Source organism: Papaver somniferum, unplaced genomic scaffold (assembly GCF_003573695.1).
Source record: "Papaver somniferum cultivar HN1 unplaced genomic scaffold, ASM357369v1 unplaced-scaffold_135, whole genome shotgun sequence".
NCBI lineage: Eukaryota > Viridiplantae > Streptophyta > Magnoliopsida > Ranunculales > Papaveraceae > Papaver > Papaver somniferum.
Genome location: NW_020622713.1, coordinates 670,491 through 742,579, shown reverse-complemented (window position 1 = coordinate 742,579; position 72,089 = coordinate 670,491). Strand labels below are relative to the sequence as shown.

At 38.4% G+C, this 72,089-nt stretch overlaps 2 protein-coding genes and 2 pseudogenes across 2 annotated transcripts; all 4 read left to right on the top strand.

Moving 5' to 3' along the window:
• The first annotated feature begins 14,593 nt into the window (after nucleotides 1-14,593).
• On the top strand, nucleotides 14,594-15,932 carry LOC113334173 (two-component response regulator ARR5-like). The gene is made up of 3 exons (XM_026580522.1): nucleotides 14,594-15,066; nucleotides 15,169-15,326; nucleotides 15,419-15,932. The coding sequence occupies exons 1-3, from the start codon at nucleotides 14,952-14,954 to the stop codon at nucleotides 15,785-15,787; spliced, it is 642 nt and encodes a 213-aa protein (XP_026436307.1). The 5' UTR covers nucleotides 14,594-14,951; the 3' UTR covers nucleotides 15,788-15,932.
• A 1,617-nt stretch (nucleotides 15,933-17,549) lies between these two features.
• LOC113334260 lies at nucleotides 17,550-44,500 on the top strand (annotated as a pseudogene).
• Nucleotides 44,501-65,596: 21,096 nt separating this feature from the next.
• Nucleotides 65,597-66,651, top strand: LOC113334186 (annotated as a pseudogene).
• A 357-nt stretch (nucleotides 66,652-67,008) lies between these two features.
• LOC113334185 (putative F-box protein At3g21120) lies at nucleotides 67,009-68,813 on the top strand. The gene is made up of 2 exons (XM_026580533.1): nucleotides 67,009-67,105; nucleotides 67,215-68,813. The coding sequence occupies exon 2, from the start codon at nucleotides 67,265-67,267 to the stop codon at nucleotides 67,958-67,960; it is 696 nt and encodes a 231-aa protein (XP_026436318.1). The 5' UTR covers nucleotides 67,009-67,105; nucleotides 67,215-67,264; the 3' UTR covers nucleotides 67,961-68,813.
• Nucleotides 68,814-72,089: the final 3,276 nt, after the last annotated feature.

Genomic DNA, 72,089 nt, shown 5'->3' with positions numbered 1-72,089 from the left:
AATAAGAAATCCAAATTGATCCATTTGGATATTTACAGGTAGAGGAGGAAGATTACCGCGCTATCAAATGTAAGCAGCAGGTGACCGATGACCGCACTCTAGCTTTCATTTTTTTTTTCTTTAATGTACCCTCACTTTGGTCACTGTTCCGGGAAATCCAAAGTCCGCCGCGTGGAAAAAAATGAACGCATTTTTAATAAAGATTTAGTCAATAGAATGGACGATTTCATTGAGTTTGACTTTGTTAGTGATCTATCGTATGTGTCTCTGTCCAAAAATCTTACTTGATCTTGTTAGAATCAACATGGATATTCTGGATCATGCATGCACGGAAAGAAGAGAAAGGGCAAATAACGGGTTGATATGATTCGGAATCATACTATGATCCCATAATCGAATCCATTATATTATATATCCTAGATTTTAGGCCTGTCAATGGAAGAATATCCGTCGGATATTTAGAAATCCGATATCCGACATGTTAAGCACTATCGGATATTCGATATCCGATAATATCCTATAGGATATCAAAATCAGATATCGATTCCGAAAGGCTAAGTTGTCGGATATCCGATAAATATCCGATAGTATCCGGTTATAACAAAAAAGCTTAAAAATCTTTGTAAAACATTTTCATAATTGACACTTATGAGATATTTATCCGATACTAGACTCGAAATTAGGATAAATTACAAATAAGTTCTTATGCTATCGGATATCGGATATTAACATTTCGGATGGGGTCTAATCCGTTTCCGATATGTTAAGGAAGAAATATCCGATAAAATATCTGATCCGATATCTGATATCCGTTAAAACGGATAAAATCCTATAGGATCTCGAATACTCGGAAACGGATACCGGATATCGGACAAATATTGACAGGCCTACTAGATTTAGTATTATCTAGTTGCAAGTCGCCAACAACTTCGGCCCCTTCTAATGTTGAGGCTCATGAACAGTCTAAGAGAAGGAATTTCAGTAGGCATCATGTTTGCACTGATTTTGAGTACTAGTTACTCCATCTAACTTCTAAGAGTGTACTTTCTAGTGTTGGGGTGACTCCTTCTAAGGCGGGGTCGTATGGCCGGTCTAGTCTTCACTGCCAGGTAAAATCTGATCTAACGGCCATAAATCTTCTCCCTGTAAATACCAAATTCCTCTTCCATTTTAACTCACACCTTCTCTTCTCTATTCTTCACATTTGTTAATCTAAAATAAATTTCATCATCCAACTCTTTCATTCACTCGTATTGTGTAGTTTTTTTAATATGTCTCAATCTAATTCTCAATTAACTAAAAGCAAGGGGATTAGGGTCCAAAATTTACCTTAACCGAAGATGAAAGCTGTTGATGGTGGTTTTTAGCTCAGGGTTAAATATGTAAAACCTTGCATCTGATGTGACGTCACTCTGCGAGGAAACGATGCCATGAGTGTCAATCTCTCCACTGGCACATTTATTGAGCCGTTCAATATATTTACATGAAATTTATCCAGACTGGCGCATGTAGCAACAATCCCACATGCTCTGTAAATTTCGGAGCCTTGCCAACATTCAATTAATATGAGTTTCTTTGAATGTTTTATGTGCTATGTTCCCCGACTGAACCCTTAACGTTGATATGGCATGACGATTTGTGTTCACCCGCAGCAGAGTAGCATGAATTTTCAAGTATCAAGGATAAGGTCTTTGCATAAGGTATTCAATCAGAAAGCATGCTGCTCTCTGGCAATGAACTTAAAAGAACTCTGTGTCAACACATAGAATTCAATCAATTATCCTGACTAATTTGCAAAAGTTAGGGTTTTGCGCCTTGCGCAGTATATCAGGCCTTGCTTGTCGAAATTAATCCTAGGCAAACTAGGTAATTAATCCGCCATGGATTAGTAGGTGCAAAATCTTGCCCAGAATCAGAAAACAAGGAGCCACAGGATAGGAACACCATCAAAGGGAGACGTGGCCATGCCTTAAGCCAGTCGGCGCCATTTTCCATTGGCCACGCCCCATCCTAAACCTACCCTATTTCCCTCGACCAATCAGGTCGCCTTAAACTCGCCACACGCACATAAGTTGTGGCTGGGCCCATACTTGCCGCCCCATTTCCCATCGATCAATCAGGTCGCTCTAAAGCCGCCACACTCACACCAGAAGTGTAGCCACGCCCATGCTTGGCCGACCCTCTTTTCTGACCAATCAGGTCGCCTTAAACTCGCCACACACACATAAGCTGTAGTTGGGCCCATACTTTCCAACCCTATTTCCCATCGACCAATCAGGTCGCTTTAAACTTGCCACACTTACACCAGAAGTGTGGCCACGCCCGTGTTTTGGTCGGCCCACTCTTTCGACCAATCAGGTTGCTCAAAATCTGCCACAGTATTAAAAAAAGAGATGTAAAAATTGGCTTCCCAAAAGTTGCGCCGATGCGCTAACTAACATGCCAAACCTGCATGCCCAACATGCCAGACGTGCCACTTTGCCACAAAAGCATGCCGAACGTGGCAACATACCATAAGTAGTGCGCTTATGTGCCAAACCATCTTTTGTCCGTGGCCAACGCCATAACAGACTTCAATGTGGTTATCCTAACCAGAAACACGACCCCGCATGGTCGAAACCCTAATTTCCAGTCGTGGTGCAAATTATACCACTTCGGGACCACAACATGCCACGAGCCGTGTGAGACCAAGGAAACCCTAAAAAAGACGGCATATCATAGCCGCCTGTGGTAATCCTTACTCCTGTGGCCATTTCCACATGATGGCCTGGCTATGGTTCCTTTGGCGTGGCTATGGCACCATTTGCACAAAATGCCGATACGCCACGACCACATGCCACATGGCGCATGCACTAATTAGGGATTTGGCACGCCAAACCCTAATTTAGGCAAAGTTTCTATGCCAACCAAGCCAAGTAACGTTTCCCAGAGCATTAGGATTGATGTGTCAACAAGGCCAATGTTGCCAGAGCCATATTTGGGTATAACACCAATATGCCAAAACAGTTGCCACGGCTACGCCACTGACATGCCGCCATGCCATGGGTACGCCAGGCGCCACTTTGCTATACAACAAGATGTGGCCATAATCAATGCCCATCCTTCCTGATGAGATGCAATCTCATCCATCCAAGTTCGCCACCGAACTGACAGACTTGTGGCAAGTTTCAGGCGACCAACCGCTTAAATCTCGTGGCCATGGCTACGCCAGGCGCTACTTATACCACAGTGCCACTGGCATGCACGAGCTATACCAGTCATGCCGCAGTGCCACTGACATACACCAAAAACGCTACTGTGCCATTACCAGGCGCCAACAGAAGGTAGCCATGATCAACGGCTACCCTTCCTCACGAGATGAAATCTCAGCTATCCAAGTTCACCACCAAACTGACAGACTTGTGGCAAGTTTCAGGTGACCAGCCAAGACGTGCCTAATAGCATCACATGCTATTTTCCTGTGGCAAGACTCTTGACTTGCCGCACATACACGTTTTCCACGATAACATGTCACAAACTGGGGGATACTCATCAGGGTATTGGTCTGGCGGTTTACAACGTGTGGCGTGCAATACGCCCGTTATAAGAAAGTGTCATGAAGCGAGATAATTAGTGGCGGCAAGAAGTAACATATGTAAACGGATCCACTTCCTTCATCTTGGAAGCATGGGTTTCTGACGGTTATGCGTTACTCCACTCTTCCATCACCTAATCGTTCCCACTTCCTACGAGACCAGGGTACGTTTCAATATGACTTGTATAAATAGGCTTCACCTATTTCCACCAAAGAACAAGTTTTGGTCTGCAACAACATAGTATCCAGAAATCACCAAGAACTGATAAGCTTTTCACTCGGCAAGCCAGTTCCACTTTCTGATACAAGTCATAAAACAAGCCACATCTTCAGAATTAACCGTTATGGTATCAACACTCTCTTCGCTTCCCTCCCTAAGACCAACCCTTCTCCTTCACTTTGTGACCGAAGCAAGCCTGGAACGACCATTTCTTGGTTTAGGCCTGGATTGTACAGATTGATCTCTCGAATCAAAAGTACTCCCGTGCAGTGCATTGTTTAGGGTTTAGATTCGTTTCTCATACACACACCCAAAATTACCAAAATCAGCAGAAACAGTTTTCACCCACAAACAAAAGCATTTGCAGAAACTATGTGTTTTTTACACAAGATAGTGTTGATGGTTTCCTATAACAATCTACCAAGTTGTGGGATAACATATTTTCTAAATTTTGGTGATGAAACTATGAACATCAATGATCGCGATGCAAATGGATTGTCCGGTCGCTTCATTGTAATCAACGCCCAAGTTGTCTTGTATGTTGATGTTATAATGCAAGCTTCTCGTGCTCGAGCGAGCGGTCTTGTCGATGTTGATGTCGAACGAAAGTGTCGAAATGATTGGCGCCACAAACATGGAAAATTTTTTGGTTATGAAAGTTGTTATCATATTTTGAAAGTGTTGCCTAAATATAATTCAGAAGTGTTAGCAAACATGCAGAATGTATCTGCAAGTTCACCATACACTTCTTCTCCTTCAACGCTAGTTTCACAACCATATCAAATATCTCATCCCCCTTTGGAGAATCCATTTTCTTCACCAGAAACCACAACAAACAACAATTCCAACTTGAATTCAATGCTATGCTTAAGAGAACATTATTAGGAAGAAACACTGCAAGAGCAGCGAGAAAAGCTGCCCAAGAAGGAGAAGCAAGTGAAGGTTTTTTGGATACTTTAATAAATCATTAGAAGATCGTCGAAAAACAAAGAGTTATAGACCGGCAGTTCTTGACTAGGGAGATGAAAAACATCGACAAACTCAAGAGAAATTTGTTTCAGACTTTGACAAGAATAAGATTCTAAATGCAAACACCTCAACAATGACCCCCAGACAATTGATGGTATGAAGATGGAGATAGCAGAGGAGTTGGAAGAAAAACGAAACAAGAGAAATTTGGAAAAACAATCTGGAGGTCAAGCTGAAGATGAGGATGATGAAGACCACGATGAAGTAGTGACACTTAATTAATTAATGTATTAGCTTTAATTTTAATGAAGATGTAGTAGTTCGGTTATGGTGAATGAAATTATTCTAGTTCTTCATTACATTAAAACTTTGTAGTAGTTTTTTCATTACATTAAAACTTAAACTTGACAACATCCATTAAAACTAAACTTAAGCCTAACATCTCATACGAGTTATAAGAAACTCCTTAAGAATTTGGTAATACGCTTCGTATTCAAAAAAAATTCCTTTCCATCTTCGCCACTTTTCTCGAGTTCGTATTCCCAATTCAGCATTAGTGTCACCTCTAAGACGATATCGATTGACAATCCTTCTCATAGCTATAAAATCCACAAGATCTTTTTTGATAGTCGTGAATCGGCAAAACAAAGCAGCTCGATCCCGGTTATGAGGATTACCTGTCTCTATGAAGAAGGCATCATGAATATTACCCAAATAACTCATACTGGGTAAACCATTCATCCGTCGTTCTTCACCTCTCTTCGGGTAGTATATTACATAGTTTCTACAAAGAGATAAATCTTCATCTTTAGTAAATTTAGGATCATCCATAAATTACCCAGAAAGTAGAGAAGTTTTTAAGTGACGGTGTGATTTTGAAATGGATGAATTGGTATGTATTTATATGTTTATCGGGATTGAGTCTAGACCTCTAGCGATTGAGTCTAGATCGCTACTTCTAATGAAAACCGTAAAAAAAATTAAACTTAGACAACTTCAAAAAAAAAAACTATGAAACAAACAATTAAACTTAAACAACATCAAAACAAAACTATGAAATAAACAATTAAACTTAAAAAACTACAAAACAAAACTATGAAACAAAACAACTAAACTTGACAACACTACTCAATTCGTCCTCCATCTCTTCCAAACTCAACCCACATATTCGCTCTGAGATCTTCCTTTAATCTGTTATACAAAGTTCTGTTCTCAATATGACTAGTCATTTATGCATAGTTCCTTGCAGATAATCCTCTTGCTGGTTGAATCTCAGGCCTTAAGTCTTTTTCTTCATGGTTAGTCCAATTCTTATTATGACGGGTTTCCTAAATTACCATGTTATGCATAATGATGCAAGTCAGCATAGTCTTATGCATTTCACGAGCACTTAGACCACGATAAGGCCCACAAATGATAGCGAACTTCCGCTTCAAAATTCCAAAAGCCTGTTCCACATCCTTTCTCAATTCCATTTGTCTATTATTGAAAAATTACTATGAACGACCCATTTCACCGGCAGGTGGCTGACGGTAACATTGAACTAAAGTTGACCATTTTAGATAAATTTTATCTACAAGATAATAACCATGAGTGTAGCGATTCCCGTTGATAGTGAAATTTACCTGAGGACTAATTCCATACTTTAAATCTTCAAACAAAGGCGAATTTTGTAAAACATTTATATCGCTATGAGATCCCGGGAGACCAAAAAAAGCGTGCCATATCCAACAATCATAAGAAGCAGCAGTCTCAAGGATAACCGTTGGTTTTGCGTAGTGACCCTCATACTGACCGGCCCAATAGGCAGGGCATCCGGTCCATACCCAATGCATGCAGTCAACACTACCCAGCATTCCTGGAAATCCCCTTTCCTGATTTTTCTTTAATATTTCTCTAACATCTGCGTCAGTTGATTTTCGTAAATAGGTTGGACCAAAATGATTAGACATTGCTTCCCAAAACAACAAAAGATACTTGTATGCGGTTGTTTTTCCTATACGAAGGTACTCATCATTAGAATATGGAGGTCTGCCATATCCTTGAATCCTTAAGGCCGAAGTAACCTTTTGTTCAGGGATATGACCTCTAATATTCAGTGCATCATACTTATAATTAAATTGAGGTTCTACCTGACAAAGCTCATCTTTAGCACCAAATGTCGGGGCATACGAAACCAACCTTGGAAATTTTCATCAGAGAACACACAGTCAGGAAGAAAATAATCGTGCATCAGCTTCCCGTTCCATTCATCCCGACTCTGGTGCGTATATCTTTTTGTCAATACTTCTCTTGGCTCTGGATCTCTAGGTATAAGCCCCGATAAATATAGCTGCAGCAAATTGTTGGTTAGTTCTCTATCTTCATATGACTGATCATCAATTTGTTGCAACGCCTGAACGAATATTCGTTATTGTTCTTCAAATCGATCCATATGAATACGCACCTCTTCGTCAGAAGAATCTATTGATTTGAAACTAAAAATTAAACAGAGTATTAAAGGTGCAAAAGAGTAGGATGATAGAGTTAATGAAACAATGAGGTGTGGTTAAATTGAATTGAATGGAGTGATTTTATAGGGAAACGTGGGGGGAAATAGCCGTTACTTCATTTTCTAATAAGCGATAAATTCAACACCGACCGGTTTTACAAAGACCGCTAGCGATGGAGTCTCTACCGTTCGGTTGAGACTCGGCCGTTTGCCAGGCCATCTGGCATGTCAAATGGATGGGTTAGCCACATCCCATAGGAACCGACCTAAAAGTGTACCGAAGATGATTGACCGTTTGCGAGAAGAATTTGAGTTTATATAAAGGTTGTTAAAACAGTTCCAAAAATAGTGCAATTATTACGTTTTTTTTTAACATAGAAATATTTTTTTTTTCACTAGAATAAAGTTATCTTTTAAAATCTTAATTTCGATATTATTCATTTTTATTTTTTTTATTTATTATTTTTTTTGCTTAATCACAATAATTTTACTGCCAAATATTCACGAAACTCAATTTACCACTAGAAAATCTGGTTGTTCACCAGAAATGCTGGCCTTACCAACCCAAAATCATCATGGAAATCCCGACTGAAACTGATTGTTGGGACCCACTTTTATCATTAATCCCAATGTTAGGAACGCATTCATGAACCATCTGATCCCCATCCCCTATCGAGATCTTTTGCGAGAGAAAAACTCGGTAAGTGTATAACTTCGGCGTTGTTCACTGTACACAACTTTCTCCATTTATTCATTCCTGCTCCATTCTTAGCAAGTTTGTCGGCACAGGTTTGCTCCATTCTTAGCAAGTTTGTTCGCACAGGAATTTATTTTATTACGACGAAAATCTATATAAATTAGAAAATTTTCTAACTATACACCATATTGCTTGGGAAAACCAATTGGCCAAACTGAAACAAAAAAAAGTGAAATACATACTATGAGCATTTTCAATAGAATTTGGGTCTCTAAGAATATTGGTGCCACATAGGATTTTAGATACTCTAACATAAAAAACTCTCTCCAATAATAGTTGGATAGTCAAATACTAGCATGAATTGGCAGTTTGAGTTTGGATGAGAATATCTAAATTTAGATACTCCAATCCATACCCACGTCATACATTTTTCTGTTTAAAATTATTTTGCCCCACACTTTAGATTAAGTAATCTATAACTAAATGACACTTGTATTAAAATAGATATACATACATCTACCACTGGAAATGCTTATCAAAATGGGATTGTATTCATACATAATGTTTATTAAATGCCTAATTTTTAGGTTTCTCATAGGATATATAACGAGACACCATTAGAGATGCTCTTATTAACAACCATTTGAGAAAACGCAGAGAAAAACCTTTTTTTTAGGTGGCAAAAATTCAAAATTTATATTCGGAAAGAAACAAAAATACAACAGGACTCAGTTGTAAAGTAAAACCACACTATAAAATGGCCGATATTCGCTCAAGGTCAGTCTACGCAGCCTTGACCGCTTTAAGTGGCGTTTTTCAAAACCTTGTGGCATATACTACCGTGGTAAGTCCACAGTGCTTGCTCTCCAAACACAAAGCCCCGGCCAAACACCCTGGCAACCCATCACGTCCCAATATTAAAAGATCTTAGCTTAATTGGGGGGCCATAACTTCCAATTGGGGGCCATGCATTATGGGGTAAAAAAGGTCACCCAATCCTAATTTGGGTCACCCCTTAAAAAATATTTTCTAAATGGCAAAACTGTCCTTATATGATTGGTATTAGGAATTAATTAGTTTGATTAATGTGGTAATTGTATTTAGATTAAAATCTGATTTTAGGAAAAAAATTATGGAAAATGCGTTTTATGTGTTTTATGTGTTGAGAAGAAGAGGAGGAGTTTTGAGAGGAAAACCTAGGGTTTTTACAAATGGGTGATTCAAGTGGAGGGAATGAGATTGGTGAAGCTTCAAATAACAACAATGATTGTGTTGATGGTAAGATTGTCTCAACTAATGATATGTGTTGGATGTTTGACGAGGAGATGTTGATAGAGGAAGGCATGAACAATGGTTGGAATGAAGATCCCATTGCTCAAGATGAAGGAACCAACACTCAAAATGAGGAACCAACACTCAAAATGAGGAACCCCAAGGCCAAAAAAATCAGGTAAACTTCTTATACTCTTCAAATTGTCGGAATGGTGCTCCAAGTGGTCGAATCATCCACACTATGAAACAACTCAGAGAAAGGGTCGTCATAGTCGGGGGGTGTATACCCAAACGACTCTCTAAGGTTGTCAGTATATTGACACTACCAATAACGACTCAAACCTGCAACTTTTTCAGGTTATGAAAAATCGTTAGGATAGTGTGCTAAACATTGACGACCCTTTTTAACTAGGTCACTTAGAGTCGTTTTGTTGTTTTGTTTACACATTGACGACTCTAAAACGAAAACTCTCTGTAAAAAGTAACACTTAGGGTCGTCATACATGTAGTCATATGAAATGACGATCCTAGCTATCAATTACTAATTTCTTTTAGAGTCGTTAGTTTGATTAGTTATATAAAATAACGACCCTTGCACTAGATTCTCATAAATTTTGATTTCATAGAATCGTAAAAGGCATACATCTCGCATAGCGTTGCATTGAAGGAAATGAAATACAATAAATAATAAAGGTGCACTTATACACTTAATCATATATGGCGTAGTTATATCTAGTGCCTTCCAAGATAAAGTAGCAATCGTGGAGCTCAAACTTTTTCCCACGAAGCTCCTCATAATAGCGATACGCCTTCCCCAACTGAAAATGCAAATATACTTAGTTAGTATCGATCAAATATTTTTATAAGTTTTACCTCTTGTTCAAATACTTACTCTTACAACACTCAACATATCCGGAAAGGCTTCCCTAACAGCCTTAAGTTCTCTTTTCAAAACATCACACTCGAATTGTATCTCCTGGAAGCGTTCCTTGACTTGTTTCAAAGACCTTGAGTTGCAATTTCCGTCCAACGCCACAAAAACGATGAATACGCGGTTCCACCAAGCATCCGATGTTTCATCAATGTCTTTGTCTAGACTTTCAAAGTGGTTAGTGACTGTTTTCCAAGCTCTTATAATGGCACAATTCTCTTCATTAGTGAATGGAGTCATGATGTTTCTCTTTTTTTTTCTGTTAAATGGTAATTAAATGAGAAGGATAAGAGGAGGTTGATAATTAGGGTTTTGATATGGAATAGGTGAGATATGGGCCTTTATATATAGAAGGGAGCGACCAAACTGCCTCAACCACATTTGGTTGAGTTAAATTCAAAAATAAATGCAACCACTAACATGAATCGTTAATCCGTAAAGATTAAAACCAAACGACTCTTCATATGTACCAGAGAACGACTCGTAGAGTCGTTATTTTATATGTATACAAGGTGACGATTCAAGGTGAAAACTGGGCTGAGTTGGTTATATCTATCAATGTAGAGTCGTCACTTTATAAAAAAGAGTCATCATACATCGAGAAAAGGGTCGTTAGTCTACAGAAAATCTGGGTGACGACTTAAAGAGTCGTTCACCTGTAAATTATGCTGACGATTGTCTGGGTCGTCATATTAACATCTTACAGAGTGACGACCCTATACTGATTTTGTTGTTCTTTTTTGTAGTTGGTTGTACGGGTGAGCTCTCAACCTGAACCCTTCGACACTGTCGGCCCCGAATACCTCCCAAGCATATATGACCGATTTGGTACGTTTTTATTGTTTGAGTCAATGTATATCCATACGAAAATTTTTTAATTAGTGTTTTATAATGAACATGTTATTTGTTTAATGTAGACGTGGAAAACAAAGGCTGAGGTCAAGGAATGGATTATTTCCAAGGCAAAAGAGAATATGTGCGTAATTGTTCAAAGCAAACACGTTTATTGTAAGCAAATGGAGATGGTATGCGAGAGAGCGGGGGATAAGGAAGAAAGTCACAAAGGGAAGAACTACAAGTATGTGAAGAAGACGACGAGGGTCTACAAAACTTCGTCGAAGAAGATAAAATGCCCCTTCAGGATTGTTTTCAAAAGGCATCCCGAAACTCTACTATGGTGGATGTATAGTATTCCGGATGGTCGTCACAACCATCCTCCACCTAGTACCCTTTTAGGGCACCCAACATATGCCCGATTGAAACCACATCAAATGGAAAAGGTTCGGCAGATGAAGCGATGTAGGCCCCTTAAGATTCTAAATGCAATAAAGGCGGAAGATAAGTCAAACTTGTCTATTCTTTCCACAATCTACGCTGCCAAAGCAACGATCAAGAGAACTGAATGGGATGGTAGATTAATTATGCAACAATCATAGTGGTTGGCAGAAAAACATAACTATGCCATGCAAACAAGGGTCGGTCCGGGCGGCAAAGTGACTCATATTTTTCTTGCCCATCCTAGGATGAGAACCAGTGAACCAGTATTTGGTTCCCGTTGGACAACCTTTGCTCCATTGTGGGTTGAGTTCCACATCTTCATTATCTTTGATCAGTGATGGGAAATGATCATAAATCCACACCTATAGCAACCAATGAAATAAACATAAATAATTCAATTTTTAAAATGTACAAAAATAAGAAAACTTTCATCAATCCAAATACCTGGATTAGAGCCAAATTCCCATTAATTTGAGAAGTTAGTTTGCGAGATCCCTGAGAAAGCTGACCATTCAGGTGTGCAATTATGGCAGTCCCCCAAGAGTACTTGCTCACATCTTCCAAGGGATCCAAAAGCTGAAGAAGGTTGGCGCTCACCCGGTTACCTTTGCTGTCAGGAAATATAACCGACGCAAGGACATACAACAAATACCCAGCCGCCGCATAGCGACATTCCATATCAGAGAGACCTCCTTCTTTTTACTTCTTTTCTGTCCCAGAAAACATGTTCCTAATATCTACAAGTTTGAACTCTTTCTTCGGGTACTTAGGTCCCTTCTCGAAAAGCCCATTAGTCTTCTCGGAATCCCAGCCAAACAAGTTCTTGGTCCATGTATAGATGTCTTCCCAACTAGGCCTTCTCTTGAACTTCTCACTGGTTGATTTGCCTTAGACCTGCAACCCTAATATCTGTTCTGCGTCATCAGGAGTTATCGCCATCTCACCAAAAGGAAGTTGGAATGTGTCGACTTCAGCGTGATACCTTTCACAGAAACTAGATACTGCGACCTTGTCATACGCAATCACAGAGTTCAGAACGGCATCGTACAAACCTGAGTTTTCAACCAAATCTCTAACTCTTGCACATTCACCTTATAGCGACCACAACTCCATTTTCTTGAAAGAAGATTGGTGCCGGAAAAGACGTGCGGCATCCTTATGATCCTACAAAAAAAAACAAAACATAAACAAGTTAACACCAACTAATCAAATAACAAGCAAATTTGGGATTCTTACGATTATGTCACTAATGCAATGAGCCCACGATCCAGGATATCCAAATAGAACTTTGCCCCCATCTCTAGGTTCTCCTCTAAGTTTACCACCTCGAAGAGGAGGCAACATCAAATGAGTAGCGGGAATGTGTCTCGCACTGGGTGCAATATCTGTTCCATCCTTCTTAACCCTCTTTACCGGCTTTTTCGCCTTTGCATTCTCTTCCTCATCCTCAACAGTGGTTTTACCATCATCACCACCTTCATCCTTTTCATCATCATTACCTTCATTCTCTTCCTCCTCATCATCATTATCATCACCGCATTATTACCTTTATGTTGTTCCTCCTCATTACCATCATCCTCATCATCACCACTACCATTACCTTCAGCCTCTTCCTCCTCTTCTTGCTCTTCTTCTTGTTACTCTTCTTCTTCTTGAATCTCTTCTTCTTGTATCTCATGTTCTACACCCTGTTCCTCCTCTACTTTCTCTTCTTCTTGTTCATCTTCTTCTTCAGCACTAGTGTTAGCTGAAAAAACAGGAGTGTATGATTCTGACGAATCGGACAACTCATTACCTTTGTCTCTTTGTTCGGTGATAGAAAATGATACCTCACTCGGCCTTCTTCCGCGTAATGGACCGGCAAGTAAGTATTTATCGTTGCGGGGAGTTTTTGAAGGAGGAGTTATCGTGATTTCAACCTTGTCTTTCGTTTTCTTGTCACTACATTCCAAACACGATTTTTTTTTATAAGACATCAACTTTATCTCTATCAGTTAAAGAGTCGTCAATGATATGCTCTAACAAAATAACGACTCTTCATTACAAAGTAACGACTGTAATTTATAAGGTAACGATTCTTTGCAAAAATTGGACAGTGAGGATGATTTTGGTCCTTAAAGGGTCGTTAAAGATTAAACTTGGGTCGTCAAACAAGTAACTGCCGACCCTTTAAAAGAGATGACGACTCTAGGGATTATAGATTACTAACGAATCTAGTCTAGGGATTATATACTACTGACGAATCTATCGTTTTCTCCAACAGAAGGCAGTTCAAGTTCAACCCAGAGTCGTTACGCATTAATTTAGGGTCGTCAAACTACAGTCGTCATCTTCAACCTAATATGGCGACGACTCTATTCTAGGGCACAAAAGGTCGAAGTAGCAGAACAAGGATCGTCATATTTACACTAACAGGTTAACGATTTTTCATAGAAAAAGCATGCAATGTAAGAGTCGTTAGGGTATTATTTCTTCGATGCTAACGACTCTCACTCTGTAACTTCTATTTTTCAGTTACCAATCTCGATTACACAATCAAAAAACAACCAAAACATCGAATAGGAGGTGGGTTTAAGTTCACGTACCCTCTAATTGGAGCCATTCCCTTTTTGGGTTTCGATTTGCTTGCTTCAGGAGCTCTTCGCACGTACACCTTTGCATTCACCGTATCTACAAGGTTAGGAATTTGAAGTGCTTTGCGAGCGATTTGCTTTAGCCATATTTGTAGAAGAAGTTAATCGTCGATTAAAGTTTTATCATCGACGATTACGCGATGAATCGGTTCGAAGAATTTTCCTCGGTGGAGGTGGAGTCGTTAATGGTGGAGGTGGAGAAGAGAAAGGGAGGAGAGGAAGATGAAGATAAAAAAAAAACTGATTTTCTCTTTGATTTAATTAGGATATATAGATTAGGGGTCTTAATTAGAATAGTTAATTAGTAAAATTGATTTTCAATTAATGAAAGGTAAAATAGTATATTCATATTACGATATTTATACCCCTGAAAATTTTGGGTACAAACAAAATTCCATCGCCCCGAATTGGAAGTTAGGCCCCCAGTTAAACTAGGAAAAAGATCTGTAAACAGAATACGCAGACGAATCCCGGAAATAAATAAAATAACATTTTAAACTTTTCCCATATATTTGCTATGATACGGACGAGACATCAAGAGAGAGAAACAATATGAAAACAGCGGATTTGCGAATCAGAAGAAAGTGGATTTCAGAATCTCGAGTTAACCAAAAAGAAAAGGTAAGTAGAAGAAGATATCAGATTTTATTTTCAGACAGAAAAAAAGATTTGAGATATCAACGAGAGATATCAATCAGACCCTTCAGAGTCAGACAGACAGATATCATCATATCAAGAAGACCGGACTTGATAAATAGTCCTAACCAGATCACTTCTTATTCCCAAGTTCCAACAACAACATTATTTTCTCTCAATCTTCAATCACTGTTTCCTGAGCATTTATATTTTCATTTCATCAAGACTGTTTAGTAAATCCCATCATCAAATGGCTGGTTTTGCTGATGTTTCTGTTCATGAAGAACTTCATGTTCTTGCTGTTGATGATAGTCTTATTGATCGTAAAGTCATTGAAAGATTGCTCAAAATCTCTTCTTGTAAAGGTAATTATTTCATTGATTGATTGATTTTTTTCCTTTCTTCTTGATATCTTTTCATTCTTCTTCTAAACTGATATTGATGGGAATTTTTTTCTTTTTTTACAGTAACAACTGTGGATAGTGGAAGAGGAGCTTTACAATACCTTGGGCTTGATGGAGATGATCAAAACTCAGTTGGATTTGTTGGTTTGAAAGTGAATTTGATTATAACTGATTACTGGATGCCTGGAATGACTGGATATGAACTCATGAAAAAAATCAAGGTAATATCCTATCCATCCTTTTCTTCCTTTCCTCTGTTTTTTTTTTACATTCAAAAACAAGAATCTGATTGATTTTTTTTTTGTATGAACAGGGATCGAAAACATTCAAGGAAATTCCAGTTGTGATCATGTCATCAGAAAATGTATTGCCTCGGATCACCAGGTGTTTGGAAGAAGGAGCAGAGGAATTCATAGTAAAACCAGTTAAATTATCCGATGTGAAAAGATTGAAAAACAACTTGACAACAAGAGATTCTGATCAAGAAATAGTGCTAGATAATCAGGATAATCAAGTCAAAGGGACTACTACGCTTAAAAGGCAATTCCATGAGACTGATCAAGATATTGCTGTTCTTCAAAATGATGATGATGATCTTCAATCATCACCATCGTCCTGTTTAACTTCATCAGATTCTCCATCGAAAAGACGGAGGAAGACGATGATGAATGACAGTGATTGATCCAAAGTTCTCCACTACGAATTTTTTTGTTTTTTTGATTGGGCATTTTGTGCTTATTTCACATGTCCGTTGACTTAATTTGCCTGACCTTTTGACTATACCTTTTTAATGTTGAATTTAGTACAGTCTTGTTCTTTGTCTTACATTTAGCAGTGTTTCTTCTAAATTTCGCACATTTTCCATATTTTTCAAGTAATCGAACCCAAAGCGAAATGAACACGAGAACGAAATCGACAACGGATGGTTCCTTCAAGAAAAATAGATCATTTGCACGGCATAAGTCCCTATATCTATTGAGGTATCTGAAGTTAGGATTAGCTTGTGAAAAGGGAAGAAACTTATAAACTTAAAATTGTGAACTTCAAAAATTGATAAAGTTTATGGTGCCCGGCTGCCTGCCGCGTGCCGTCTCGATAACCTTTTCTATTTAAACTTCTTTACTCTAAATGGGTATCCAAACATACTCTTAAATCATCTTATAATCCTTGAAGTATATTTGGATATCAGAGATATAAGTGCTTCCGGATTTCGAGAAGCAACTAAAATTTGATTCATAAAAAATTAATTTTTTCACGTCAAGAAATTAATCTCGAATTGCCAGCTTATTTCTAAATTTCTTTTGGCTTCTAGAACTTGAAAAGTTACTTTTGAGAGCGTATCTAAACGCCCTCTAATATCAGAACAAGTTTTTGACAATGGTGAGAAGTTTACTGATATTAAAACACTAAAAATAAAATTGATTGTAATTTTCATCAGAACCCATTTCCCGAACTCTATAATAGTAATCTTCACCATTTTTTTTTTTGCAGTTTTAGGTGCAAACACAGGAAGATAAAGTTGTGAGGCCTAATTAATTTATAACCTAAACATGAAATCAACTTTCATACAGAAAAAATTGAGAGAGGGTTTATCATGAATGTCACATCAGTGTGGCAATCTTTTCATGGTTGAAAATGCTTACAATTTAGGGTTTTGAGCTTATTTCCGGATTTTTTCTTTTTTGGGTTGAAAAGGAGAATTCATTAAATGAAAGAATTTACAATGCAAGCTACCAGAGATAGCTGGAGAAAGAAAAAAGGAAAGATTACATAAACATATTGTCCCAATTTTGGACAGAACATGAAAAGTTCAGGTGAGCTTTGAAGCCAAAAACAGAAGCTCATTTCAGGATCGTTAAGCGATTAGGAATCAAAGGTCCACTCTAAGACCATTGAGTTATTTCCTAGCAGGATTCACCACTCAAGTTAAGGGTATACCGTATACGGGCCTTGGAATGTCCTTATAACTAAAAGTGATAGTTGTGCATGCATTTGAATACAAATATATGGTAACTTGTAACCAATACAAATAAAACTCTAATCCATTTACAAATTTGTGAATGTGCATGCATTTAAATTTATTAACGCGCTCAAATGCATACAATACAAACCTGTATGCTTGTTTTCCCCCTCATAAATAAAACCAACATGTAAATACAATAAATGAGCAGAGAAAATTTAACAACAGGATCTTGCAAGATAGGAATATTAATTACAACCTGCCTAATAAGCATTATTTGTTTTAATTAAATGTTCTTAATGGATTTTAATCCTTTGTTGCGTTATCAAATCTTATATAAACCCTTTTCTCATATGCTATATACACATTACTTGACAGAAACAAAATTAAGGAACGAACAAAAACAAAATTTGAACAAGAATGGTTTCCTTCGATGGTTTTTTCTACATAATAGTGATTGCGTCTTTTCTTTTCTCATTTGGGAATGGTGATGGTGAATGGGAGGCAGCACATGCTACATTTTACGGTGATGCGCAGGGTGGTGGAACTACGGGTGAGCTTGTTTTCATATATTTTTGTTTTGTTGATTTCATTATCAAAAGAATCATCTCTCTCGTTGCAGATTTCGCATTGCGAAAATAAATTTAAGATGGATGCATGTTTCCTGAACTAACAATTATTTTATTTTATTTTTATTTTCTGCCACTTCAGGGGAGCTTATGGCTATGGTGACCTAACGCAACAAGGTTATGGCGTAGAAACGACAACCCTCAGTACCGTTTTATTCAACGACGGCTTAACTTGCGGTGCATGTTATGAAGTCAGGTGTGCCGATTCCAAATGGTGCCATCCTGATGTTTCAGTTCAAGTCACTGCCACAAATATTTTCCCTCCTGGTGGTGAAGGATGGTGCATCCCTCCTAATAAACATTTTGATTTAAGCCAACCCATGTTCTTAAAAATTGTTGAATACCAATCTGGAATTGTTCTAGTTCAGTTTTGTTAGAGCATAGCTCGGCCGACCTCGCATGCGTTGCTATCTCAAGCATGTTTGTCAATGTTAGTGATCAAAACTATGAGTCTTGATTTCTAGCCTAATAGCTAAGTCTCAGACTAGGATAGGAAAAGTGTAGTAAAGCTCAAGGAATTCATGGCGATTCAACGACAACGACGAAGATATACTCAAAGAACCGTGGAACTTCATCAACAAAAAGGTATGTGGAGACTTGAACTTATCTATCACTCAAAAGTCTATCTCTTCTATCTCCTACTTCTTATGAGACAAAAGTCGTATGCTATATAGATTGGATCATACACATTTGATATTTCGAGCCGAGTATATCTCGCCTATCTATATCTCGAAATCGTGTGTTGGTAAAGCATTTCGCTTTGATCAAGTTTATCTTCACCTAATGACGAAAGTCATGAAAAGTTTCAATTACTTTGAGAATTGCTCTGACGTGAAACGGTATGTGAATAACGGCTATATAACGTCCTCTGAGAATGTCTCAATGATTGGAATGAGAGTTTAGATTACTATTTATGGGTGAAAATCGTTTCTGCCGATTTTGGTAATTTCGGTAGGTGAGTGAAAACAAATCTAAACCCTAAACAAATGTACTGCACGGGAGTACTTTAGATTCGAGAGATCAATCTGTACAACTCCGGCCTAAACCAAGAAATGGTCGTTCCGGATTTGCTTCGGTCACAAAGAGGAGGAGAAGGGCTGGTTTAGGGAGGGAAGCGAAGAGAGTGTTGAGACCAGAACAGTTCTGGAAGAGCAGTACTTGACTTGTATCAGAAGGTGAAAGCTTTTGGGAAAGCTAGCAAAGTTGCCTTTCTGAGTATTGTTTTTCTCCTCACCAAAAACTTGTTGTCTTGGTGGAAATAGGTAAGACCTATTTATACAAGTCTAAGTGAAACGTACTCTGGACTCGTAAGAAAAAGAAACGGATGAGTTAAATGGGAAGAGGTGGTAACGCCTGGTATTGATGGAATTTGATGGAATTGATGTTCCATAATGAAAGAGCGTTTCACCATTATTTCGTGCATTTACTAATCGTTTTATTCTTAATACACTGTCTTGAAACGGGCATTTTTGTATGCCGCACGCTGTAAACTGCCAAACCAAAACCCTAAAGAGCATCCCCCAGTTGGTGACATGTATTCATGTCTCGAGTGTTTTCGTGGAAAGCGTGTAGCATGTCGCTGGTTTTTGATAAGTTGAGCTTGAGAGATGTGCCGAATCAGTGGCGAACTTCGACGGTCGAGATTTTGCATCTTAAGAGAAATCGTGGCCTTTAATGTAGGCGCGGCGTGCCAAAGTGCAAGGGTTTCACGACATGTGTCAATGGCTTGTGCGGAATTCCTTGGATGTAGGTTGCACATCGGGTGCAAGTGGTAATGCCAAAATGCAAGTGTTGCATGGCATGTGCCAATGGCGCGCATAGCGGCTTTAGCCCTAGGTTTGCACGGCTTGGCATGCTAGGTTGCAAGGGTCACTTGGCATGTGCCAATGGCGCATGTGGCGGATTGGCCCTAGGTTTGCACGACTTGGCATGCTAGGTCGCAAGCGTCGCTTGGCATGTGCCAATGGCGCGTGTGGTGGCTTGGCCCTAGGTTTGCACGGCTTGGCATGCTAGGTCGCAAGCGTCGCTTGGCATGTGCCAATAGTGCGTGTGACGGCTTGGCCCTAGGTTTGCACGGCTTTGGCATGCTAGGTCGCAAGCGTCGCTTGGCATGTGCCAATGGCGCGTGTGGCGGCTTGGCCCTAGGTTTGCACGGCTTGGCATGCTAGGTCGCAAGCGTCGCTTGGCATGTGCTAATGGCACGTGTGGTGGCTTGGCCCTAGGTTTGCACGGCTTGGCATGTGCCAATGGCGCGTGTGGCGGCTTGGCCCTAGGTTTGCACGACTTGGCATGCTAGGTCGCAAGCGTCGCTTGGCATGTGCCAATGGCGCGTGTGGAGGCTTGGCCCTAGGTTTGCATGGCTTGGCATGCTAGGTTATGGTGACCTAACGCAACAAGGTTATGGCGTAGAAACGACAGCCCTCAGTACCGCTTTATTCAACGACGGCTTAACTTGCGTTGCATGTTATGAAGTCAGGTGTGTCGATTCCAAATGGTGCCATCCTGATGTTTCAGTTCAAGTCACTGCCACAATTTTTTTCCCTCCTGGTGGTGAAGGATGGTGCATCCCTCCTAATAAACATTTTGATTTAAGCCAACCCATGTTCTTGAAAATTGTTTAATACCAAACTGGAATTGTTCTAGTTCAGTTTTGTTAGAGCATAGCTCGGCCGACCTCGCATTAGTGATCAAAACTATGAGTCTTGATTTCTAGCACACATAGCTAAGTCTCGGACCAGGATAGAAAAGTGTAGTTGAGCTCAAGGACTTCATGGCGATTCATTATACAACGACGAAGATCTACTCAAGGAACCTTGGAACTTCATCAACAAAAAGGTATGTGGAGACTTGAACTTATCTATCACTCAAAAGTCTATCTCTTCTATCTCCATCTTCTTATGAGACAAAAGTCGTTGCTGTATAGACTATATTATACACATTTGATATTTTGAGCCGAGTATATCTCTCCTATCTATATCTCGAAATCGTGTGTTGGTAAATCGTTTCGCTTTGATCAATTTTATCTTCACCTAGTGACGAAAGTCATGAAAAGTTTCAATTACTTTGAGAATTGCTCTGACGTGAAACGGTCTGTGAATAACGGCTATATAACGTCCTCTGAGAATGTCTCAATGATTGGAATGAGAGTTTAGATTACTGTTTATGGGTGAAAATCGTTTCTACCGATTTTTGTAATTTCGGTAGGTCAGTGAGAAACAAATCTAAACCCTAAACAAATGTACTGCACGGGAGTACTTTAGATTCGAGAGATCAATCTGTACAACTCCGGCCTAAACCAAGAAATGGCGTTCCGGATTTGCTTCGGTCACAAAGAGGAGGAGAAGGGCTGGTTTAGGGAGGGAAGCGAAGAGATTGTTGAGACTAGAACAGTTCTGGAAGAGTAGTACTTGACTTGTATCAGAAGGTGAAATCTTTTGGGAAAGCTAGCAAAGTTTCCTTTCTGTGTATTGTATTTATCATCACCAAAAACTTGTAGTCTTGGTGGAAATAGGTAAGACCTATTTATACAAGTCTAAGTGATACGTACTCTGGCCTCGTAAGAAAAAGAAATGGATGAGTTAAATGGGAAGAGGTGGAAACGCATGGTATTAGTGGAATTTGATGGAATTGATGTTCCATAATGAAAGAGCATTTCACCATTACTTCCTGCATTTACTAATCGTTTTATTCTTAATACACTATCCTGAAACGGGCATTTGTGTATGCCGCACGCTGTAAACTGCCAAACCAAAACCCTAAAGAGCATCCCCCAGTTTGTGACATGTATTGATGTCTCGAGTGTTTTCGTGTCGGCTCAGTGGCGACCTTCGACGGTCGATATTTTGCATCTTAAGAAAAATCGCGGCCTTTGATGTAGGCGCGGCATGCCAAAGTGAAAGGGTTGCACGACATGTGCCAATGGCTTATGCCGAATGCCTTGGTTGTATGTTGCACATCGGGTACAAGTGGTAATGCCAAACCGCAAGTGTTGCATGACATGTGCCAATGGCGCGCGTAGCAGCTTTGGCCCTAGGTTTGCACGGCTTGGCATGCTAGGTTGCAAGGGTCGCTTGTCATGTGCCAATGGAGCGTGTGGCGGCTTGGTCCTAGGTTTTCACGACTTGGTATGCTAGGTCGCAAGCGTCGCTTGGCATGTGCCAATGGCGCGTGTTGTGGCTTGGCCTTAGGTTTGCACGGCTTTACATGCTAGGTCGCAAGCGTCGCTTTACATGTGCCAATGGCGCGTGTGGCGGCTTGGCCCTAGGTTTGCACGGCTTGGCATGCTAGGTCGCAAGCGTCTCTTGGCATGTGCCAATGGCGAGTGTGGAGGCTTGGCCTTAGGTTTGCACGGCTTGGCATGCTAGGTCGCAATCGTCGCTTGGCATGTGCCAATGGCGCGTGTGGCGGCTTGGCCCTAGGTTTGCAGGACTTGTCATGCTAGGTCGCAAGCGTCGCTTGGCATGCGCCAATGGCACGTGTGGCGGCTTGGCCCTAGGTTTGCACGACTTGGCATGATAGGTCGCAAGCGTCGCTTGGCATGTGCAAATGGCGCGTGTGGAGCAATTATTGTGCAACTCGAATTTGGCACGGTTGCCGTGAAGCACAATGATTGTGCAGCTCGAATTTGGCACGGTTGCAGTGAAGCGCAATGATTGTGCGGCTTGGTTTTGGCATGGTTTCCATGATGCACAACAATTTTGCGTCTTTGGTTTTGGCATAGTTGCCATGATGCACAGCGATTGTGCGGCTTTGGTTTTGGCATAGTTGTCGTGATGCGCATCGATTGTGCGGCTTTAGTTTTGGCATAGTTGCCATGATGCGCAGCCATTGTGCGGCTTTGGTTTTCGCATAGTTTCCAGGATGCACATCGATTGTGCGGCTTTGATTTTGACATAGTTGCCATGATGCGCATCGATTGTGCGGCTTAGGGTTTGGTGTGTCGAAACCCTAGTTTAGCATTTGAAAAAAGATACCCTGGTAATTTTTTACATAAGTGCATCAAATGTTCTAATAAATGTGTTTAGCGTCATCGGTGATGTCATGCTATGCGTAAGGTTTTACGATTTTACCCCTTGTCTAAAAACCACCATCAACATTAAGTCCCCTGCTTAGCTTGGAACAGGGGCTTTGTTGCGAGGTAAGCATAAGATGGTGACAGACGAGGATATAACTGAGGCAGTAAGTCGTGAAAGAGGGCTAAGGAAACGTGCCTGACCTTTTTCGAGACGTAATTAGAATTCGCAATCCTTGCATCTGGTAGCTTTGCACAAATCCCAGTACGACTAGGTGTCTTCGGGGCCAGGCTTTGGAACGCGAGGCGGAGCTGCTAGCATAGACTTGGTGTGAGAGGGACTTGTCAGCATCAAGGAGCTTGGAGTGGGTGTGGGCCGTCTGTAAAGCGCTTGGAAAGGCATGGCGCTGGTAAGGGAAGCGCTTTGGAAGGAAAGCGCTTGCGGTTTAGGGTTTGACACGCCAAAACCCTAATTAGCGCCCTTTACTAGAATCGCTGCAGAATCCGCGTACGGACTCGGATTTTGATGGTCCGCCCCTTTATCGGGCACGAAACAGAATTCTCTATCTCCCAACATTGGGATATTTAGGTTTCGAGCTCGCTTGGGAGGTGAAAACGGCCTGACAGTGAAAAATCAAGAAGAAGTTGGGAGGGATGTTGCGGGCCCGGGGTGGCTTAGTCGCGCGCCAGTCACCTATTCCCGTTCATGAAGTAAGAAGGAATCTTCATTCTGTTCAAGCTCTAAAAACATTGTCCGCATGAAAAGAGGTATCGAACCTCTTCTGCTTTTCTGTTGTTCGTTTGGATCCGTGTTTTCGCCTGCAGTGTCTCTCCAGTGGATTCCAAAATTTACCAAAACTCCGCTGTATTCTTGGGACGGATGGATGAAATATATGCTCGAAAATGATCACGTCAGGGATAATCTTGGAGATTGTGGTTGCATCGTCGGTCCATCCTCGACCTTAGGTTGTTCAGTGGACCCTCTGATCGTGATGATGATATGTTGTGAATGCTTGCATGGTCGAAAACTTCTGGCGCCCCTGGATGAAATAGGGAGACGTTCCATTGCCGATGCGCTGCTGTTAAGTCTCCTGGGACTTTGTTCCAATTTATATCCTTCTAACGATCTTCTGAATCTTGGACTATCGTACGGAATGGGACGCGGCGAGAAGTCCCCAGTTATACTTCGGTTTGATATGATGGCATAGATGGGATATGTGAATGTAACCTTCTGACGTGCTTTTTGGAGTCTTCGGTGCCCATGTACGACTTCATGTTGAGAAATTCCTGCGGCTCGTAAAACCTCGACAGTGATGATGTTGAAATCAGTAATAACCTGGTTGAGGGGAGTGAAAGCATATCATGCTGGTAGTCCCCATGCGTAACCTACTTTCATTACATCGCCTTGAATCCCTATCCACGGGATTTGATATAAGCCTATCGTACTCTTCTGGATGTGACACTGGGATGCTCAGAAATTACATGATGAAATATTCTGGATACTGCAGGCTTGGGATCCTCCGCGGCCTCGTAAAGTGTCGAAGGCATCTTTTAGACAGAGAGGTGATGATATTCTTGCGCTGCACCCTTGAAGAGTAGATGACCTTGTTGTGGGTACGACTTTTTGGTTGACCGTGTATTCTGAGATTTGACAGTGAAGGGATTCCGTGTATATCCTCAGTCCCAAGTATGGTTTACGTGTTTCCATCTTTGTAGTAATTGCTGTTGTGGTGAAGCTCTGGCTGGTATCAACGAATGAGCGACAACAGTTCTTAGTAGGAGATGTAATCAGAAGAGACTACATTTTCGTGGTAACAAAGTAGGTTGGCTGGGATTGTATGGGCTTCCGTGGAAGTAAAAGGATTGAATGGATGCGTAAGTGAGCAAACTGTGAAGATTGGCTAGCCGTGACCATGTTCCTTGACATGGGGAGCGTGGTGGTACGACCCTTTGCAGGAAGAAGCGGCGTTGAATCATCCTCGGCTCTTGGAGAGGATGTTGAAACTTATGGAGTAAAAACACTGGAGTTTCGTCTTCGGATCCTAGAGCAGCTTATAGAGAGAACGCCGAAGCGGAGCGGCTGTTGGAGCGAATGTTAAAGCGGAGCGGCTGCTGAAGTGAACATTGAAGCGGAGCCGCTGGAGAGGCTACATCAACCAGTGTATTGTAAGGCTGGACGCCCTTCAAGCGGATAGTGGTTAGGAGTCCTCAGTTCCATCTCTCAATCGTGCTCTCTAGGAGAGGTTGGGATTTGGGAACGATTTCTCTGGTTGGAAAAGGCTGCTTTCCTGATGCGGTGCGGTTGAGGGCTGCAAACATGTCTTGACGTTGTGCCTTGGGGAAACATAGAATTTCCTATAAATGTTTCATCATGGACTGCACAGTTTTGTGGGCGAAGTCCCCAGAAATCATGCGTCTCTTGACAGGAAGAGAGTCTTCGTGAACTCAGGGGGTTTGCTGATTTTTTTTTGCTTCGATTTTGGAGAAGTCGTTCCTGATCTTTACGTGTGATGAAGTCGGATTGCTGATTCCCTATGGGGCGTTCAAGTGTAACGCTTGAAGGATGCAAGCTGCTAGCGCTGGGAAGATGCAAGCTGCTGTAAAGATGCAAGCTGAAAGTGCAAGTGTGACGCTGGAAGGACGCAAGCTGTCAGCGCGCTGGAAAAGATGCAAGCTGCCGGCGCTGGAAAGATGCAAGATGCCGGCGTTGGAAAGATGCAAGTTGTTAGCGCTGGATCTTGCTGTAACGAGCGCTGGCTTGGCATGGACGCTGGCTTGTCAAGGCGCTGGCTTGGAACGACTCTGGATTGGCGTGGGCGCTGGTTCCGGCGTGGGCGCTGTATAAATAAAGTGGGCCAGCTCATTCCAAGTATGTACTCCAGCGTTTCTTGTGTTGGTGCAGACCCTAGCCATAGGTATGCCTCCCTTAAAGAAATATTGTTCTTCTCTTCGAAAATATTACCGTGGTAGCGTCAGGTACCTCATGAATAGTGACTGGTAATCATTATGATGCAAAGTAGGTACACATGGGCATGCAACTGATTCCACGAAGACTGGGTGTTAGGGTTGATCTGATATCCAAGGTTGCAGGCCAAGGTGACCGAAGGTCCTTCTGCGGATGTGGTCTAACAACAAGAGGTGGAGATTGGAATGTTGTCCAAAGAGTTGGATATGAAACAGGCGGTCCTCCAAATGACGAAGGTCGTCTTCTTCGAGAAGAGCAAAACACTGTTGAATGGCTTCCTTTGGATGCACTTCTGTCTTCTAAAATTCTTCTGTGTTTTTTTTTTTGTTTGAAAGGCAAATGAAACACATGGCTTATGGTTTTGATTTTTTGGATTTCTGATTTGGTAGACAAGTGTTGCATATGAGGGTTTTGGGTTGTTATTCAGGATGAACGTTTTAGGATGATGTCATTTTTGGTTATGATTGTAAGCGATACGAACATCCTAGGGAAGATATGGAATCTTGAACGTCGCGTGTTGGTAGATGACATGGGATGAAACATAACATGGCTATTGGTTTTATCATTCCCGTGAAAACTTGAAATTGTAAACCTTATATTCTATCTAGGCAAGACTTACTCGGTTTCCCGGATCTCCTAATGAAAAAGGGATCATCTGTGTGTAAGATCGAGTTTTGTGGGAAGCAATGCCGTGATTGTGGAAAGTCCCAGTCGTTTTGAGTCACTTGATGACTGGATCGTTTGCTTTCGATTTCTGTGAAGTCCCCAGCCGTCTCTTGCGGTTTGCGACTGGTAACCAGGTTGTCTGGTAGTCGAGTTGTGGATCCCTGAATAGATCGCTCGCTTCTGCCATCCTGTTGTCTGAATCGAAGTACGAGATCGAGGATTGAAAACTGACATTGTAACCGAAAGATCTCCCACTGTGGTCCCCAATAGTTTATGGGTGAAAATCGTTTCTGCCGATTTTTGTAATTTCGGTAGGTGAGTGAGAAACAAATCTAAACCCTAAACAAATGTACTGCACGGGAGTACTTTAGATTCGAGAGATCAATCTGTACAACTCCGGCCTAAACCAAGAAATGACCGTTCCGGATTTGCTTCGGTCACAAAGAGGAGGAGAAGGGATGGTTTAGGGAGGGAAGCGAAGAGAGTGTTGAGACCAGAACAGTTCTGGAAGAGTAGTACTTGACTTGTATCAGAAGGTGAAAGCTTTTGGGAAAGCTAGCAAAGTTGCCTTTCTGAGTATTGTATTTCTCCTCACCAAAAACTTGTTGTCTTGGTGGAAATAGGTAAGACCTATTTATACAAGTCTAAGTGATACGTACTCTGGCCTCGTAAGAAAAAGAAACAGATGAGTTAAATGGGTGGTAACGCATGGTATTGATGGAATTAATGTTTCATAAAGAAAGAGCATTTCACCATTACTTCCTGCATTTACTAACCGTTTTATTCTTAATACACTGTCTTGAAACGGGCATTTGTGTATGCCGCACGTTGTAAACCGCCAAACCAAAACCCTAAAGAGCATCCCCCAGTTTGTGACATGTATTGATGTCTCGAGTGTTTTCATGGAAAATGTGTAGCATGTCGCTGGTGTTTGATAAGTTGAGCTTGAGAGATGTGCCGACTTAGTGGCGACCTTCGACGGTCGAGATTTTGCATCTTAAGAGAAATCGTGGAATTTGATGTAGGCGCGACATGCCAAAGTGCAAGGGTTGCACGGCATGTGCCTACGGCTTGTGCGGAATGCCTTGGATATGGGTTGCACATCGGGTGCAAGTGGTAATGCCAAAATGCAAGTGTTGTATGGCATGTTCCAATGGCGCGCGTAGCGGCTTTGGCCCTAGGTATGCACGGCTTGGCATGATAGGTTGCAAGGGTCAGTTGGCATGTGCCAATGGCGCGCGTGGCGGCTTGGCTCTAGGTTTGCACGGCTTGGAATGCTAGGTCACAAGCGTCGCTTGGCATGTGCCAATGGCGCGTGTGGCGGATTGGCCCTAGGTTTGCACGGCTTGGCATGCTAGGTCGCAAGCGTCGCTTGGCATGTGCCAATGGCGCGTGTGGCGGCTTGGCCCTAGGTTTGCACGTGTTGGCATGCTAGGTCTCAAGTGTCGCTTGGCATGTGCCAATGGCGCGTGTGGCGGCTTGGCCCTAGGTTTGCACGGCTTGGCATGCTAGGTCGCAAGCGTCACTTGGCATGTGCCAATGGCACGTGTGGCGGCTTGGCCCTAGGTTTGCACGGCTTGGCATGCTAGGTCGCAAGCGTCGCTTGGCATGTGCCAATGGTGCGTTTGGCGGCTTGGACCTAGGTTTGCACGGCTTGGCATGCTAGGTCGCAAGCGTCGCTTGGCATGTGCCAATGGCGCGTGTGGCGGCTTGGCCCTAGGTTTGCACGGCTTGGCATGCTAGGTCGCAAGTGTCGCTTGGCATGTGCCAATGGCGCGTTGGCGGCTTGGCCCTAGGTTTGCACGTTGGCATGCTAGGTCGCTTGCATGTGCCAATGGCACGTGTGGCGGCTTGGCCTAGGTTTGCACGGCTTGGCATGCTAGGTCGCAAGTGTCGCTTGGCATGTGCCAATGGCGCGTGTGGAGGCTTGGCCCTAGGTTTGCACGGCTTGGCATGCTAGGTCTCAAGTGTCGCTTGGCATGTGCCAATGGCGCGTGGTGCGGCTTGGCCCCAGGTTTGCACGGCTTGGCATGCTAGGTCGCAAGCGTCGCTTGGCATGTGCCAATGACGCGTGTGGCGGATTGGCCCCAGGTTTGCACGGCTTGGCATGCTAGGTCGAAAGCGTCGCTTGGCATGTGCCAATGGCGCGTGTGGCGGCTTGGCCCTAGGTTTGCACGGCTTGGCATGCTATGTCGCAAGCGTCGCTTGGCATGTGCCAATGGAACATGTGGCGGCTTGGCCCTAGGTTTGCACGGCTTGGCATGCTAGGTCGCAAACGTCGCTTGGCATGTACCAATGGCGCGTGTGGCGCAATGATTGTGCAGCTCGAATTTGGCACGGTTGTCGTGAAGCGCAATGATTGTGCAGCTCTAATTTGGCACGGTTGCCCTGAAGCGCAATGATTGTGCGGCTTGGTTTTGGCATGGTTGCCATGATGCGCAACGATTGTGCGGCTTTGGTTTTGGCATAATTTCCATGATGCGCAGCGATTGTGCGGCTTTGGTTTTGGCATAGTTGCCATGATGCGCAGCGATTGTGCGGCTTTGGTTTTGGCATAGTTTCCATGATGTGCAGCGATTGTGCGGCTTTGGTTTTGGCATAGTTGGCATGATGCGCAACGATTGTGCGGCTTTGTTTTTGGCATATTTTCCATGATGCGCAACGATTTTGCGGCTTTGGTTTTGGCATAGTTGCCATGATGCGCAGCGATTGTGCGGCTTTGGTTTTGGCATAGTTGCCATGATGCGCATCGATTGTGCGGCTTAGGGTTTTTTGTGTCAAAACCCTAGTTTAGCATTTGAAAAAGATACCCTGGTAATTTTTTACATAAGTGCATTAAATGTTCTAATAAATGTGTTTAGCGTCACCGGTGACGTCATGCTATGCGTATGGTTTTACGATTTTAACCCCTTGTCTAAAAACCACCATCAACAATTACATTACCATGAATTCCTTAATCCGAAGTTTTGGAACTTTGTTGATTGAGAGAAACTGGAGGAATTGGCTTTGCCAACCCACGAACCCAGTCCGCGAACTCAGTCCGCGAACTGACGGAAGATCTCGTACCGAGAATTTCTGCTGAGATTTTCCAAAAACTCGTTTGCGTGTTGTCCGCAAACTCAGTCCGCGAACCTAGATAGTCCTCGAACTGGCGAAAGTCTCTTTGCCGAGATTTTCTGCTGAGTTTGGAAAACTCTGCCGGTTGTCTTAAGTCCGCGAACTTTTTTGTGACCTTAAGTGCAGTTATGATCTAAAGATGTGCTCTGAACATGAAACTTAAATTACTAAGGAATGCTTTATGCAAACCGTGGCTAAAGTTCATACGATTCAATCGAATCGAATCATCTTTGTTTCAATTGTGTCTTGTGTAGTTACATAAGATCTCATAGCAATTGAACAACTCTTTAACTAGTTCATTTTAGTCAATTGAACTAGTTATGGTGAAAAAGAACAAGGTTAATATGAAATGCTCATATGGTTAACCTTTTGGGTTACTATGTTGAACCAACATACATGTACACGTTTGGGCATGGTTTTCACGAGCTCAGTAAACGTCTACCCAAGTGTGTGTGATAATCTAAGTTTTCGATCTAACGGTTGAGAAATATTAGCTTGAATCTAAATCAGGTTTTTATCTAACGGTGAATATGGATTACTTTGTAACTAAGGCAAAACCCTGATTTGAAGGCTATATAAAGGAGACATCTAGCATTGTGCAAAACTAATCCCCACACGTCTGTGTGTTACTAGTGCGCTCGCTAGAGTCGATTCTCCTTTAACCTTTGGTTTTCTTCTCTAAAACCAGGTTAACGACTTAAAGACTTCATTGGGATTGTGAAGCCAGACCGATACTACTTTTATCGTAGTTGTGTGATCTGATCTTGCATCTTCTATCGTACGAGTACAATCTATTGATTGGCTTGAGATCGTGAGAGTTCTCCGATAGGCAAGATAAAGAAGTCACAAAAATCTTCGTCTCACTGTTTGTGATTCCTCGACAAACCGCCTGTGTAGTCAGGAAGGATTGTAGAGAGGTGATTGATTAATCTAGGTTGTTCTTCAGGAATATAAGACCGGATTATCAATTGGTTCCTGTTAACCTTGATTTTCATATCTTAAGACGGAACACAACCTAGGGTTTATCTGTGGGAGACAGATTTATCCTTTGATATACTTTTCTGTGTGAGACAGATTTGTTTATTATCAAGTCTGCGATTTTGGGTTGCAGCAACTCTTGGTTGTGGGTGAGATCAGCTAAGGGAATCAAGTGCGCAGTATCATGTTGGGATCATAGGCGTAGGAGTACAACTGTACCTTGGATCGGTGGGAGACTGATTTGGGGTTCAACTATAGGCCAGTCCGAAGTTAGCTTAGAGTAGGCTAGTGTCTATAGCGGCTTAATACAGTGTGTATTCAATATAGACTAGGCCCCGAGGTTTTTCTGCATTTGCGGTTTCCCCGTTAACAAAATTTCTGGTGTCTGTGTTATTTATTTTCCGCATTATATTTTATATAATTGAAATAATACAGGTTGTGCGTTCGTGATCATCAATTGGAAATCCAACCTTTGGTTGTTGATTGATATTGATTGATCCTTGGACATTGGTCTTTGGTACCGTCCAAGTTATTCCTTGTATTTGATAATGACTCGTTATTGTTTTTAGCTTGAGTAAAAATCAAATCAAGAGAGAGATATTAACTCCTTGAGATACTTTTATCTAGATTGAGTCTGTCTGTCTAGTTTATTCTCTAGCAAAGTATTTCGGAGTTAGTCCATACAGATTTCTAAGCGAAATATTGGGTGGTGTTGTTAGACCCCCGATTTTTCAATTGGTATCAGAGCAGGCAAGCACATTTAAGACCTAACAAGTCTGTTTTTGTGGCAATCTGAGCCTGTGGACAGAATCTCATACGCATACCAAAATGCCTCATAAAGCTGTCAACTTTGTCAAGTGTCTCGGAAATACCTCAAAGGATCACTCCTTAGTTGATTCTTCCGAATCCCGAGGTAGGAAGACTGTCTCATCTTGTGTAAGGCACTCTTCCTCCAATGAGACATTAGACATAATGGCTAAAGATGAAATGGAGCTCACCAGAATTACAAAAAATTCTACAGAGTTTGTTGATCTCAAGGATCATGTACAGCTCATTGATGAATTTGAGAAGTCTATTGATCGTGAACAAGTACTCTACAACATCCTAGGGTCATTCTATAAGGAAATTGAGAAACTTCTTCAAGAAAACAATATACAGCGTGAAAAGATTTGTGATCATGAAAAGCTGGTTAAAGAAGGCTCAATTAGAGAAAAATGTTTGATCAAGATGCATTCATCCGATCTAGACAGACTTCGTGTTGAGAAAGAGAAACTTGAAACCTCACTTGCTCTAGCCCATAGACAGTGCAAATCCCTGGAAAAGGAAAACTCTGTCTTGATGAAAAGTTCTTCTGCACAAACTAATTCTCATGAGTTACTGTACAGAATGAAATTTTCTCCATATGAAGATTGTGTCAAGAAAAGTTTTTATAACTTACAATCTTCTCCGGTGGCTATGAAATTCAAACAAGTGTCTGTTGTTACTTCTCCTCCACGAACCTGTACCTTCTGTAGAAAAGGAAATCACTATGCCTTCCATTGCTTTGCCAGAAACAAACAAGTTTCTAAACTTCACAAATTGCTTCTTTCTACTGTCAAGGTAGTAAATAGTCGAACGGCTTCTGTTGTAAAACTCCCTTTCACAGGAAACCAAGCATCTTATAAAAGTGATCTCTCTCCTAAAAATCATTACAGGACATTGGTAAACTCTAGTGGTATAAATCGTACTACCTATGAAAGCATGTCCTGTGCTTATAAGAACAACTCTGGTATATCTAAGTCTAGTATACTTAGACCAATTTCGGAAAATCCCCTAGAACCTATTTCTAGAGGTCCTAGACTTTGTTATCAGAAAGATTCCTCACCTGTGTTTCCCAGAAGGACTGTGAGACGTTCACCCGTATCTGGAATCTGCCAAGGAAGGACAACAAATACTAAATTAAGATATCTTGGAGGAAATAACTGTTATTCTCTCAGAACCTATGGTGAGACTATGTCTCCCTCTGCTACCTAATAGCAGAATGTCTATTCTTGTGTCTAACTTAAGAGATACAAGAATGAGGATTTGTGAGATGCTCAAGTATTGTGCTATTTTTCTCTAGTTTGTATATCTTATGTTGTTTTGTTGTTAGTACTTCTTTCTTTTGTCACTATGATCTTTTGGAGATAGAGAATCTTTAAAAGCAACATGGTATGCAGTTTTCCTTTTTGGGGCCATTTGTTCTTTGGCTGGCCCACAAACGTCTGTGTCTCCTCAAGAAACTTTAGGGTTTCCTGCTAGGGTACTCACGAACATATATAAGTCTTATATGTGTTTCTTTATTCTTTAGTAAGGAACTATATGCAATCTGTTCCCAAAGAAGAAGTTAACCCTATGGTTAAGGATGATATCAAAGGATGTGATTTTGGTCAAGAGTTTATACGGAAGAAGATGCTTGAAAGAAAAGAGTATAACACTCGGATTGGTGAATCTGTCAAGGATCTGATTCGTATTCAGAATGAAGTTAAGAACGAACTGGCTAACCTTCAATTGCAGATAAACCAGCTTATTGATGGACAGACGAAAATCCTTGGTACTCAGAATATATTGATCAGAAGAAAGTTATCCTTGACTGTGCAAAGGCTCGTCATTATGCTCGCATTATTGATCGGAAAGTCAACGCTCTAACTTTTGAACATGGTGTCTCTACGGTCAACAGGGTCAAGGATATCAGTGACTCCTACTTTGATGGACCGTTTCAGAGGTATGAAATCATCAAGGAAAACTAAGTCTTATATGCATAGTATGTCTTATTTTTGGATTAGTTGGAAGAATAACTAGTGCTTTCAATAGCGATGATTGTGACTACACATAGCTATTTTTGTTTTCATCTTCTTATGTTTATTTTTTAGGTTTATTGGTTTTAAATTCTAAAAATATTTGGAGGATGATGTTATTGCATTATTGATCTTTATGATTTTGTGATATTGCAATTTGATTATGGGATATGTATTGTTTGCGTCCGTGAACTTGAAGGTCCCATATTCTGTCAAAAGTAAAGTCGTTCATGAATTGGTATTCGTATTGATGAAAGGACGAATGGACTTTTGACATTTACAAAAGTTATGCCTATGCAGTCATGTATTTGATGGAAAATAAGATAAAATCTTTTGTTTGACAAGGATAAAGTCTATTATGTTGTTATGATGGAAAATAGAATAGATCCTTGTATGTTATCCACGGTATTGATCTTCATTGATCCATTTTGTTATGTTTTACCGTGAAGGCTCCATTGTATGTCTTATGTTGAGCACAATACAACTAAGTCGATTATTCTTATTGGCTTTGTTGGTTGTTCCATAAGATGCTATATGTCGAGCATTATGAACTAAATTATTCATCTTGGTTGGTTATTTAGTTATTTGCTCTGAAAGTCTTCTTTTGTCGAGCAAAATCTTTTGACAATTAAATGGATTACTTTTGTGATTAGTTTGGTTGTTTGTATTCCAATTAGATTAATTATGGGTTCTCTTGTAATTAGTCTAGTTGAGTTTTCATATATTCCACAAATTCTTGTGTTGAGTATATGAACGGCTATACAAATCATGTTCTATTGGTTAATGTAGTCGTATATTCCGTAAGGTTTTCCTTATGTTGAGTATGTGAACGTTTAAGTTAGTCATCTCCGTATGATTATCTTAGTCGTAGCTCCGTAAGTTTACTTATGTTGAGCACTTTCAATTAAATTGATAACTTTTGTGGTTTGATTTAGTTGTGTATTCCAATTGAATTAATCATGGGTTTACTTGTAATTAATTTGGTTGAGTTTTGGATATAGAAAATCATTTCTATGGTTTTTGGTGTCCAAATTAAAAAATCCTTCTTTTCTTTCGAAATTAAGGTCGCTCTTGTTGTTCTTTCGGGATTGACATCAAATGGGGGAGAGTTCTTTTGAACTTGTGCTTAATGGTAATATCTTGCGGGGTGTGCGGCTGTGGAATTTATAGGGGTTATCTTGTATCTTAAAACTCCTTGATGAATGCATTTAGCTTCGGCTTTATGATTGCATCTAAATTAAGTTGGTATGTATTTTTCTTTTAGTCTATGAAATGTCTCTTGTGGAAATTTCATTATGATCCCGTTCTTTTACCTTTGCCAATTTTATTGAAAAAAAGGGGGAGAAATAATGTAGTTCACACTACAAATACACCTGGTTTTCGGATCATTGTGTAAGGGGGAGTGGTTTCCATAATCGAGATGGAGTATTGACTAAGGGGGAGTGATACATATCATCGTAGTATTATTGTTAAAGTCGTGATGCAATTGGACTTTGATGTTACATAATAATACTATGTCATTGTATAATGATGATCGAGAATCTCGATTTCTCTCATTGTTATAGCGACGGATCTTCAACAACGGTGATTGTAAACTTACAACCTTTGTGATCATTGGAGTACTTGGAAGGACGAAGATTTCAGGAAACGTTGAATATTAGACTATGGAATAGGAGCCACTAAAGTTTATCTTTTTTGTATTCCAAATGTATTAATAGTTTTGTCACTAAAATTGACAAAGGGGTAGATTGTTAGAGCATAGCTCGGTCGACCTCGCATGCGTTGCTATCTCAAGCATGTTTTTCAATGTTAGTGATCAAAACTATGAGTCTTAATTTCTAGCCTACATAGCTAAGTCTCGGACTAGGATAGAAAAGTGTAGTTGAGCTCAAGGACTTCATGGAGATTCATCATACAACGACGAAGATCTACTCAAGGATCCGTGGAACTGATAGACGCATTTATGTGTCTAATTTGTCCTCAATGTTTCGTGTTGTTGGTACTCGTTTTCGTACTTATTATGGTGTTTTGTGTATTTTTAGGTATTTTTGGAAAATAAATATTGTTGGAAAAATCGTCTCGAAAAATCACTCGGAACACCCCCGGAGGAACTTGCTATACGGAGCCCAGATTTGGTTAAGGGGCACCTAAATTACTAAGGGGCACCCCAAAAGGCAGCTGCTATTCGCACCCTACAGCTGGTTAGGGGGACACCATCTTCTTCGTTTGAAAATTAAATTTGGCGGGAAAAAGAAGCACTGAAACTGGATGAAGTTTCGATCGAAATTTGAAGCAGTTCTGGGTAGACTAAAGGGCTGAAACTTAATGGGTAGTTGTGATATGTCCTAAAAAAGCTGGTATGGGTGTTTGTTTCGACCCAGTTTGGCTGGAATTGTCGTGGTGAAGAAAAAAGGGAGTACGTTGCCGGAAAACTCCATCACAGGATTACAACAAATTGAAACGTGTACTGCTCGTGTTTGGATGGAGTTTGGACACTGCAGAGGCGTGTAGAAGGAAAATAAGGAAGGTTGGACAGCTGCAGATGCTCGGATGAAGAAAAAATATCAGGAGAATATTTTTTATTTACTTCCGAATAATAGAAAATTTGTGGTATTTAACTCGAGATTCGAGGGGGCTGTTGAGTATAAATAGGTTACTGGGATATCATAGAATGGAGACGGAGAGTTTGGGGAGAGTTCTAGAGCACGAAAGAATAAACACCAAAGTTGCAGAGCTGCCATTTTCTGCTACTGCATTTATGAAGAACACGAAGAACGGACTGCCAAAGACAGTCGTTTTCCGACAGTGACAACGACGCTTAACGTGGGTCTTAGAAAAACAGTATCAGTGAGACATACTGTGGGTCGTAGTTCCCTGATTTGTAACACTTATAACTGTTACAAACCCGGTTTTATTGTATTTCTCATATTTTCATCATTTGTAAACCATTTTTGAGCATCAATGAAATTCTTTGAGAGGTTTTCCAACATGATGAGCGGCTAATTCTCCCACAACCAAGGCAATGAGGAAGCTATTTACGCGTGAATAATTGGTAACTATTTTATTTTCTCTAATATTTAATTATAATTCACTCAATCACTGCTTTTGCAGAGTTTTAAATTGTTTGCGTAATTTTCCTAATCAGTTGTGATTCAATTAGATAGGCTATGCTTTGTTTAGATAATCTATGCTTAAGGGATACAATTGATGTTTGAGAATTTGCTTGATTATTAGTGAGCTAAGATATAAAGGACTTAAAAGATAATTAGAGTTTTGGATTATTTACCATCATTAATTCATGTGTAATAGTGGAATCAGTGTCTTGGTTGTTTTCTCATACCTCTCGTCCACTTTGTTAATATTTTTGTATATAATTTTATTAAATATTTAAATTTAATCTTCACAAGTCCTAGAGTTTGAACCTCATTACTACAACATCATTCAAAAATCTTTATCATTTTGGCGCCGCCGAAACGGATTTGTGCTTAGGTAGAATTTTTAGGTTTTTCTTTCCTTTTTTTTTAATTTCATTTGTTCTTTTTACGTTTCTTTGGGTGTGTCTTTGTATTACAGGTTTGAAGTTGGATACTAAAGACTTGGAATCAAAGCTTAAAGCCAAAAGAGAAGGAAAAAAACAAAGAAAAGAAAAAAAAGAAAAGAGCGAAAGAAAAAAAAAAAAGAGAGAATTTTTTTTTATTTTTTTAGAGACCTTCCATTTTTTTTATTTCTTTTCTTTTGCACTTTATTTGGACTTTGGACTTGGACAATTTTTTTTTTTAAACCCTAAGGAAGGGTACATTAAATATAAAACTGTTTGTAGGGAAGGACGACGATTACAATATCGTCTCGGCCCCTCGGGTTCGCACATGACATAGGAGTCGTGGCCCGAGTCGACTTCAGCGGTTCTGCTCCCGTCTGGTACGGGAGGTAAGCTTTCGAAACACCCGCGAATCCCCTGTCAGCGGGTTTATTGTATGCCTTAAGGTGAATATATGATGAGGATTTGAATACGGTTGTTTTAATTTCCTAGTAAAGGGAAAGGCCTGACCAAATTAAGATAAGGACTCAGATTTCATCACCGTTTCCTTCTTGCCCGCTTTAGGAAAACGAAACCAAACGCGAACTTAAGCTTAAAATTTTGACTAGAACGAGACCTATAGGGTAACGAGCTTAGTAGGAAAGTCGTTCGAAAAATATTGGTTACTCTTTTAGCATACTTCGAAGTTCATGATGGTTTTTGTGAGTTGAATGCGTGACTGCGCCACCTTGTGATAGCGGTGAGGCCTTGGGTATCAAAGCTCCACTGAGCTTCCCTCGCCTCAATTAAACTTACTTTGACTTGGATTGATTCCAGAGGGGTTTTCTTAAATTGTAACGAATTCCCTTTCGAAGGATTAGAAGCTAGTCTAGAAACAATCTAAGTGGAGTCATCATGCTTGTTGTTTGCTAGATTTTATAGGTTTGATTTGGTCGAGTCAGCCTTGTTTGTGATTGTGTAGAATTCCCTTGCAATTAAGAATGTCGAACTGGTATGATAGAAGCCAATACAACGATTATCGACCTGAATTTGTATATGGACATCATCCTTTTTATGACCATGTTGGGAATAGTGGTTGGTAACGCCATCCTTTGGAAGGATATGAGTCATACCCTGGTGAGCCCAATTACTATCCACACATGCATCAGTCATTACGAGCAAGAAGATTATAGTACTAGTTCTTCGTCTCTAGAGGATACAATCAAACTATTGAAAAGTAGTCCTTTTTATGATCCATCTGTTCCTATTCCTCCTTTAGAAGAGTCTCTCAGGAAGTTAGCTGAGTCGACGCGTAAGTTAGATGAGATGAATAGTATAATTATAGACGAAAGAACTACAATAATGAGTGAACCTTCTTTAGAAGACAACCTCAAGCGGATAGCTGAGACGAACGAAAGAATTGCTCGAAATTACTTGAATTGCCAATATAGTGTATCCAATAATACCCTTGAGAATGAAGATAGTTATTTACTTAATGAAGATGACAAGGTTAGAATTGGTAGCACTACTTGTTTTGATGAGGTTCTATCTTTTTCATGTTATTATGATGAGGATAGTGTTGATGGAGAATCATACTTATGTAGGAATAGTGATCAGGAAATGGTTACTCCAATTGAGATTTACAATGATAATGTTATTTCTAGTTCAAATCCAAATAATTTTAATAATTATTCACCTATTCAAAAGGACGAGTATTTGACTAGAGATACCCCGTTTTAGATGATGTAGTATTTCCTGTCTACGAAGCCGATGATAGTTTTGAGGAACGAGTTTATTCGGAGAATATTGTTTTAGAGTCTAGAAATTTAGAAACATTAGACTTAGAAAAATAAAATGAACTCGTAAAAGTGAGTGAGCATGAACCCGACTTAGAAGAATCAATTGACCATTTTCAGGAATCCGATGACCTAGAAATTAGGGAAGTTGTGACTAGTCTTTCTAGAGACACAGAAAACTCTAAGTTTGGGGGTGATTATCAGTCTCCGTGTGCTTTAACTCTTAGAAAGTTCCCTCGTGTAGGACTTGACATTTGTGCCTCAACCATCTTACAAGATTATCTTCGTACACTTTTTCCTGAACCTAATGATGTCCAGAGAGAAGCTCAGTTGTTAGAAACCCTACCTCTGGTTGATGTGGTTAACCCAGGATATGATACCAAGATTGACTTTGTTTTCCCACCAAATACTTTTCTTCCAATTGTGGGAACATTTGATTTTAAGATGTGTCGGTTATTAAGTTTTGAGACTAAACCTAATTACTTTAGGAGAATAGGGTCGACACATTTGCTTAAGGAAGACCAACTCTTTCATTGTGGTCAGTTTTGTGAGTCAAGTCTAATTGATTTTAAGGATCCGCAATTGTTCAGGTTATTGTTATGTGCTTCTAAGTTCCTACTTGAGTATTTCCAGACTCTACAACCTGATCTTAAGAATCCTTCTTTTGAGGAAGTCCTTCCTATGAAAACATTTTATTTAGACCCTTTTATAGATACTGAACCTGAGCCACAACTAGAGATAGTTGTCTTAAACAAAAAGTTAAATAAGGGTATGTTCGGTATCTTCTTGGTATGTTGCAGTTTCCTCTTCTAGTGGGTAACACTTTTTGATCTAGATGACCCATAGCTATTCCGACTACTTCTATATGATTCTATGAGGTGACTAATTCCTTCCGATGTCTGGATGAAGACTTTAAACTTAGCACTTCTTGGGAGGTAACCCAATATTCTTGCGACACGGTAATATCTTTCCTTATCTCTTTTGCTTCAAGTGGTAACAGTTTCTCCTTATTCATGCTTTTAATTTTATCTTTAGTACATTGAGGACAATGTTGGATTTAAGTTTGGGGGTACGGGAGAAACTTTTTAGTTGCATTTTTGAAACTTCTAGCGTCACATGGTATCCGGTTAGCTAAGTTTACATATTGTTTCTCACCGAAAAGATAGAAATTGGAATGCTAGGGATAACAACCTTTTGAGACATTAGAGAAAAAGACATTGAGATCCTTGAAATTCAGGAGAGAACTTGTTCCTTTTAGAGGGTAACCGTGATGGACCTAACCATACATGATGGAAAGGCAAGTAGGTCAGGAAATGCCAGAAAGACAAAGCAACCTCACAATGTAGTCTTAGTTACTGGATTGCGACTCTCTCTCAGTAGAAACTTATCATCATCAACAAGTGGAGCGACATCAAAATCTATGAAGAAAGTTGAAGACATTTTAGGTTTAGAAGCAACAATAGAAAAGAATAATTCAAAAATCAAAGTTGAAGTTATAAGAGCAAATGATATAAGTTGTTAGAATCCATGATACCAAGACATCACAAGTTGCGAAGATCCAAGTTTTGAAAGTTCTTCTCTCATGGCCATGTAAATTGTTGTCTTGTAATTTTTGTTTCCAAAAAAAAAAAAAAAAAAAAAAAAAAAAAAAAAAAAACAAAAAAAAAACAAAACAAAAAAAAATGAAAAAAATCATCGTTACGTTTTGTTCAATAAGGCCAAAGGGAAGTAGAAATTTATAACTCAAGCAAGAAATCGAAGAGAAGAGTTAATTTTCAAGGCTCTATGAGGTTCGATAGTTTATCATCAACAGTTGAAGACCGAAGAAGACGTTGTTTCTACTGAGCACTATGAGAGAGTCGAAGAAAGATACATTTGGTTGCTTTGTTAGTCCGCTTTAAATCTGGCACAAGATCTTTCTAGCACTGGTTTAACTCATCACACGTAATTAGTCCAGCTGTGTAGCAGATGTCCCTCTCATCTTTATCTCTCTCCTAATCTTATCCAGCTGTAAAGCAGCGGACGCATCTTACAATGTTTATCTAGCTGTGTAGCGGATATCTCTTTATCTAGCAGTGTTGCGGATGTGTCTCCCCTTTTCTTCAGTCATCTTTAGAGCTGACACCTTTAATTTCTCTGGCATTCTAGTTACTTGGAGATAGGTTGAGAATATGTTTGTCCTCATAGCTCTTTGGATACTTGTGACCAATTAGAAGTAATGGTTTTGTGGGTACACCTCTGGTAAACCCTCCCGAGATTAACTCGGTTTTATTTATTTTTTATTAGTTCTGCTCGAGGACTAGCAAATAATAAGTTTGGGGGTATTTGATAGACGCATTTATGTGTCTAATTTGTCCTTAATGTTTCGTATTGTTGGTACTCATTTTCGTCCTTATTATGGTGTTTTGTGTATTTTTAGGAATTTTTGGAAAATAAATATTGTTGGAAAAATTGGCTCGAAAAATCACTCGGAACACCCCCGGAGGACACTTGCTATATGGAGCCCAGATTTGGTTAAGGGGCACCTCAATTACTAAGGGGCACCCCAAAAGGCAGCTGCTATTCGCACCCTACAGCTAGTTAGGGGGACACCATCTTCTTCGTTTGAAAATTAAATTTCGCGGGAAAAAGAAGCACTGAAATTGGATGAAGTTTCGATCGAAATTTGAAGCAGTTATGGGTAGACTAAAGGGTTGAAACTTAATGGGTAGTTGTGATATGTCCTAACAAAGCTTTTATGGGTGTTTGTTTCGACCCAATTTGGATGGAATTGCCGTGGTGAAGAAAACAGGGAGTACGTGGCCGGAAAAATCCATCACGGGATTACAACAAATTGAAACATGTACTGCTCGTGTTTGGATGGAGTTTGGACTCTGCAGAGGCGTGTAGAAGGAAAATAAGGAAGGTTGGACAGCGACAGATGCTCGGATGAAGAAAAAATATCCAGAGAATATTTTTTATTTACTGCCGAATAATAGAGAATTTGTGGTATTTAAATCGATATTCGAGGGGGCTGTTGAGTATAAATAGGCTGCTGGGATATCATAGAATGAAGACGGAGAGTTTGGGGAGAGTTCTAGAGCACGACAGAGTAAACACCAAAGTTGCAGAGCTGCCATTTTCTGCTACTGCATTTCTGAAGAACACGAAGAACGGACTGCCAAAGACAGTCGTTTTCCAACAGTGACAACGACGCCTAACGTGGGTCTTAGAAAAACAGTATCAGTGACACATACTGTGGGTCGTAGTTCCCTGATTTGTAACACTTATAACTGTTACAAACCCGGTTTTATTGTATTTCTCATATTTTCATCATTTGTAAACCATTTTTGAGCATCAATGAAATTCTTTGAGAGGTTTTCCAACATGATGAGCGGCTAATTCTCCCACAACCAAGGAAATGAGGAAGCTATTTATGCATGAATAATTGGTAACTATTTTATTTTCTCTAACGTTTAATTATAATTCACTCAATCACTGCTTTTGCAGAGTTTTAAATTGTTTGCGTAATTTTCCTAATCAGTTGTGATTCAATTAGATAGGTTTTGCTTTGTTTAGATAATCTATGCTTAAGGGATACAATTGATGTTTGAGAATTTGCTTGATTATTAGTGAGTTAAGATATAAAGGACTTAAAAGATAATTAGAGTTTTGAGATTATTTACCATCATTAATTCATGTGTAATAGTGGAATCAGTGTCTTGGTTGTTTTCTCATACCTCTCGCCCACTTTGTTAATATTTTTGTATATAATTTTATTAAATCTTTAAATTTAATCTTCACAAGTCCGAGAGTTTGAACCTCATTGCTACAACACCATTGAAAATACCATTAATCAGGAACTTCATCAACAAAAAGGTATGTGGAGACTTGAACTTATCTATCACTCAAAGGTCCATCTCTCCTATCTCCTACTTCTTATGAGACAAAAGTCGTATGCTATATAGACTGGATCATACACATTTGATATTTCGAGCCGAGTATATCTCGCCTATCTATATAGACCGGTAGTCTTAAGTTCGCGAACTTGTTTGTGAGCTTAAGTGGTTATGATCTAAATATGTGCTCTAAACATGAAACTTAAATTACTAAGGAATGCTTTATGCAAACCATGGCTATAAAGTTCATGAGCCGATTCATCGAATCGAATCATCTTCGTTTCAATTATGTCTTGTGTAGTTACATAAGATCTCATAGCAATTGAACAACTCTTTAACTAGTTCATTTGAGTCAATTGAACTAGTTATGGTGAAGAATAACAAGGTTAATATGAAATGCTCATATGGTTAACCTTTTGGGTTACTATGTTGAACCAACATACACGTACACGTGTGGGCATGGTTTTCACGAACCCAGTAAACATCTACCCAAGTGTGTGTGACAAGCTAAGTTTTCGATCTAACGGTTGAGAGATATTATCTTGAATCTAAATCAGGTTTTCATCCAACGGTGAATATGGATTGCTTTGTAACTAAGGAAAAACCCTGATTTGAAGGCTATATAAAAAGACCTCTAGCATTGTGCAAAACGAATCCCCACACGTCTGTGTGATACTAGTGCGCTCGGTAGAGTCGATTCTCCTTTAACCTTTGGTTTTCTTCTCTAAAACCAGGTTAACGACTTCATTGGGATTGTGAATCCAGACCGATACTACTTTTATCGTAGTTGTGTAATTTGATCTTGCATCTTCTATCGTACGAGTATAATCTATTGATTGGCTTGAGATCGTGAGAGTTCTCCGATAGGCAAGATAAAGAAGTCACAAACATCTTCGTCTCACTATTTGTGATTCCTCGACAAACTGCCTGTGTAGTCAAGAAGGATTGTAGAGAGGTGATTGATTAATCTAGGATGTTCTTCTGGAATATAAGACCGGATTATCAATTAGTTCATGTTCACCTTGATTTTCATATCTTAAGACGGAACAAAACCTAGGGTTTATCTGTGGGAGACAAATTTATCCTTTGATATACTTTTCTTTGTGAGACAGATTTGTTTATTATCAAGTCTGCGATTTTGGGTTGCAGCAACTCTTGGTTGTAGGTGAGATCAGCTAAGGGAATCAAGTGCGTAGTATCCTGCTGGGATCAGAGGCGTAGGAGTACAACTGTACCTTGGATCGGTGGGAGACTGATTGGGGTTCAACTATAGTCCAGTCTGAAGTTAGATTGGAGTAGGATAGTGTCTGTAGCAGCTTAATACAATGTGTATTCAATCTGGACTAGGTCCTGGGGTTTCTCTGCATTTGCGGTTTCCTCGTTAACAAAATTTCTGGTGTCTGTGTTATTTTTTTTCCGCATTATATTTTATATAATTGAAATAATACAGGTTGTGCGTTCGTGATCATTAATTAGAAATCCGACCTTTGGTTGTTAATTGATATTGATTGATCATTAGAGATTGGTCTTTGGTACCGTCCAAGTTATTCCTTGTATTTGATAAAGACTCTCTATTGTTTTTAGCTTGAGTAAAAATCAAATCAAGAGAGAGATATTAACTCCTTGAGATACTTTTATCTATACTGAGTCTGACTGTCTAGTTGATTCTCTAGCAAAGTATTTCGGAGTTAGACCATACAGATTGCTAAGCGAAATATTGGGTGGTGTTGTTAGACCCCCGCTTTTTCAAGTTTCGTCGTATAAGTTGCATCAAACGAGGCGGTATTAAGTTCGAATTAGCGGGTAATCCATACTTTATTCTTGTGACAATGTTTAATGTAGGTGGTGTGGGTGAGGTTCATGGAATGTCAATGAAAGGGTCGGATGGTAATTGGATAGCAATGAGTAGAAACTCGGGCCAAAAATGGCAAACAGGGGAACAACTTGTAGGAAAAGTTTATCATTCCAAGTTACTACTAGTGATGATAATGTGATCCAGTCTGATGATGTAGCTCCCTCCAATTGGGAATTTGGGAAAACTTACGAGGGTAAACAATTCTAAATCATGTTTGCTACTTGATAATCCATTGTTTATAGTTAAATAAAAGAAAAATGAACTTTTTTTTTTCTTTAATTTTATTTTAGACGACCAAATATTTATTTGAAGAGTATTTTTTTCCTCTAATTGAGTATCTTTTGAGATCATACGGAGAGTATCTTTATGAGATCACAAGGAGAAATTGACCTAAAACTGAAGCATTGAGGTACTAACACAAAGTTGTTTTCTGACTTTAAGGCTCTACAATTTATTAGACTGTAATTTGAACCTCCTGTATGTGATTTGCGAGTATAATCGGTTAACTGAATTATGCCTTCGTGATGCAATTAAGCCCTTTTAATATCATAATTGAATTCAAAGTTTCTAACCTCTAGATTCAACCAAGAACACAAAAAAAAATATAAGAATACTGATGACTACATAAGGATATTTAAGATTTTCTTTTGTCGTGTTTTGATTGTCAATAAACCATCGGGATGTATCAAGGCTTGCACCATTGGATATGCCTATTAATCCCAAACCGGAATTTGTGGTGTTTGATGGGATATTGTTGGTTGAGAAAAAGAACAAAATGCGTAATTTTTTTTTATATTCTAACGATTGAAAATATTTGACTATTAACAAAAAAATAATACTTGCAACGTATTTAAGTCGTGAATTGTGACATGTTTCATTTTGTATTTTTGAGAATCAAATCGTAAGTTGAATCGTGAGTCAGAAAATTATAATTAATTTTACATATACGCTAAGTTTAGTGAAAACTTACTTTATCCCGATAACAATCTATGTAATATTATTTTATCATAATTAAATGATAATTACATGACATATCATCATGCATATAGATGAAATAGTATGTTGTGTAATGGATATGAGCCCAATATAAGGTTGCATGGGTGTTTTAGGTTCGATTCTCACTAGGATAGAAATTTTTTGGGGTTAAACATGGAAATACGAACACAATAATTTACGAGTTAGCTCGGTAAAATCAATATGTGACTCAGTTGATCCGGAATTAATCTTCCGAGCTATGGTAAAAACACAATTCGCAATCCAAAAGATTTTCATATTTAAGTGATCACTTGTACGAGTCTAAAAACAATGACAAAAACTACTAGTTAGGCTAGATACTTTCCCGGAATACACAAAAATGAAAAAAAAAATGATTTACAAGTCATCTTGGTATATTTGTTACGTGACTAAATCAATTCACAATGTATGTTATAAGCTTGGTAAAAATAAATTCATAATCCGAGACGAAACGATTTTTATATTTTAGTGTTGACTCATATGATTCTAGAAACCATGATAAGGATTACATGACCACGTGCATACGTGGCATTGATGTACTTCTTAAAAAATTAACATAAAATCAAAAATTAAATGATTCAACGGTTGTGAAAACATACACTGATCGAGCGATAATGATGAAAAAATGTCACTTAACTCACTTCATTGTTTGGGTTGATGACAAATCTGGAGTTTTCTTTTTTCCGTTAGATCTGCTTATCACAAATCCATTGATGATGTTCATCCATAATATTTTCCTTACAAGAAGATTTGGTCTCGAGATTGGCCCCATAAAATTGGTTTTTTCTTATGGCAATGTACTCTAAATAGGCTCCCTACTTTAGATAATCTACATTCAAGAAGGTCTGCGATGGTCACTTCTAGTGGTAATTCTATATATAATTCTTGTTGCCTCTACAATGTTTCTTATGAAACCAATGCTCATTTATTCTTGGATTGTTGTTTTACTAAACAACTCTGGAGGTATTTCTGTCTGAAAGCTAACAAGACTCCCAACTTATCGCTATCTACTATGGATCTCACCAAGACATGGTCAACTTCTTGTTTTTCTGCTCGTGGTAAGGAAGTATGGAAGCGTCTACCTGCTGCAATTTTTTGGGTCATTTGGAATGAGTGTAATGCTCGCATCTTCGACAACAAAAAAAAGAAAATGGAGGATTTATTTATTGAGGTTAAACTTATAGTCTACAATTGGGCTAAATACTCCACTTGTATGTCTGGTATTATGGATGGTGATGTTATTACCAGATGGAGGGAGCTGTTTTTTGATCCCTGTAATTTGGTTGGGGTTTTTATTATTGGTGTAGTTGTTGGTTTGTTTCCATTTTTCTTGCGGTTGGTATTAGAGCACTGCTTTGTCGAACTCGCAAGCGTTGCTATCTCAAGCTTGTTTGTCAAGTTTAGTTGATTAAAACTGAAAAAGCGGGGGTCTAACAACACCACTCAATATTTCGCTTAGCAATCTGTATGGACTAACTCCGAAACACTTTCTATAGAATCAACTAGACATTCAGACTCAATCTAGATAAAAGTATCTCAAGGAGTTAATATCTCTCTATTTTTTTGATTTACTCAATCTGATAGAAATCAGCGAGTATTAATCAAACACAAGGAATAACTTGGATGGTACCAAAGACCAATGTCCAAGGATCAATCAATGATAATCAACAACCAAAGGTTGGATTAATCCAATTGATGATTTAAACGCACAACATGTATTATTTCAATTATAAAGATAAATAATATAATGCGGAAACTGAAATAACACAGATACCAGAAATTTTGTTAACGAGGAAACCGAAGATGCAGAAAAACCCCGGGACCTAGTCCAGATTAAATACACATTGTATTAAGCCGCTACAGACACTAACCTACTCCAAGCTAACTTCGGACTGGACTATAGTTGAACCCCAATCAGTCTCTCACTGATCCAAGGTACAGTTGTACTCCCTACGCCTATGATCCCAGTAGGATACTGCACACTTGATTCCCTTAGCTGATCACACCCACAACTAAGAGTTGCTACGACTCAAAATCGTAACAATAAACAAATTTTTCTCACACAGACAAGTCTATCAAAGGATCAATCTGTCTCCCACAGAAAAAACCTAAAGTTTTTATTCCGTATTTTGATAATAATCAAGGCGAAGATGAACCAATTGATAATCCGGTCTTATATTCCCGAAGAACAGCCTAGATTAATCAATCACCTCACAACAATCTTAATCGTATGGTAGCGAAACAAGATGTTACGGAATCACAAACAATGAGACGAAGATGTTTGTGATTACTTTTTATATCTTGCCTATCGGAGAAATCAAACAATCTCAAGCCAATCAATATGATTGTACTGTTACGATAGAAGATGCAAGATCAGATCACACAACTACGATAAAAGTAGTATCGACCTGTATTCACAATCCCAATGAAGTCTTTAAGTCTTTAACCTGGTTTTAGAAGAAGAAAACCAAAGGTTAAAGTAGAATCGACTCTAGTATGCAAACTAGTATCACACTTAAGGTGTGGGAATTAGTTTTGCACAATACTAGATGTCTCCTTTATATAGCCTTTCAAATCAGGGTTTTGCCTTAGTTACAAAGCAATCGATATTCACCGTTAGATGAAAACCTGATTTAGATTCAAGCTAATATTTCTCAACCGTTAGATCAAAAATTTAGCTTTTTATACACAAATGACTGTACGTTTCTAGGTTTGTTAACCGCACCCAAACGTGTACATTGTTAGTTCAACAATACCCAAAGAGGTTAACCATATGACCATTTCATACCAACCATGTTCTTCTTTACCATAACTAGTTCAAATGACTCAAATGAACTAGTTAAGAGAGTTGTTCAAATGCAAGGAAATCTTATGTAACTACACAAGAAACAATTGAAGGAAAGATGGTTTGATTCACTCGAATCGGTTCATGAACTTTAATACCACGGTGTGCAAATGCATTCCTTAGTCTTTTAAGATTAAGTTCAGAAATCATCTTTAGATATATAACCTTCTCAAGTTCACAGACTAGGTTCGCGGACTTAAGACACCGGATAGAGTTTACAAACTCCAGCAGAATCTATCGGGTTTGAGAACTTCGCCAGTTCGCGAACTGGGTTCGCGGACTTGGCTCATGCAAGTAGTTTGTCAACTTCAGCAAAAATTCTCGGGTTTGAGAACTTCGGCAGTTTGCGGACTGAGTTCGCAGACTTGGCACTTTCCATACTTCTGGTTCTCTTGATCAACAAAGTTCGAAAACTTCGGTTCAAGGAATCCATTGGTTATGTAATCTAAACTTTCATTCCAATCATTGAAACATTCTTAGAGGATGTTATATAGTTGTTACACTATTCTCGTCAAAGCAATTTTCAAAGTGATTGAAACATTCATGACTTTCGTCACTAGGTAAAGATAAACTTGGTCGAAGCGAAAAGCTTACCAACATATATTTCGAGATATAGATAGGCGAGGTATACTCGGCTTGAAATACCAAATGTGTATAATCTAGTCTATATAGTATACGACTTTTGTCTCAAAGAGTAGGAGATAGAATACATTGACTTTTGAGTGACAGATAAGTTCAAGTCTCCACATACCTTTTTGTCGAGAAGTTCCACCGGTTCCTTGAGTAGATCTTCTACTTGTATGATGAATCGCCATGAAGTCCTTGATCTCAAGTACACTTATTATCCTAGTCCGAGACTTCGCTATAAGAGACTATAAATCAAGACTTATAGTTTTGATGACTAACATTGGCAAACATGCTTGAGATAGCAACGCATGCGAGTTTGACCGAGCAGTGCTCTAACAAAAACTATATACTTGATTTCTAGTATACTTATAGCTATGTCTCGGATTAGGATAAAATGTGTAGTTGAGATTTAGACTTCACAACGTTCATCAATTGGAGAAGAAGATCTACTGAGGAGCTTGGAGAAACTTCATCAACAAAAGGTATGTGAAGACTAATACTTATCTATCACTCATAAGTCTATTCTATTCTATATTCTAATGAGACTAAGTCGTGTAGCTATATAAACTTTTACATTGTACATATTTGATATTTCGAGCCGAGTTTATCTCGCTTATCTATTTCTCAAAATATGTGTTGGAAGCTTTTTGCTTTAGCTATGTTCATTGTATTCTTGACGAGTTTAGTTGGAAACAATCTATTTGTTTGAAACAAAATATTAAGTCAAAAATGATCATGTGAAAATTACCTTGAACATCTTATATTATTTGTGTGAGACAGTCATTTGATGTTAGATCGGGAAGTTTCGTATTGATCATTCGATCACTTGAAAATTACTTGAAGCTAATGGTATTTGTAAGATTACCATTGTCGTCTTCCAAAGATGTTTTAATGATTGAAATGAAAGTTTAGAACAATTACCCATGTCTGGATACAACACGTTATGCATACCTAGTATGTGAACTGTATTGTGATGATTCAGGTCAGGAACTCTTGTTTGCGTACCTAGTGTGCGAACGGGTTTACCTGAGTTGGGTTCGGGACAATTGTTCGCGAATCGGGTTTGCGAACGACTTGACTAGGCCAAGGTCCAGAGCTGCTGTTCACGTACCTAGTTTGCGAACAGAGTGGTAAAGTTCTAAAATCGGTTATGTATGTTTATCATTCTCATGAACTAACATTTATGATTTAAGGAATGCAAAATAACTTTGCAAACTGTGGCTTAATGTTCCTGAACTGAATCTTGTATAAGTACTTTGTACGATTACGAATCAAACCGATTTCGATTCAATTTGTTCATGTATATTTATATGAGATAGTGAACAATTGAACAACTCTAATTGAAACACAATTAGATTCATTTGGTTATCTATCATGATTGATTGATATTCATTTTTGATCTAGAAGTGCTAGATGAATACGTCTAAGATAAAAGTGTTCATCTGGCTAACTTCGGTTAACTGCTATTGAGCCAACTCAATATACATGTTTAGGTACGGTAACCCATATCTAAATACAAGTATATTTCATTTGTGTGTAACAAGATAAGACCTTCTAACGATGGAGATTGATTGCTTAATTTCTAAGAAGACTTAACTTGAATCTTAAATCAGGAGTTCATCTAACGATGTATATTGAATGCTTTGTTACTAAGTTATCTTAGATTTGATTGAAAGCAACCCTGATTTGAAAGACTATATAAGGGAGAACTCTAGCAATTGGAAAACCTAATCCTAACACTTTCCTGTATTTTAGTTGCAAACTAGAGTCGATTCTCCTTTAACCTAGGTTTTCCAAAACCATTATTAGGTTAACGACTTGAAGATTTCATTTGGGATCCGTGAAGCCAGATCCAACTATTTTCTCTGTAGTTGTGTATTATGATCTTACTTGTTATATCGTATTGAAATTTTATCTTCTATAAGATTTACTCGAGATTTATCTCAGATAAGTAAGATATAAAAAGTAATCACAACAGTTCTTCGTCTCAGACTCTTATGATTCCACAATAACTTCTTCTATTAATCAGTTAGGTTATTGTAAGGTGACTAATATTTCTAGGCTTCTTTTCGGGAGTATAAGACCGGATTATTAGTCGATTCTTGTTCACCTTGATGTTTGTATCAAAAGACAAAACAAATAGAATAAAGGATAGAGATATCTATGGGAGACATATTTTTTATAAGTCTTTGACTTTGTTGTGGGTGAGATCAGCTAAGGGAATCAAGTGTGCAGAATCCGGTGTGGTTCTAGAGATGTAAGGAACACGATTGTACCTTAATCAGTGTGAGACTTGGCTAGGGCTCAATTATATTCCAGTCTGAAGTTAACTTGTAGTAGGATAGATTCTGTAGCGGCTTAATACGGTGTGGTGTTCAAAACTATACTAGGTCCCGAGGCTTTTTTGCATTTGCGGTTTCCTCGTTAACAAAATTTTTGGTGCCTGCGTTATTTCTTTTCCGCATTTTATTTGTTTATATAATTGAAATATCACAGGTTGTGCATAGTTCAATCAGTTGATAAATCCGACCTTGCTTGTTTTATAGTACTTGATTGACACTTGGGCATTGGTCTTTGGTACCGTCCAAGTTATTTCTCATATCAATCAGGATCACAGATTTTTATCTGTTTGATTTGCTGATTGTATTGAGAAAGAGATAAAAACTCTTTGATATAATTCTTGATTGAGTCTCAATTTTAAGTTGGTGCTCTCAGAATTACATTGGAGTTTAGTCCATACAGATTGCTGAATGAATTATTGGGTGTGGTTGTTTTACCCCTGCTTTCTCAATTGGTATCAGAGCAGGCAAACACGCTAAGACCTCATAAGTCTGTGTTTGTAGGAATCTGACTCTATGGACAGAAGTGCCATCTCTATAAACGTACCGCCAGTCTTCGATGGCTCGAATTACTTATAATGTAAAATTATTATGCGTGCTTTTCTTCAAGCACGTGATTTTCAATCATGGGTTCATGTTGTAAATGGCTATAATCCTTCATTAGTTACAGTAGACGTTGTAATTGTTGCAAAGGATATTGGTGAGTATGATCCTATTGAGATTCTTGTCGCAAAGAAAAATTCTGACGGATTAAATGCTATCATCCATGCCATCACCCCAGATCTTCAGCACCATGTGACCACGTGCGCTTGGTCTAAAAATGCTTATCTTAAAACTGTATTTGAAGGGAGTACCTCAGATAAAGAAGCTAGGCTTCAAAACCTAAATTCTGATTGTGAAAACCTTCGTATGGTTGATGAAGAGTCATTTGATGAGTATAAACACAAAGTGTCTGAAATTGTTAATGCATCTTTTGCATTGGGTAAGATTATTCCTGGAAAGGACAATGTAATGAAAATTCTCAGATTGCTACCAGTTAGATACGATTCTAAGAAACATGCCATCATTGAGGGAAGTAACCTTGATACACTTTCCAGAAATACACTTGTTGGAAAGTTAAAGAAATTTGATCACGAGCATACATCCAAAGCTGGAAAAGGGAATTGCTATCAAAGCACAAAAGAACACTAAACTACTTGATAAAAGTAAAAGTGTTCGCAACTCTATGGATAATCCTATCGAGACTGAATCATCAGATGAAGATCTTGAAAAAACTCAGTTTCTTTGATCACAAGACAGTTTGGAGATCTTCTTTTGAAGAGAAGTAAATGATTCACCAGAGATAAACCTAGATCATTAGTTAAGCCCCATGATCGTGTTCCTCCTAAAAACAGGGATATTGTCAACACTGATGATGAGGATATGCCACGGTGCTTCAAGTGTAAATGTTTTGGTCATTTTTCAATGAATGCCCAAATCGGAGAAAATACACTAGGAACAAAGGTCTTGCTGCAACTCTTGATGAAACGTCTGATCACTGTGATTCGACTTAAGAAAAATCAAGTGTTGCACTCCTTGGTGAAAATATTAATTTTGATAACTGTAGCAATACTCACATCAACCTTGATATTTTTCCCCGAAGAAATCATATCGACCACATTGGAGGATGAAATGGATTTTTCTATGACTAATGAAAACTCTATCTCACATGTTTCAGGTACTTCACTTTGTCTAGCAGCATATTCGGCTATGGTGCATGAACCATCCTCCACATTGACATGTCCTTATTGTACTATTAAGGGTGATGAACTCTCTAATTGTTTCAAGTAAAAAAAAAACTAAGTAAGATATGTCAAAAATCTGCAACGAAGAGCTCAAACTTGTTTTAAAGTCAAATCCATCAGAGGTATGTTATTTTAAATCATCTCCTAAGAAGTTGATTTCTAAGGAAAAATTTAGATCACTACAGAAAATAACTAGGTCTAAACGACCTATAAATAGGGATGTTGAAATTCTGTGCAGGAACCTTGTGGTGAACAGATTATTGTTCACCCCAATACAGTCTAGTTGTGTTGAAAGTGCATCTTGTCTCATGTTCCCGTACTTCGAAAAGAGACAAGAGCTATGCACAGTCGGGCTATAGGATCAGAAACTATTCTAGTTTGGTTTTTGAATTTTGTTTTCTAAATTTCTTTATTCTTTTCATATCGTCAAATAATGGTATTGAAAAGATTTCTCAGTATTTGAATTAAAAAAGGGGGGTCTAAATCGACATTTCTGCCCTCTTCAGGGCTGTTTGTGTTGATCGTACGTGAACCCTACTTCTTTCTATATAGGTTCTGTAACCCTACATTCTTTTCCTTCTCTGAGAAAACCCTTTTCAGTAAAAGGTTGCTTGTGGAGCTATTGGTTTTTCTTTGTGTGTTCTGTAAGCTTGCTAATGTTACAATTTCCAATTAAATTAATCATGGGTTCACTTGTGGTTAATTTAATTGATTATTTTGGATACAAAATTCATGTTTCATGAGATTTGTTAATGTCCAAAGAAATCTTTCTTTTCTCGTAAATGTGAGGTCGCTCTTGTTGTTCCTTTTGGAATGACATTTTATGGGGGAGATTTCTTAATTGAACTTGTGCTTAATTGCCAAATCTTTGTGGGAAGTGCGGCTGTAGAATATTATAGGGGTTATCTTGTATCTTTATAAACTCCTTGATGAATGCATTTAGTTTCGGTTATATGATTGCATCTAAACAAGTTGATATGTGCTTCTCTTTTGGTCATGAAGTGTCTCTATGGAAATTTCATTAGGATCCCACTAATTTTCGTATCTTTGCCAATTTTGTTGAAAAAAAGGGAGAATTAAGGTATAGTTCACACTACAAATACATATGGTTTACAGATCATTATGTAGGGGGGGTGATTTTCATGTGAGATAAATTATTGACTAAGGGGGAGTGATACATATCACCATAGTATTGTTATCAAAGTTATGATACAATTGAACTTTGATGTTGTGTAATAATACTATGATATTGTATAACAATGATTGAGAGCTACTGTTTTCTCATTGTTATAGCTATGGATCTTCAACAAAAATGATGCAGAGTTGAACACATTTGGAATCATTGGAGTACTTGTAAGTGACGAAGATTTCTAGTATTGTTGAAGAACCTAGGAGATCAAGCATTTGGATGAGAACCTACAAAGTTTATTTACTTTGTATTCCATATGTATTGATAGTTTTGTCACTAAAATCGACAAAGGGGGAGATTGTTAGAGCACTACTCGGTCGAACTCGCAAGTGTTTCTATCTCAAGCTTGTTTGTCAAGTTTAGTTGCCAAAACTATAAGTCTTGATTTCTAGTCTACTTATAGCTAAGTCTCGGTTTAGGATAGTAAGTGTAGTTAAGCTTTAAACTCCACGGCGTTCATCAAATGAAGATGAAGAACTACTCAAGGGAACTTGTAGAACTTCATCAACAAAAGGTATGTGGAGACTTGAACTTATCTATCACTCAAAAGTCTATCTATTTTATCTCCTATTTTGAGACAAAAGTCGTATTGCTATATAGACTTCAATTATACACATTTGTTATTTCTAGATGAGTTTAATTCACTTATATATTTCTCGAAATATGTGTTGGTAAGATTTCGCTTTAACCAAGTTCATCTTTACTCTTGATGAAAGTCATGATTAATTATTTCAATAACTTGAAAATCGCTTTGATGCTAATAGTTCGCTGATAACAACTATTGCATCCTCTAAGAAAGTTTCAATGATTGAAATGAGATTTTAGAACAAGTTAACCATGTTTGGATATAAGCATAGTGTGTATTCACATTTGTGCATAAATCCAAAACCGGAAACCTAAATATGCATACTCGTACCCATACGCGTACTGGTTGGTTGTTGGAAGTCCGGAATCTAAGTAACCGTACCCGTACGCGTACTGGCGGAAGTTTGGGTTTCGTGAATTTTTGCTGGAGTTTGGAATGTGAATTGGTATGCGTACCCGTATGCGTACTAGCGTAACCAAACTCGGTCTGGCTACTTAGGTATGTGTACCCGTTTGCATACTTAAGTAGATTACTTTCCAAAATCGGTTTGTTCATGAACTAAAACATTTACATAATAAGGATTGCAATCTTTTGCAAAACGTGGCTATAATGTTCATGAATTGATTCGAGTGAATCAAAATCTATTTTTCTTCAATTGTGTCTTGTATACTTCTATGAGATCTAAGCAATTGAACAACTCTCTAACTAGTTTCTTTTGAGTCATTTGAACTAGTTATGGTGAAGATGAATAAGGTTGGTATGAATGTTCTCATATGGCTAACCATTGGTTAACTATTGTTGAACCAACTAAGTGTACACGTTTAGGTACGGTTTCCCAAACCTAAATAAAGTTACATTTCATTTGTGTATAACAAGCTAAGTTAGATCTAACGGTTGAAAGATATTAACTTGAATCTAAATATTGAATGCTTTTGCAAACCCTGATTTGAGGACTATACAAAGGAGAACTCTAGCAACTGGGAAACCTAATCCTCACACCTCATGTGTGATATTAGTTGCATAAGATAGAGTGGTTCTCCTTTAACCTTAGGTTTTTCACGAAACCCTGTAGGTTAACGACTTGAAGACTTCATTGGGATTGTGAAGCCAGACGCAACTATTTTCTCTGTAGTTGCGTGATCTGATCTTGATGTTTTCTATCGTGATTGAGTACAATCGTAAGATTGGTTTGAGATTTATATCTCCGATAGGCAAGATTGAAAAGTAGTCGCAAACACCTTCGTCTCATCGTTTGTGATTCCACAATATCTTGTTCCTAATCGATTAAGATTATTGTGAGGTGATTGATATTTCTAGGCTATTCTTTGGGGATATAAGTATGGTATATCAATTGGTTCCTGTTCACCTTGATTTATCAAAAGACGGAACAAAACTCGTAGGTTTATCTGTCGGAGACAGATTTATTTATTCAATAAATTTTATGTATGATACAAAATTGTTTATCAAGTCTTTGACTTTGGGTCGTAGAAACTCTTAGTTGTGGGTGAGATCAGCTAAGGGAATCAAATGCGTAAAATCCTGCTGAGATCAGAGACGTAAGGAGCACGACTGTACCTTGAATCAGTGCGAGATTGATTAGGGTTCAACTACATTCCAGACAGAAGTTAACTTGTAGTAGGCTAGTGTCTGTAGCGGCTTAATACAGTGTGGTGTTCAAATCTGGACTAGGTCTCAGGGTTTTTCTGCATTTGCGGTTTTCCTCGTTAACAAAATTCTGGTGTCTGTGTTATTTCTTTTCCGCATTATTTGTTATATAATTGAAATATCACAGGTTGTGCGTTGGACCGATCAATTTGGAAATCCAACCTTTGGTTGTTGATTGAAATTGATTGATCCTTGAACATTGGTCTTTGGTACCGTTCAAGTTAATTCTCTTATATTCAATCGGGATCGCAAATTCCTATTTTTTGATTGCAGATTGAATTGAGAAACAGAGATACAAAACTTTTTGATATACTTTTCTCTAGATTGAGTCTGACTGTCTAGATGATTCTCTTGAAAGTATATTGAAGCTTGTTTATTCAGATTGCCAAATGAATTGTTGGGTGTGGTTGTTAGACCCCCGTTTTTTCAGATCCAACTATTTTCTCTGTAGTTGCGTATTATGATCTTACTTGTTCTATGTATTGAGTTTTATCTTCTCTAAGATTTACTCGAAATTTATCTCTGATAGGTAAGATATAAAAAGTACTCACAACAGTTCTTCGTCTCAGACTCTTGTGATTCCGCAATGACTTCTTCTGTTAATCAGTTAGGTTATTGTGAGATGACTAATATTTCTAGGCTGCTCTTCGGGAGTATAAGACTGGATTATTATTTGTTCCTGTTCACCTTGATCTTTGTATCAAAAGACAAAATAAACAGAAAAAAGGATAGACATACCTGTGGGAGACAGATTTGTTTATAATTTTTCGACTTTGGGTCATAGAAACTCTTAGTTGTGGGTGAGATCAGCTAACGGAATCAAGTGCATATATTCCGGCGTGGTTCTAGAGGCGTAAGGAATGCGACTGCACCTTAATCGGTGTGAGACTTGGTTAGGGCTCAACTACATTCCAGACCAAAGTTAACTTGTAGTAGGATAAAATCTGTAGCGGCTTAATACAATGTGTTGTTCAAATATGGACTAGGTCTCGGGGTTTTTCTGCATTTGCGGTTTCCTCGTTAACAAAGTTGCTGGTGTTTGTGTTATTTATTTTCCGCATTATATTTGTTTATATAATTGAAATACCACAGGATGTGCGTAGTTCAATCAGTTGATAAATCAGACCTTTTTTGTTGAATAGAACTTGATTGACACTCGGACATTGATCTTTGGTAACGTCCAAGTTATTTCTCATATCAATCAGGCTCATAGAGTTATATTTGTTCGATTTGTTGATTGTATTGAGAAAGAGTTAAAAACTCTTTGATATAATTCTTAATTGAGTCTCCCTTTTAAGTTGGTGCTCTCAAAATCAAATTGGAGCTTAGTCCATACAGATTGCCGAACGAATTATTGGGTGTGGTTGTTGTACCCCCGCTTTTTTCAGTTGGTTTTGTTTCACGCTTGCTTCTGTGTTTAATTGTGGGTTAGGGGTTTTTTCTTGTTTATGTTCCTTGGGGTCTATCTTATAAGTTTCTCGATTTGTAAGCCTATCTATTTCTAATAAATCTTTTCTTTACTGAGCAAAATAAAAAGAAACTCACTTCATTGTTTTGATTTGTTTACTTCATATAATATTCAAACTAACTTTTTATAGATGGTGATTTTCTGAGGTACAAAATCAAGGGAAAAATAGTCTTTTTGGGCATTACTAGCATGATTTATGTCAACAAAGTCTCCCAAGTATGATTTGAAACTCGATGTACATTCTGATCCATAAAGTAAAATTTGGGTTTTTAATCCAACAATGACCTTATGACTGACTCTTAGACGTCCCAGAATAATTTACTGGCAATGTCGGTTCCTAATTTTGATGAGTACGCTCACGATAGATTCCTAGTAAGAGAAAGTCTTATGGTGGAATCCAACCTATTCCAAGTGTGTGAAACTTTTGGAATGTCAAGTCTAGTGGCTTCTAAGTTGGGGTCTTCCACTGTTTTTCCAAGCCATGTTCTATGATTTCGTGGGATGGTCCATGGAATCCATGGAAGCGCTAATCAGATTAGCGTAAAACGTTATTCAAAATAGCGTGTTAGAAGACAGAAAATGCCAATGAAAATAGCGCTCAACGCTAATCTAAATAACGTAAATCGCTGTTCAGAATAACGGTTTTTTTTTATCCGTAAATTTAAAACGAGTCGTTGAAAATCTAATTGCTGAGAAAAACGCTAATCTTAATAGTTCTTTTCTAACGCTATTCTTATTAGCGTAAAACGCTATTTTGATTACCGTTCTTACGGTTCCACCAGTACACTTGACCTTTTATGAACTATTCCAAATGCTGACGTGACCTTTTATGAACTATTCCACTTGACCTCTAACATCCATACGAATCTCATTGTTCAAGTCAACGTGCTTCTTAGTCTCGTACAAACACGATACACTTACCACATACACATATACCATCCTTACTCTCAGTTTCATGGGAATGAACACAGCTAAAACTGTACTCGATGACTGTTCCATTAGGATGATTACACTCATCAGAGCCATGTGACCTCACCTTAATCTCGTACGAATATGAGACACTTATCTTAGACGTGCTATCAAGCCTCATTCCAAGGCACGAGCCTTGTTCTCAGTCTTATGAGCATGTCCAAGGATGATGCCATGAACCTGAGCTATATATACAAGTTCATTCGCGCATGCACACAGAAAAGAAGAAATCTTTTTTTCGTCTATTATCTTTTTTACATTCATAAACAAGAATCTGAATAATTTTTTATTTTATTTTTTTTATGAATAGGGATTAAAAACATAAAAAGAAGTTTCAGTAGTGATTATGTCATCAGAAAATGTGTTTCCTCAGATCTATAGATGTCTTAAAGAAGGAGCAGAGGAATTTATAGTGAAACCTCTTCACAAATATAAGATCAAGAAGAAGATAATTCTTATTATAATAATCTTATCAATTCTGGTTACACAGCTCATGAATATATAGAGCCAAATATTATGATAAAGCAAAGATCCTATATACTAGGAAACAATATATTATCCTTAAATATGGATATATATTAACACTCCCCCTCAAGTTGGTGCATAGATATCACACATGCCCAACTTGTCCAGAAAACTCAAGTATTTTTTGCATGACACTCCATGTGTGAGAATATCTGCAAGTTGTTCTTCAGACCGAACCGGTGGCAGCTCAATAATGTTGTTGTCCATCTTCTCTTTGATGAAGAACCTGTCAACCTCCACATGTTTAGTACGATCATGATGAACAGGATTATGAGCAATATCACGCGCACCTTTGTTATCACAATACAGAGTAATAGGATCCTTGAGAGGAACCCCCAAATCCATAAGGAGAAGCCTCAACCACAAAGTTTCACAAATGCCATCTGCCATACCTCTGAATTCAGCCTCTGCGCTTGATCGTGTAACAATATTTTGTTTCTTACTTCTCCAAGTAACTAAGTTACCTCCCACAAAGGTAAAATAGCCTGCAGTAGAACGTCTGCCATCTATTTCTCCTGCATAGTCAGAATCTGTATATGCCATAACCTTTCTATAATCTTCATTTTTAGGGAATAAAATTCCTTTTCCAGGAGCAGACTTCAAATACCTCAAAATACGTAATATTGCATCCATGTGGTGTTCACATGGATTGTGCATGAATTGACTAACAACACTGAGTGCATAAGCAATATTTGTCCTTGTGTGAGATAGATACATCAATCTCCCCACAAGTATTTGATATCTCCTTTTATCAGCAAGAACTTGATCAGGTTCAATACACAGATTTACCTTTTCTTATAAAGGTGTATGGATTGGCTGACATGCTGACATCCCCACTTCTTTTAGCAGATCAAGAACATATTTCCTTTGTGATAAGAAAATTCCTTCACTGGATCGAGAAACTTCAATCCCAAGAAAGTATTTCAATGAACCAAGATCTTTCATTTGAAATTCCTTTGATAAGTATCTTTGCAAAGATTTCCTCTCCTCTGGATCATTTCCTGTCACCACCATATCATCTACATATATGATAAGAGCAGTAATTTTATCCTTCCTTTTCTTTATGAACAAAGTATGATCAGAATTACTCTGACAATATCCAAAGTTTCTCATAGATTTGGTGAATCTGCCAAACCAGGCCCTTGGAGATTGTTTTAGTCCATACAATGACTTGTTTATCTTACATACCTTCTTACCATGAGATCCTGGAACTGAAATACCAGGTGGGAGCTCCATGTAAACTTCTTCAGTTAATTCACCATGCAAGAAGGCATTCTTTACATCAAACTGTTGCAAAGGCCAATCCAAGTTTGCAGCAAGCGATAACAATACTCGTACTGTGTTGATTTTCGCTACTGGAGCAAAAGTTTCTGTATAGTCAATACCATAAGTTTGGTTGTAACCTTTAGCAACTAATCTTGCTTTATAACGTTCAATCTCACCATTTGCCTTGTATTTAATGGTGAAAATCCAACGATACCCCACAATCTTTCTTCCTTCTGGACAATCAACATAATCCCAAGTATCATTCTGAAAAAGGGACCTCATTTATTCTTCTATAGCTTCTCTCCATTTTGGATCATCTAATGCTTCTTGCACATTGTTAGGAATAAAAACAGTATATAGTTGATTCATGAATGCCTTATTAGCTTTAGACAAACGATGGTGAGAGACATAATAACTCATAGGGTACTTAACCTTACTAGAGATTTCAGGTTCATATCTGGGTTTAGGAATACCTCTGTTTACACATTGTGGAAGTTGTCTCCTAGATTCTTCAAGAACATCCGTAGCAGACGATTGGTTTGGTGTTTCATCTTCTTGAGGTAACGTAGACTCTGGAATCTCTTCTATCATAACCTCATCTTGAATCTCTATATCACGATCTAATACTGTACTTTATGTTTTTTCTCGTGAAGAACTTTCATCAACATATTCTCTTACCATATCATCAGAATTGACAATAATAGATACATCAATTTCCGATATATCTTCATCATAGTTAAGAGTCTGAATTTCCTTATGGTACTCGCCCTGAAGTTCAGACTCACATGAAAAATGCATAGTATCTTCATGAAATACAACATCCAAAGTAACAAACATTCTTTTGGTTGGAGGATGATAGCAACGGTATCCCTTTTTAGTTGTTTCATATCCCACAAATACACACTTCAGAGCTGTAGGAGCCAACTTATCACGTTGGTTCTTGTACAGATGAACATAAGCTACACAACCAAACACATTAGGCGGCAGATTAGGAACAGTTGGAGCCACAAATGCTTCAGCAAGAGCTTGATGGGGTGTTTGAAACACAATGGTACTTGATTGCACTCGATTGATAAGATACTCTGTCGAAGTAAGTGCCTCTCCCCAATACATCAGTGGCATATGTTCTTCTATCAATGAAGCACGGACCACTTCCAGTAAGTGACGATTCTTTCTCTCTGCTACTCCATTCTGCTGAGGCCTACTAGAACAAGTAGTTTGATGAATAATCTCGCGTCCCTCAAAATAATGTTGAAGGTCAGAATCCATATATTCACCACCATTATCACTACGAATTACTTGAATCTGTTTGTTGTATTGAGTGTTAATCATCTTATGGAACTTTTGAAACAAGGCGGTAACTTCACTTTTGTTTTTCATGAGACACACCCACGTCATTCTAGTGCAATCATCAATAAAAGTAACAAACCATCTTGAACCACCCAGGGTAGTAGTTTTAGATGGCCCCAAAACATCAGAGTGTATGATCATAAAAGGAACTGGACTCTTATTGAATGATAATGGAAAATAAGCACAATGGATTTTTGCAAGTTCACATACTTCACAATGAAAACTAGAAATATCAAGTTTTGCAAACAAACTAGGAAATAATTTTTTTAATTAACCAAACGACGCATGTCCCAATCTTCGATGCCATAACAAAATTTGAGATTTTTGTCTCTCCCCCTCAGAACCATCAGCAAGAAGAGTTTGACGCAGCTTATCCGAACTACTTGACACGAAATCCAGGTAATACAACTTCCCACACTTAACACCATAACCAATCGTTTGCTTCGTTGTGATGTCCTTAAAAACACAACAGTCAGGCCAAAATATCACTACACAATGTAAAGTATTAGTTATTTGGGAAACTGATAGGAGATTACAGTCTAATATAGGAACTACTAAGACAGAATCTAAGTTTAAAGTTTCAGTGAGAGATATTGACCCTTCACCAGTAATTGGAGCTTGTGAGCCATTTGCAGTAGAGACTGTTTTTTGTAAGGATGGTTTAAGGGGAGAGATTTGTTTAGAATCACATGTCATATGGTCTGTGGCACCGGAATCAACTATCCATGAATTATTCGAAACAAGTGAAGAAACATTTAAAAACTTACCATCGTTACCTGTCCTTGCTACTGATGCAAATATTACCATGAAATCCTTTCCTTTCTTTGTTGAAGCCATTGGAACACTAGAATTTTTCTTTGTATCCTTCTTCTTCTCCAGATGTTGATCCCACCAATCTGGATATCCAACCAACTCGAAACACATGTCAATTGTATGTCCAGATTGATTACAGTGTGTACACTTAAGTGATGACTTGTCCACCTCAGTCTTTGAGTATCTCTGAAAAGACCATTTTTTATTGTACCGGTTTCGAGTTGCCATAGCAGCAGGTTCAACTTCTTCCGATTCTTTTGCCATCATTGTACGTCGAACAAATTCACGACGAACGAGTGCATAACATGATTCTAATTCAGGAATAGGATCCTTTCTCAAGATTTCACCACGGATCTGTTCAAAACTTTCATCTAATCCAGCAAGGAATATATGCACCCTTAGGCGCTGAATTGATTTTCGATAGGCTTCAATATCATTAGAATTCTCCATAACTACCTTGTCAGGATGATCCAGCTCTCCAAATATTTCAGTTAGTTCTCCATAATAAATTGAGAGTGCTCTGCCATTTTGTTTTGCCGAAAACGCTCGTCGATTTAGAGTAAATACCTGCATCTCATCATCTCCATCATAAAAGGCTTTAGATAATGCATCCCAAATCTCTCTAGCAGTAGGTAACCGAATATATCTCTTCATGATTTCAGGTGACATAGACATCAACAACTATCTCTTGACTTTTTGATTATCTGTGTACCACTTCTCATATCTTGGATCTTCCTCGGTAGGTTTTCTTGTCCTTCCCATAATAAAGGAGGTTTTTTCTTTTTCAGCAATATGTATCTCCATGATTTGTGACCTCAAATCATAGTTTGTTTCATCAAGAACAATCCCAGGCTTGAATACTGCACCTTCAGATTGAACGATAATAGGAGCAAATTTGTTTTCCATCTGCCCTTTTTGTTTTGATTTATTTTGGTATAATTTTGAATCACTACCCATGATTCAAGAACCCTACCTCATAGATACCATCTTCACAAATATAGGATTAAGAAGAAGATAATTCTTATTATAATAATCTTATCAATTCTGGTTACACAGCTCATGAATATATAGGGTCCAATATTATGATAAAGTAAAGATCCTATATACTAGGAAACAATATATTATCCTTAAATAAGGATATATATTAACAAAACCAGTGAAATTATCCGATGTCAAAAGATTGAAAAACAACTTGACAACAAGAGATTCTGATCAAGAAATAGTTAATGATAACCATCAAGTTGAAGAGACTGCGCTTAAAAGAAAATTTCATGAGACTGATCAAGAGATTGTTCATTGTCAAGATGATGACGACCTTCAATCATATGCATCATCCTGTTTAACTTCATCAGATTCTCCGTCTTTTATCAGATTCTCCATCGAAAAGACGGAAGAAGACGATGATGAATGACAGTGATTGATCCAAAGTTCTCCACTACGATTTTTTTTGTTTTTTTGATTGGGCATTTTGTGCTTATTTGACATGTCTGTTGACTTAATTTGCCTGACCTTTTGACTATACCTTTTTAATGTTGAATTTAGTACAGTCCTGTTCTTTGTCTTACATTTAGCAGTGTTTCTTTCGAATTTCACACATTTTCCATATTTTTCAAGTAGTCGAACCAAGGCAAAAATGAGCCACAAACAAATGAAAATAAACACGAGAAGAAGAGATTACAGTGTTCCTAGGCAATGCTTTGCTTAGTTCAGTTGGTTTAGCTGTTGAATCTATCTCAGGTTCGATTTTCACGGCATAAATCCCGAGGTCTATTGGGATATCTGAAGTTAAAATTCGGGGGGCAATGCCAATAAATATTTGGTCTCGCGCAAGAGACAAGTCAATGTCTTCATGTAGCTTGTGCAAATGGAAGAAACTGGGGAACTTCAAAAATTTACAAGTCCATATTGTTTGCCTGTTTGGGTAATTTTTATGGATTTTCATTTTTCTAGAGAATATACACAATGGTCACACGCGACTACATTCCAACAAATGACCCTTGAATCAGACTCACTAGACACTATCCTTCAATGGTATTGAATCTATTGATAGATGAGATGAGACAAGTGTTAAAAATTCGATCTCATCGGCCTAAAATGGCGTCTAGATCCGAAGTTCTTTCGTTTTCCAAAAAATAAAAGTCAGTCTCAGAAATCAGATGCTGTATAATCTTTGTCATTAAATTTTATAGTTTTAGATCCAAGCGGATGAAGCTAAGGTTTTAAGGCCTAACTAGTTTCTAGCTTCAACATGAAATCAACTTTCATGTAGAAAAAATAAGAGAAGGTTTATAATGAATATTGGCGTTGTAGTCTCTTGACGATCCAAAATGTCTATAGTTTAGGGTTCTGAGCTGATTTCAGGATCGTTAAGCGATAAGGGGTCGAAGGTCCGTTTCAAGATCCCGGCACTAGCAGGATTCACCACTCGAGTTAAGGGTATACATTTTAGTTCCTAAAACTAAAAGTGATAGTTGCGCTTTGTGCATGCATTTTAGTACACATATATGGTAACTTGTAACGAATAAAAATAAAATCAACTCCAATTTACGGATTTGCAAATGTGCATGCATTTGAATTTATTAACGCGCCAAAATATATACCATCCAAATCTGTATGCTTGTTCTTACCCCTCATAAATAAAACCAACATGTAAATACAATGAGTGAGTGGAGAAAATTTAACAAGAAGACCTTGCAAGATAGGAATATTAATTGCGATCCTGCCTAATAAGCATTATTCGTTTTAATTAAATGTTCTTAATGGATTTTAATCCATTTCCATGTTCTCTAATCTTATATAAACCCTTCTTCTACTATATACATATACATCGCTTAATCGAAAAACATTAAGGAAAGAACGAAAACCAAATTTGAACAAAAATGGTTTCCTTCCATGGTCTTTGCTACACGATGGTAATTGCATCTTTGTTTTTCGCAGTTGGGAATGGTGATGGTGAATGGCAGGCAGCACATGCTACATTTTATGGTGATGCGCAGGGTGGTGGAACTATGGGTGAGTTTATTCCCATATATTTTTGTTTTGTTGATTTCATTACGTAGTCGATTTCAAGGAGACCATCGCTCGTTGCAGATTTAACATGGCGGAAATGATTGTAAGGCGGATACATGTTTCCTAAACTAACAATTTTTTCTCTTCATTTTCTGTCATTTCAGAGGGAGCTTGTGGTTATGGTGACCTAATGCTACAAGGTTATGGCTTAGAAACGACAGCCCTCAGTACCGCTTTATTCAACGATGGCTTAACTTGCGGTGCATGTTACGAAATCAAGTGCGTAGATTCCAAGTGGTGCCATCCTGATGTTTCAGTTCAAGTCACCGCAACAAACTTTTGCCCGCCTGGTGGTGAAGGATGGTGCAGCCCTCCTAATCAACATTTTGATTTAAGCCAACCCATGTTCTTAAAAATTGCGGAATACCAATCTGGAATCGTTTCGGTTCAATATCGTCGTATAAGTTGCATCAAACAAGGCGGTATTAAGTTTGGATTAGAGGGTAATCCTTACTTTATTCTTGTCACGGTGTTTAATGTAGGTGGTGTTGGTGATGTTCATGGAATGTCAATTAAGGGGTCGGGTGGTGATTGGGTAGCAATGAGTAGAAACTGGGGCCAAAAATGGCAAACAGGGCAACAATTGGTAGGGAAAGTCTGTCATTCCAAGTTACTACCAGTGATGGCAATATGGTCCAGTCAGATGATGTAGCTCCCTCAAATTGGGAATTTGGGCAGACTTATGAGGGTAAACAATTTTAAGTCTTGTTTGACATTGTATTATATGTTTGGCTCTAAAAAAATAAAAAATGATTCATCCATCGGATGGACTGCTCAACCTGAGCTCGTACCATATGAGATTGAGTCTGTAGATTAGCTGTCTCTGCTGTAATCTATCCTTTATTTACAAAAAAAAAAAAAGTTAAAAAAAAAATGAACGTTTTTATTTAGAAAATGCTTTGTTTGAAATGAATCATGCTTATACGGTCAATTATTTCGTGATTGCTACGGTATCCAAAATTAGCAGGATAATACCCTTTTATATGAGATGAAAAAAATGTTAAAACCAGATCCTGACCGTTGAGTCATTCCCTGGTACCGCTTTTAGCAATCATGAATTATCTGGACGGGGATTCTAGCACTCCGACGGGCTAATTCTGTTCACGGGGAGTTGATCCAAATAAAAAAAATAGATCAGGGCGGAAATAAAGCTGGGCTGGAATAGTAAAACCTTGGGCTGAAACACTCGGGAACTTCACTAGAAAAGTTCCCTCTTCTTCTTTTCCTCTCTCACCTGTAACCAAAAACCCTCAGAAACACACAATTGATGGCTACAGAATCACCAAAATTTCATCACTGAAAGGTAAAACTTCTCCACAAAATTGCTTCAATTCAAGTGAAAATATTTCGTGGGGCTCTTTCTTTTTCGTATTTTGTTTAATTTTTGAATGCCATTTTTCTGTGTTTTTCAGTTGTAGTTTCATCCTGCAATAGCTACAAATAAAAAAAATTAAAGCTAACAATGGCGAGCCTTCCTGAAGATATGATCATCGTTATAGTATCGAAGTTTCCAGTCAAATCGATCTCTCGCTTCAGGTGTGTGTGCAAACGTTGGTGTGAATTGTTCAAAAACCCTAAGTTTATTAAGACACACCTTCACCATGCTATTGAAAACAACAAGTTTAGTGTCCTGCTTGATACAAATTTCGCGGTTTATGTGATAGGTTCTGATGACGAGAATAGGGGTGTTTATAAAACCATAGATTTTGATGTAACATCCTCCTTACCTTACCCTATGGCTGTTCGAACTGATCTCCCACAAGATACGTTTCTACCTGGTTATCCACGTAATTATCCATGTGATGGCTTAATCAGCTTATCCACCGGTAGTCCTTATGGGGGTAGACGGAAAATGATATGCTTGTGGAATCCATCAACAAGAGAATACAAAGATATACCCACACCAACGTCAAATCTAGAAGGCTTCTCCAGATATGGTGTTTGTTATGATTGGAAAGTTGATGATTACAAGTTGTTCAAGTTAGTGGCCAATTCAGAATTTAGTATTACCTCTGAAGTTTGGGTTAGTAGATTAGGTTCAAATTCATGGAATAACATTGGAGACATAAGTTATAATGTGAATCGTAGTAACAATATGTGTGTGAAGCCTTTAAATGGAATTCTACATTGGATAGGAAACACTGAAGTTATAGTCTAGTTCGATATAGTTGAAGAGCGAACCAAAGAAATCTAAGTACCCAGTTGCTATCTACACGACTGCAGGTATTCATATGAAGATATGGAAGTGGTTGTCTTGGGAGAGGAACTTTGCCAATCAGTTCATCCAAGCACTAAGAGCAACATCGAGCTTTGGGTAATGAAAGATTATGGAGTTACAGATTCTTGGACCAAAATTTTCAGCCTTTCAAGAGATACAATAAATTTTCACAGGTTATTGCCCCTGCATTATCTCAATAAGAATCGCGAGATTCTATTACAGGGTTTACATTTTGAAGTCAATGATGCTTTAGTCTCATATAATCCCAAGAGCGGAAGACTTGTGGCTCTTGATATCCCGGCATGCCAAAACATTTTAATGCGACTACGTTTGTTGGAAGTCTAGTTTCACTCAATTCAGGTGAATTCGTTAAGGCTTCAAAAATATCTAAGGTGAATACCAGTGCTGGCGCTTATAAGTTCTTTTCGCTGACAGTTGAGCGAGCGAAATCCGAATATTGGGAGTTACGAAGTAGGTATGGCCTGGGCCCATTTCTTGTTTTCTCGGCTGTGCTTGGCTCGTTCTCTGCAATTATCTTGCATTTGGTATTTTGGTATTTAGATCCTTCTGCTTGAAATGGTTGAACAAGAGTCCCTGCTATGAAACTGGAAATGGTGGTAGCAGCACATGTTGTCATCATCCACGAAAGAAACAACAAAGGTATTGGTGGTTTATCCTTAGCAGCCACTGAAATAAAAATTACTCCACTACTTATTTTCTTCTCGTCTTTCCACTGTATGATTGAAAACTTTCTTTTCTTACTTTACTTCTTAATTACCCACTTCCGATGAAATATTATTCCCAGCAAGAAAAGTGTGTGGAAATGATCATACTTTGGGGTTTCCACTGTTACGTGTCGCGATGACATACTGAATCTTATTGCATCCCTATAGTGGAAGTATTTTGTGCATACAAATTGGCAAGTTGCAACTATAATGTGTTAGTAAGGCTTTGAGTCTTTGAGTTGACACTGCTTTGCATCACACATTGGGTAACTTAATTCCCAGCCATTTGTCATAAGCAATTTCTAGTGTAGTTAGTTTTAGTTTACAAACCATCTTCAGTTTTAGTTTCTTGTTATCCTCAGATGATGTCCAGGAGGAGAAAGATTGATCACTACTATCTTTTACTGTATAAAATTTTCATTTGAACATTTAGATTTCAAATGGTTGTGTTGATTGCTCTGTATGATATATGTTTGTTGAATTGCAGTTTTGCAAGCACTCAAAAAATTGTCGAGGTTTCTCAAGTATCTTTGTGCCATTTTGACTTTTGAGTTAACAGCTTGCAAATAATATTGGAATTACATAGTAGGGCACTAAAAAAAACAAGTTCTGGGCAGAAACAGAATTCCGACAAGAAGCCTACAGCCTGATCATATATAGTTGTCACTCCTTTGTTTTAGCAATAGCTATTTTGCCTCTTCTCTCTAACAGAAGATTTTTTTTTCCTACAGTCCTACGGATTTGAACTTCCTTGTTGGTCCAAAATTGTATGAAGCTAACTGGCTAGACTTGGTAAAATTATTGGTTCAATGTGCTGAAGTATGGTGTCCGTCCCATGACAAAGGAGTTCTATGCTGAATATTTGAAAGAAGCGAACTCGAAAAAAAGACAGGTCCTCTTCATATTCTCCAACTAGATCTATCTTTACTGTGGTTCTGAAAATCAGAAAGAGGTTATAAGATGTATTCTACTACCATGATTTGTTTTGGTTCTACTACTTAGTTTTGCCGAAACTGTCAGTGCCAATTGGTGATCTTAGATTCAATTTTTCCAGTGCAAATAGTTTCTGCATTTGCCATTATACCTCTTTAAGGATGATGCGTCATCTCCTTTCATGAGTCGGTTAAATATTTGAAATTCAATTACTTCTGAGGGGGTAATGTGATATCTCCTTTCATGAGTGGGTCAGATATTTGAAGTTCAGTTAGCTGTTTTCTCTGATTGATTTTGCACGCCGTATTTCTCATGGAAGTTTATTTGTAGTGATGAATCGAAATAAGTTCGAGCATGCGAGTTTCTGATATGATTCATGAACAACAACGAGGTGATAAGATAATTGTTTTGCTGACAACCTTTTCGCTTATGGAGTATGCCCGGAAAAGCTTCGGAACCTATGATTGATGGTGCTACCAGGTTGTCAGTCAATTTATGTCAAATTGTTAGGTTTGATGGTGCTACCAGGTTGTCAGTCAATTTATGTCAAATTGTTAGGTTTGGTTTTCTTGTTAAGCTTACATTCTTAGTGTGGAGTTCGCTTCATCTCCAATCGGTATCATATTGGTCTAGGGTGTACTACTCCCAGTCTCAGGAAAAGTAATTTCCCTTTTTTAGTTTAGTTTAACTTATTTTCAGGTAAAGTCGAAAAATAAAAATATCATTTTTCCCGAGTCGAATATAGTACTTAGTACTAAAGCTCCACCGCATCCTAATCGGTGAACCATGGACTCAAACCCAAATGATTCAACCAGTTGACTCCTTCACTTTCCTTCACTTAAAAGTGCGGGTCCGAAGATGGGACTTTTTTTCTCCATTTTTTTAACGTTCACATAGCTATCTTGATGTCGGGTAAAGTCAAAGTACTCTAGAAGAAGACTACTAAACCATATGAGAAAACTTGGTCAACAAAGTTGTTGAAGTGAACGGGTAACCATAGAGAAGACTGACCTAAATCATCAAGACAACGGGGAAATTTCCTACTTTCCTTTACCGGTAATAGAGTTGTTGGGATGTGAAGTGCTCACCAAAATGAGGTTTAGGATTTTTTGATCTGTGTAGAAAAAACAAATGAAATATAAAGGCTTTTTTTTGTTTGTTTTTTGTTTTTTTTTGATGGATAAAGGGTTTGTTTGAATTCTTCAATAAACAAGTATATTTTTTTATGCTTCAGATTTCTTATTTTTTAATGGAAGTGTTGTGTATTTGAAGGAGTAGTTCTCCACAGAATTCTACAAATGGATCATGTTTTTTATATTTTAAAATTAGAATCTTGTCAATGGCGTTTATTTTTTTTCTTCTTTTGATGCTTACAAGCCAAATAGCGTTTAGGATTTTTTAATGTTTAGAAAAAAAACAAAATGAAAAAAATAAAGAGTTTAGTTTTTTTCAAACATATTGTTGATGTTTTTTCAAAAAAAATAAATTCGATGGAGCTAGTTGCATATTTGAAGCAGTAATTCTATAAAAATATTTCACATGTTTATCAAATAGCATGATCAAATTGGGGTATATCCAAATTAATTGGGGAATATCTAATGTGACAAAAATGAGGCCATTTTAAAGTAACACAGAACCTCTTAACACTAAAAAATCTGATGAGGTTAATTATTTAGTTAGTTTTTTTTTCTTTGAAGGAAGAAGGATATATATTAAGAAAAAAAGTATTTGCAGGCTATGTACAAAATCAGAGCAGCCATAGACTAGAAAACCAATAAAAATCTAACAAGAAATCCTATCTCATGTCATAATTTCTTCCCTCTGAAAAAGAATCTGATTCATTGAATACCCTCTAAAGATATCTGCACTTGTGCCTTCCCCCATGCACCCTTCGATTCATTTCTAGCCACAATTCCCAACAAATAGCTATAGGAATTAGATGCCATATCGTCTTAATTTTCTTTGACAAACCGTGAATATTCCATCTCTGTAAAGATTTTTTTAAAGTATCCTGCAATACTCATTTCATTTGTAGAGAGTTAATGAATAAGTACCAGCAGTATTTTGCCCAATCGCATTGTAAAAAAAGATGATCCTGCGATTCAACCTGGTTGTTACACAACAAACAACGATTTGAAGCAACCTCCACTCTTATGTTTTGTAACATAACTCTTGTTGGAACTGATTCATGCATTGCAGCCCACAAAATAAATAGTCTTTTTGGCGGCGCTAATTTACTTGTCACTACATTCTTATAATCCCATTCTTCTTCAGTGTCTGCAATCTTTGCATATAAAGCTTTAGAAGTGCATAAACCTTCAAGTGTATCTTCTTCTCCAGGTGACGGCCTAACATCTCTTAGCTCAAACTTTATTTCCAGCAAATCAATACGTTCCACTGGATCCAATTCT

Excerpts from the sequence above, each read along its gene's own strand:
- LOC113334173 (XM_026580522.1), top strand. The coding sequence starts at position 14,952 with ATGGCTGGTTTTGCTGATGTTTCTGTTCATGAAGAACTTCATGTTCTT. Across the intron at positions 15,067-15,168 it reads CAAAATCTCTTCTTGTAAAG|TAACAACTGTGGATAGTGGA; the intron begins GTAATTATTTCA and ends CTTTTTTTACAG. Across the intron at positions 15,327-15,418 it reads AACTCATGAAAAAAATCAAG|GGATCGAAAACATTCAAGGA; the intron begins GTAATATCCTAT and ends TTGTATGAACAG.
- LOC113334185 (XM_026580533.1), top strand. The coding sequence starts at position 67,265 with ATGGCGAGCCTTCCTGAAGATATGATCATCGTTATAGTATCGAAGTTT.